At 43.0% G+C, this 72,089-nt stretch overlaps 4 protein-coding genes across 4 annotated transcripts in view; 3 read left to right on the top strand and 1 right to left on the bottom strand.

Moving 5' to 3' along the window:
- Nucleotides 1–18,998: 18,998 nt before the first annotated feature.
- LOC311244088 (uncharacterized protein) lies at nt 18,999–35,193 on the top strand. Its single transcript, XM_084333499.1, has 4 exons — nt 18,999–19,318; nt 29,641–29,707; nt 31,195–33,733; nt 33,898–35,193. The coding sequence occupies exons 1-4, from the start codon at nt 19,049–19,051 to the stop codon at nt 34,169–34,171; spliced, it is 3,150 nt and encodes a 1,049-aa protein (XP_084189625.1). The 5' UTR covers nt 18,999–19,048; the 3' UTR covers nt 34,172–35,193.
- A 272-nt stretch (nt 35,194–35,465) lies between these two features.
- Nucleotides 35,466–51,540, top strand: LOC311227455 (uncharacterized protein). Its single transcript, XM_084313114.1, has 8 exons — nt 35,466–35,683; nt 36,696–36,794; nt 38,254–38,485; nt 38,691–38,761; nt 43,102–43,227; nt 45,522–45,810; nt 47,158–47,903; nt 50,513–51,540. The coding sequence occupies exons 1-8, from the start codon at nt 35,525–35,527 to the stop codon at nt 50,630–50,632; spliced, it is 1,842 nt and encodes a 613-aa protein (XP_084169240.1). The 5' UTR covers nt 35,466–35,524; the 3' UTR covers nt 50,633–51,540.
- Nucleotides 51,541–52,955: 1,415 nt separating this feature from the next.
- LOC311244249 (uncharacterized protein) lies at nt 52,956–59,513 on the bottom strand. The gene is made up of 3 exons (XM_084333655.1): nt 59,481–59,513; nt 58,382–58,603; nt 52,956–55,533 (listed from the first exon to the last, which is right to left on the bottom strand). The coding sequence occupies exons 1-3, from the start codon at nt 59,481–59,483 to the stop codon at nt 53,644–53,646; spliced, it is 2,115 nt and encodes a 704-aa protein (XP_084189781.1). The 5' UTR covers nt 59,484–59,513; the 3' UTR covers nt 52,956–53,643.
- A 12,096-nt stretch (nt 59,514–71,609) lies between these two features.
- Nucleotides 71,610–72,089, top strand: part of mark4b (MAP/microtubule affinity-regulating kinase 4b) — a 99,584-nt gene continuing 99,104 nt past the window's right edge. Inside the window, 1 exon segment of the mRNA XM_084309226.1 lies at nt 71,610–72,089. This exon segment is cut by the window's right edge and continues 503 nt beyond it. The gene's annotated coding sequence lies outside the window, so the exon portion shown is untranslated.

Raw genomic sequence — 72,089 nt, 5'->3', positions numbered from 1 at the left:
TGAATTCGTAATCATTGTCATCAACTTGTGTGGGCATGCACTGCTCCCTATTAGCACACACCCATTTCTCCATTTTGTCAATGATTTGATTAACATTGTGCAGGTGACCTTGAAACCATTCTGTTTGTTTAAACATTTCGTCGTCGGGTAATAGAGGTTTTAGTGATTCATGTACCCGGGTAGTTTCACCAACCAACTTCCACAGTGTGTCGTGCTTAATTTGCATGACGGAGATATTTTCATTTGAGCACATCATTTGATCCAACTCTTTAGCTATTTTACACAATTGTTTCAGTCCAAAGTTCCTTTCTTTATGTAACAACATGATCTTTGTTTCCAAAGCTTTAAATGTGGGCTTAGAAAGCCTTTTGCCAAGTTCATTGTCTGTTTCATCTTGATTGACAGCTGCCTCCATTTCAACGTTAATTTCCTGATTCCCCACGCTACTCATGTCTACAATGTCAAGCAATAGGCGGAGGTTTTATATAGAATTCTTGGTAGGATTTGCCTTTATCCATCTGCGCGAGGCGACTCCTTCCACAACTTTATTCCATTCATTCATGAATCCGTCTCACCGTAACTTCTTTGATGTGCTGTTCCGCGTTGTTGATATCGTGGTTGAATCGGCAGAAAACGTCAATGAAAAGGGCCGCTGTTCCTTGACTCCTTCCGTATCTGTCCGTCTTCGAAAACAATCTTGTTTAGAAGACTATCTTTTTACTTGTGTAAGGGCAACCTAACAAGAAATGTTGCCAGTGAGGGAATACTGGGTGATGCTTGTTGATAATAAAATGATGTCTTCTCCTTGGTCACTGTTGAGAGTGTTTTATTACTACTTGCGGTGTGGACAAATATAAGCATACAAAATAAACTCAAAAATTGACTCAATAACTGAAAACAAACAAACGAGCACGGTAAAAAGATAGTGTGGCTTCCCTGTGAATATTACCCAAATTCCCTGCCGCTGCACACCTGTGAATCCATACATATAGATTGCACCTAAGCACACATGAGCCCCGCCTCCTGAGCCCACTGCCTGCTAATTGGTCAACACTTTCATGATGACACGGTGCCTTCATACAGTAACATAAAGACAGAAAATCATTAAATTGTCTACAACAATACCTGTAACGCTGTACATATTGGTATTACAACTCTGTTCAAATATCTATTTAGCACTACACCCAGTAGTACTTAATTATATATTTTATAACTAGTTTAACCACCTGTACATTGTATATTAACATTGCACTTGTTGGGTGCCAAACTTTTTTGTTGTACTGTATAACAATACATTTGAATCCAATTATAAGATGGACAGCCTCTGTATTTAATATACCAATTATATTAAAATTATACCAATTGCACCATCCTTAAAATGGCACCTAATTTGATTACTTTCTTTATAATTTTTTGACCCAGTGAAGCACTATATTTGTTCTTCACAAAACATGCTTGTGTTGGAGTGTATTGGAATGGATACACCCACACATTCAAAACATGTGCACACAACACTCTACATATTGTCACTTGCAATCCAAGTAGTTGTCCGACACAATCAAATAGGTTGTCTGGCACGGTCACATGCTTATGTTGACCAAATCACGTCTTTCCTGGATTGCACCGAGAGCTGCTGCTGATTATCACAAAGACACCTAGGTAAGGTTAACACAAAAACACAGGCCCATTCCATTTCGAAGCCACTCTTTATTTGCATTTATTTTCAATAGCATAGACAGTCAATTCATAACAAATATAATACATAAGGAAGCGACTTAAGCCTTTGAGTTGTACAACCACTTGTGACATTAGAATTTTTATAAATTAACATTCTAATACACTAATACAAGACTATTACGAGACATTGAATCTAGAGTTCCAAGAAAAACTGAACTCTAGATGTAAACATCTAACACTCAACTCAAAGGGGCCAAAGGGTGCTACTAATGCTAATGACAAGGCACATTTTGAACCCAGACTGTTCTCTGCCCTTCAATCAGAATTCACAAAAGTGCAAATATCTTTCAACCACAGTGTTAAGTGCTTTTAAAAAAAGCTAAAATATCTTTCAACCAGCGTCATGTACTTTGTCAGCAGTTGTATGGATGGTTTGTAGTGTTTTTAGTGTTGTTAGTATGGGTTTTAAATAGAAAATTATTACTTTTAATTGATAAGATCCTGCACAGAGGGTAGACTACTCGGATTATGAATATTTTCACAAATTTAAGATGGAATGAAAAGCAGCACACTGGTGGTGGCTAATAAACAACTTAAGGTTTTGTCTCTGCTATCTGACCCCTGTAATTAAGTGTTCCCGACCCGTAAATCCTGTATGTGTTAGTTGTGTTATGTACACATCTACTGTGGAAAATAATTCCCTCTGCAATCTGTTGATAAGGATTGCTTGCCAGATTGATCAGAGCACCCCCACAGAAATGCAAATGTGATAATTAAGCCAATGACATTCAAATATTTTCTGCTAATCACACTGTCCAGTCTACAGAAGGCAGCCTTTACCCAGGGTAGGTTTACAGAGCATGGATGGTCTTTTTCCAGCAAGGCCATGCTTCACACACACAATATTCATGTTTCACTTCTCCGCAAAGTTGCAGACTGCATCTACACATGAAAAAGCTTGCAGTTCATTCAATCTTTATTTATACTCGATAATACACTGAGTAATTAAACTCATTTACAGTGGCGTCGAGATGAGTCTAGTTAGTCCTAGTCTTCACCCAATATTATAATCAATATTTGTATGGAAGAGACAACTTTGTCTCAGAGAGACCAACTTAAGGTGGAGCCCATATTGTATGACAGAATATTAATACATGAGCACTTGGGGAGATAATGTTGGTATGGAACTGAACATGCATACAAATGGCCATCACTATGTAAATTAACCCTATTAGTTAATCGAAACCTTTTACCTATGGATATCATAGGTAACATGAAGTGGAAAGAAAATAAGAGATGATTGCAATCGGGTGGCTACTTTGGCAAGCTGAGCTAACTTGAACCTTAGAGGTCTGTTGAAAGCTACAGGTCGCCTCTATACATCTCAATCACCTACTCGAGATATAAACCTGCGGCCGCTCGATATCCCCCGGCGAGGTGCTAAAACTCGCCAAGTTCTCGAGTCAATTTACTATTTCTGTCTAGATTACTTCAAGTCACTGGTCTTGTGATATCCAGTTGATATGAAATGTAATCATGAAGAGTTGTTAATCTCTTCTTGTTTGAAATAAACCGAATATTTTGTTTAGGAGAACTATTATATCATGTAATAAAAATAATATTATTATTATCATTATCATCATTATCATCATTTTACGAAAGGGCTTGTAATACTGCTCATTTGAAAGCTTGGTTGTATTACTACTTTTTTAATAAGTATTACCACTGTACTAACACGTAATCATTGTTTGCACTCCCTGGCCCCTCCTGTCCTCCTCCTCCTCCGTCAACGGAACCGACCGTCTTGAACCCTGCAGTGATTCAGACGGTCGAGGTCCCACATTCGACAGAGTCAGTCTGGACACAGAGACACCGGAACCCGCAAACAACACTCATCTACATGCTTAGTATTTCTTATCAGTACATAGCATATACATATATAAATATATATATTTTAGCTGAAAAGCATTAACCAGTCAATTGATTCAATCTGTATTTCAGGACATAGTCACCTCAGAGGAAATCAAGGCGCGGCTGGCATTTGCCGGCATTTGCTGGCAGGGATCAGTCCAAGAACTCAATGGATTATAAAAAGTCATCTTTATTTCAATGAAGTTACAGAAAAAGACTAAATAAAAAATATCCATTACAGTTTAAAAGATTATATAAAAACAAAACATGTCATCTGCATCTTGTCTTCCAAGTCACACACTGGTAAAAACTTCAAAATCTCTCAAAGAAGTCTGTAGGCACCATTCTTCTTCTCTCTCCTTCTCCGTGTAAAAATCCCGCTGTGCTCTCGCCAGTTGGCCCTTTTTATAAGGTCCGTCACGTCACGCCATCATCAGTACATAGCTCCAATCACTGTACAGTACGTGTCATATCCCTCCTTCAGTTATTTGTTACTTTGCAGTTACATATCAAATCAAGTAATTCATAAGAATACAATGCCCCTCTGACTAGAGCTCCCTCTTCTTGGCCTTGCATTCCAGCCGGTCACTTCCCTACTGCATGGGGCCTCTTTCGTTCTGAGACGAGGACGAGGCAGACTGCCGTAATATATCTTACATAGCCCACCACATACATATACAGATATATACAGGTACAATAGGTTACAGGTACAATACAGTACTCGGTGTACTATATTACATTAGTTTACATTACATTATAGTCATTATAGTCTGCTCTCCTCTCCTTCCTCTTCTGATTCAAGACTTCAACCAGCAACCCTTCCCGTCTGAAAGGGTTAACATTACACAGCTCTTTCTCCTCTGTCTCTGTCTCTCTCCTCTCCAGAGGCCCACATTCCGCTGGTTCACTCCCTTTTCACAGCTTTTCACAGACATTTTCTATGGAGACATTTAAAGGCTCAGTTCCATTTTTTTATAAGTAGAGCCATCATAGAGCTGTCTTTCCAGAGTTCAGTTTAAAGATTTATAATGGTCATATAGGAACGACCCAGGATGTCATTGTCAAAAAGTGTCACTTGTTCTGTGGCACTTCTCACCCACTCTGTCATTCTGGGCGGTCATTGTCCATCATCAACTGAATAATGAAGCATATAATTACATGTGAAAAATAGGTATATACGGCTATATTGGAACGACTCAGGATGTCATTGTCAAAAAGTGTCACTTGTTCTGTGGCACTTCTCACCCACTCTGTCATTCTGGGCGGTCATTTTCCATTGTCTTAATAGCGTCTGTACTGGGGGACGAGATGGCGATTGTGGGGTCACGTGGCTGCGACTCTCCACACCCCCTCTGCCATCTCGGTACCTTGTTACCCTGGTAGCCGGCGGGAAGACTTGCATCTGTTGTTCCCTGGCTGGACGGCTCGACAGGATAGGGGTCACGTTGTTGCTTGGTATCCGGCGGGAAGACTTGCATCTGTTGTTCCCGGCCGATGCACCCAGGCTGTTGTCGTCTTGGTCATCTTGGTCACCTTGGTCATCTTGGTCACCTTGGTCATCTTGGTCATCTTGGGGTCGCCCCCTCTGACCTCTTGGATCTCTCCCATAGTCTGAGGTAGGTTGATTTGTCACTTCTCGGGCGACCCCCACGGGTCCCCGAGAATTGTAGCAGCAGTCCTCTATTGAAGTGTGGTTGGCCTGGTCTTGTGACCCTGTCCGTAGGCCTTGCAGGACATCACAGATACAGTCCACAGAGGACTCATTTCTTTTCTCTCTTTCAGGTCCATTCAGGGCTCTCGTCGCCCTGTAACCTGGGTCCAGGCCGATGTCTCTCTGTCCGGTCTGGGAGGTCTAGGAGGTCTGGGAGGTCTGGGAGGTCTGGGAGGTCTGGGAGGTCTGGGAGGTCTAGATGAGGACCCTGAGGATGCTCTGGAGCTTGACCTATCCCGGTCTTCCTCCAGTTCCGATTTCTGACCTGAGTCAGTATATTCCTTCTTGCCATCCGCTGCGTCGTCCGCTGACTCCCACCCAGAGAGTGTGGCACTAAGAGTGTGGCACTGATTCAGGTTTTTTCCCTTTACCAGCGCACATTGTTCCCAGGCCTCTCGGACTGTTGCTTCCGTCCACTTCCTTCTTGCACAGGGGATCGACCCTGTGTTGTGCTTGTCTCGGTCCAGACTGGGTAGTTAGTTACTGTTATGTCTGGTGTTAGCTCTGGCTAGTTAGCCAGCTTGTAGATCCAGGCTATGTAGCCTCTTATAGACCCAGCTCCTGCTGATAACACCAGCCTGTATTATTACACTGGTTCCACTTCCGTCACAGTAGCAGGACTTATGCAGGACTTATTCTGATTTTAAGTAAACATTAGGTTACTTTTGGTTCAGGTGACCTGGTACCTACTTTTTCTACTTAGGTTTCGACTGTAAGAAAACATTACGTAACTTTTTAGTCGTGAGTAAACTTTTACCGCAATCACAGAAATATACTTTAAGTGTGATTCATTCTTTGAGTAGAATCTTCTACGTTTTTTTTGACTGTAAGAAAACATTACGTAACTTTTTAGTCGTGAGTAAACTTTTACCGCAATCACAGAAATATACTTTAAGTGTGATTCTTTCTTTGAGTAGAATCTTCTACGTTTTTTGACTGTAAGAAAACATTACGTAACTTTTTAGTCGTGAGTAAACTTTTACCGCAATCACAGAAATATACTTTAAGTGTGATTCATTCTTTGAGTAGAATCTTCTACGTTTTTTGACTGTAAGAAAACATTACGTAACTTTTTAGTCGTGAGTAAACTTTTACCGCAATCACAGAAATATACTTTAAGTGTGATTCATTCTTTGAGTAGAATCTTCTACGTTTTTTGACTGTAAGAAAACATTACGTAACTTTTTAGTCGTGAGTAAACTTTTACCGCAATCACAGAAATATACTTTAAGTGTGATTCATTCTTTGAGTAGAATCTTCTACGTTTTTTGACTGTAAGAAAACATTACGTAACTTTTTAGTCGTGAGTAAACTTTTACCGCAATCACAGAAATATACTTTAAGTGTGATTCTTTCTTTGAGTAGAATCTTCTACGTTTTTTGACTGTAAGAAAACATTACGTAACTTTTTAGTCGTGAGTAAACTTTTACCGCAATCACAGAAATATACTTTAAGTGTGATTCATTCTTTGAGTAGAATCTTCTACGTTTTTTGACTGTAAGAAAACATTACGTAACTTTTTAGTCGTGAGTAAACTTTTACCGCAATCACAGAAATATACTTTAAGTGTGATTCTTTCTTTGAGTAGAATCTTCTACGTTTTTTGACTGTAAGAAAACATTACGTAACTTTTTAGTCGTGAGTAAACTTTTACCGCAATCACAGAAATATACTTTAAGTGTGATTCTTTCTTTGAGTAGAACCTTCTACGTTTGGTTTTTTTCAAATCTGTAATTAATTCTACTCCAGAGGCACCCGACAGCAGTCATTTCGGTTCATATTCTTTCGGTTTTTGATACCTATTTAAATAGTATAAAGCCCAACTCACTTGAACTTATGTTCTTAGCCCCGGAACCTCCAATCCGTTTTGACAGACGTATAAACCAGTGACTTGGCCGCCCAAGCACCACAGCGTCCTGTATGCTGAGGCTTCCAAGTCCCCACAAATCTGATAGGCCCGTCGGATACAGAGACCCTGATGCTCGCTCTGTCCCCCCGCGTCAAGGTGCTAAGCTTGATGAGAGTTTGCAGAGTCTCAATTTTTTACCCATAGGTGCTGGTGAGTGTACATCTCATGCAGCTGATATGGCTGGTAGGGTGCTAACCCACCAAATGGTTGCTGTCAGGAAATCCCTTCCGAATGAAATAGATTACAAATTCACTTTACTTTACTCTGGGTTTAGAGCAAGGACGGACATCTTTATATATTATACTTAGAATATATACAAAACTTTTGTAGTATTCTATGTCATGTTTCTTCCTAAATGACAATAACACTTTATATTATTCCTCTTGACAGATGAGCTGTATGTCAAGTGCAGTTTGCACTTGCTTGAGTCACTTGTGTCAGGGCCCCAGAGGGTAAGGATACTATTGATTCTCCTTCCGGGCTTTGAATTCCTCCCTTGTTGTCCTCACCTCTGCTTGCTGTTCTGGGGTTAGTGCGGCCCACTCGTCTGCAGGTAGGTATTGGTACTTCTTTTTCCCTGTTCTGTCCTTGGTTGTTTTCGGGGGGAACTCCTGGGAGGCCCCCCTTTTGTCAGATAGCATTTTAACTTGGTCATACAGCATACATTCGATACGTAGCTGGTCTTGTGACCATGCTGCGCATCGGGCTGCCAGTGGGTTACCCCCTGGGACTCCTCTGAGTAGCTTTTCAAGCAGTGAGCATGATCCTTGCATAGGTGTTCCATTCATGACTGATTCTGCTGCATCATTGAGAGACATGCTCCCGCCTCGCACCTGTGCGATTAGTTTCTCCACCATCTTATACCCTGGATCTTGACCGGGGGTCCTTACTTCTCTTTCCATCAGTTGGTCCATTGAGGCCCTTTCGGGGATCTCTAGTCCTTTGAGATGTCTCAACATGCGAGCTAGCGTCTCGTGTGCTTGTATCTCCTGAGCGAGCATCTGCTGCGCCAGCTTCTCATGAGCTAGCATCTGCTGCGCCAGTTTCTTCTGAGCTACCCGTGCCAACTTCTCCTGAGCTAGCATCTGCCGCGCCAGCCTCTCCTGAGCTACCCGTGCCAGCTTCTCCTGGGCTAGCATCTCCTGGGCTAGCTTCTCTCGTGCTAGCTCCTCTTGAGCTAGCTTCTCTCGTGCTAGCTCCTCTTGAGCTAGCTTCTCTCGTGCTAGCTCCTCCTGAGCTAGCTTCTCTCGTGCTAGCTCCTCTTGAGCTAGCATCTCTCGTGCTAGCTCCTCCTGAGCTAGCTTCTCTCGTGCTAGCTCCTCTTGAGCTAGCTTCTCTCGTGCTAGCTCCTCCTGAGCTAGCTTCTCTCGTGCTAGCTCCTCCTGAGCTAGCTTCTCTCGTGCTGGCTCCTCTTGAGCTAGCTTCTCTCGTGCTAGCTCCTCCTGAGCTAGCTTCTCTCGTGCTAGCTCCTCTTGAGCTAGCTTCTCTCGTGCTAGCTCCTCTTGAGCTTGCTTCTCTCGTGCTAGCTCCTCTTGAGCTAGCTTCTCTCGTGCTAGCTCCTCCTGAGCTAGCTTCTCTCGTGCTAGCTCCTCTTGAGCTAGCTTCTCTCGTGCTAGCTCCTCCTGAGCTAGCTTCTCTCGTGCTAGCTCCTCTTGAGCTAGCTTCTCTCGTGCTAGCTCCTCCTGAGCTAGCTTCTGGGTGTTAGCACTGGCTTGTTAGCCGATGTAGTGCTAGTTAGCTTGCAGTTCTGTGAATTCGTTTTGGCTTCGCTTCACATCCACACTCCGCTCATACAAAGTGTCTCTGGGCTAGGGAGCCCTCGCCTTTCTGTGAACGGCCGTTTTGGCTCGCTTCACATCCACACTCCGCTCATACAAAGTGTCTCTGGGCTAGGGAGCCCTCGCCTTTCTGTGAACGGCCGTTTTGGCTCGCTTCACATCCACACTCCGCTCATACAAAGTGTCTCTGGGCTAGGGAGCCCTCGCCTTTCTGTGAACGGCCGTTTTGGCTCGCTTCACATCCACACTCCGCTCATACAAAGTGTCTCTGGGCTAGGGAGCCCTTGCCTTTCTGTGAACGGCCGTTTTGGCTCGCTTCACATCCACACTCCGCTCATACAAAGTGTCTCTGGGCTAGGGAGCCCTCGCCTTTCTGTGAACGGCCGTTTTGGCTCGCTTCACATCCACACTCCGCTCATACAAAGTGTCTCTGGGCTAGGGAGCCCTCGCCTTTCTGTGAACGGCCGTTTTGGCTCGCTTCACATCCACACTCCGCTCATACAAAGTGTCTCTGGGCTAGGGAGCCCTCGCCTTTCTGTGAACGGCCGTTTTGGCTCGCTTCACATCCACACTCCGCTCATACAAAGTGTCTCTGGGCTAGGGAGCCCTCGCCTTTCTGTGAACGGCCGTTTTGGCTCGCTTCACATCCACACTCCGCTCATACAAAGTGTCTCTGGGCTAGGGAGCCCTCGCCTTTCTGTGAACGGCCGTTTTGGCTCGCTTCACATCCACACTCCGCTCATACAAAGTGTCTCTGGGCTAGGGAGCCCTCGCCTTTCTGTGAACGGCCGTTTTGGCTCGCTTCACATCCACACTCCGCTCATACAAGGTGTCTCTGGGCTAGGGAGCCCTCGCCTTTCTGTGAACGGCCGTTTTGGCTCGCTTCACATCCACACTCCGCTCATACAAAGTGTCTCTGGGCTAGGGAGCCCTCGCCTTTCTGTGAACGGCCGTTTTGGCTCGCTTCACATCCACACTCCGCTCATACAAAGTGTCTCTGGGCTAGGGAGCCCTCGCCTTTCTGTGAACGGCCGTTTTGGCTCGCTTCACATCCACACTCCGCTCATACAAAGTGTCTCTGGGCTAGGGAGCCCTCGCCTTTCTGTGAACGGCCGTTTTGGCTCGCTTCACATCCACACTCCGCTCATACAAAGTGTCTCTGGGCTAGGGAGCCCTCACCTTTCTGTGAACGGCCGTTTTGGCTCGCTTCACATCCACACTCCGCTCATACAAAGTGTCTCTGGGCTAGGGAGCCCTCGCCTTTCTGTGAACGGTCATTTGACTGCGCTTCTGTCTCTCTAAACTGCCAGACATTTTAGAGAGAGGGTTTTCTTTACCCCCTTTTTTTTTTTTTTTTTAATCCAATTTTGCGGGCTCAACCGCTCCACCAGCAATGCCCCCACTATGCAGATGCCTTTAATTTGCCACTGCTCTCCATCGAGGGCCCTACAGATCAATATCCTTTGACTGGTGTATTCTAAAACTCGGTTCTCCGTTTTTTTTTTTTTTTTTCAATATTTCTAGTTTATTTTATTTTGGCTGTTATCTTACCGATCTCAGCCCTAACCAGGGACGCCATGTTGAAAGCTACAGGTCGCCTCTATACATCTCAATCACCTACTCGAGATATAAACCTGCGGCCGCTCGATATCCCCCGGCGAGGTGCTAAAACTCGCCAAGTTCTCGAGTCAATTTACTATTTCTGTCTAGATTACTTCAAGTCACTGGTCTTGTGATATCCAGTTGATATGAAATGTAATCATGAAGAGTTGTTAATCTCTTCTTGTTTGAAATAAACCGAATATTTTGTTTAGGAGAACTATTATATCATGTAATAAAAATAATATTATTATTATCATTATCATCATTATCATCATTTTACGAAAGGGCTTGTAATACTGCTCATTTGAAAGCTTGGTTGTATTACTACTTTTTTAATAAGTATTACCACTGTACTAACACGTAATCATTGTTTGCACTCCCTGGCGCCTCCTGTCCTCCTCCTCCTCCGTCAACGGAACCGACCGTCTTGAACCCTGCAGTGATTCAGACGGTCGAGGTCCCACATTCGACAGAGTCAGTCTGGACACAGAGACACCGGAACCCGCAAACAACACTCATCTACATGCTTAGTATTTCTTATCAGTACATAGCATATACATATATAAATATATATATTTTAGCTGAAAAGCATTAACCAGTCAATTGATTCAATCTGTATTTCAGGACATAGTCACCTCAGAGGAAATCAAGGCGCGGCTGGCATTTGCCGGCATTTGCTGGCAGGGATCAGTCCAAGAACTCAATGGATTATAAAAAGTCATCTTTATTTCAATGAAGTTACAGAAAAAGACTAAATAAAAAATATCCATTACAGTTTAAAAGATTATATAAAAACAAAACATGTCATCTGCATCTTGTCTTCCAAGTCACACACTGGTAAAAACTTCAAAATCTCTCAAAGAAGTCTGTAGGCACCATTCTTCTTCTCTCTCCTTCTCCGTGTAAAAATCCCGCTGTGCTCTCGCCAGTTGGCCCTTTTTATAAGGTCCGTCACGTCACGCCATCATCAGTACATAGCTCCAATCACTGTACAGTACGTGTCATATCCCTCCTTCAGTTATTTGTTACTTTGCAGTTACATATCAAATCAAGTAATTCATAAGAATACAATGCCCCTCTGACTAGAGCTCCCTCTTCTTGGCCTTGCATTCCAGCCGGTCACTTCCCTACTGCATGGGGCCTCTTTCGTTCTGAGACGAGGACGAGGCAGACTGCCGTAATATATCTTACATAGCCCACCACATACATATACAGATATATACAGGTACAATAGGTTACAGGTACAATACAGTACTCGGTGTACTATATTACATTAGTTTACATTACATTATAGTCATTATAGTCTGCTCTCCTCTCCTTCCTCTTCTGATTCAAGACTTCAACCAGCAACCCTTCCCGTCTGAAAGGGTTAACATTACACAGCTCTTTCTCCTCTGTCTCTGTCTCTCTCCTCTCCAGAGGCCCACATTCCGCTGGTTCACTCCCTTTTCACAGCTTTTCACAGACATTTTCTATGGAGACATTTAAAGGCTCAGTTCCATTTTTTTATAAGTAGAGCCATCATAGAGCTGTCTTTCCAGAGTTCAGTTTAAAGATTTATAATGGTCATATAGGAACGACCCAGGATGTCATTGTCAAAAAGTGTCACTTGTTCTGTGGCACTTCTCAAGGTCCCAAGTAGTTTTTCTATTAAGTAGTTGCTCCTGTTCTGGTCCAGGCCGGACACAGTAAAGTCCTCATCCATACTTGGATAGGACCAGGAGAAGGGGGCGAAGCTCACCCCACGGCAGTCCTCAATGATGGCTCGGCTGGTGACATGCAGTCAGGTGAGTTAACAGGACATCCTGTTTCTCGATCTCCTCGGCTGTCATGGTCAGAACTACAGAGTCCATATTGGAGAAACCACATTGAGCCAAGTTGACGGTTCCATCTACTTCTTTGGCATTACCTGCATCTGCAAGTGTGTTAGCATCAGGAAGTATGACAGCAGGTGTAGGCGTGGCTGCTTTTTCTTGAGCTTTACTAAAAAAAGCTTTACTGAAAACAAATTTCTTCTTGGGCAAGACCTGTTCTCCTTTCTCAGTCAGGGTGTTTTGAAGCTTTTGCAGTGATGCTTGAGCCTGACTTATGTAGTATCCCTCATCCATGTTGCCCTCAGGTTTTACTCAACTAAACGCAGAAAGAACCCGTCACTTCTTCTTCTTCTTCTTGTGAATTTCCGGCAGTCTAGACACCTTGAGCAGAATACGGAAGTGATATAGTGTTAACATAGCAGCAAACTATGTTTTCATTGGCGCACTCCCCTCGCGCCAATATGTATCCTCCTGCGCTATTGGTGGAAGAGGGGGGTAGGTATTTCCAAACAAAATCCTTCTATTTTCAAGTTGTATTGAAGGCTGTGTTCACTTCCTAAATATAAAGCTATGATGCTATAGATTCTAGTTCATTGGTGTGTGTGTACTGTGTTTATCCACACAGACATATAGAATGAGAGGAAAATACTCAAATACTGTTAACCTGTGTATTGTACATATTTCACATCTCATTGGCAATAGGGGATATCTGCAGAGCCGCAAGCCCAATGTCTGGAATGAATGGCAGTACATTCTAGACCATTTGTGATGTCACAGTATGATGTCATAATAGACCATTCTAGACCATTTGTGATGTCACAGTATGATGTCATAATAGAACATTCAAGAACATTTGTGATGTCACAGTATGATGTCATAATAGACCATTCTAGACCATTTGTGATGTCACAGTATGATTTCATAATAGCACATTCTAGAACATTTGTGATGTCACCGTATGATGTCATAATAGACCATTCTAGAACATTTGTGATGTCACAGTATGATGTCATAATAGAGGCATCACCCACACTTTCACAATTTCCCCGTGCGGAATTGTCTAGTTATTATTTTTTATTCCAGTCGATCATAATGATCATGATCATATTTACGGAGTGCTCACTGCGTTCGAGAGAGGGAGAGAAAGAGAGGGAGAGAGAGATAGAGAGGGAGAGAGAGACTCACATTTTCGTGACATTACACACTTATGCAGTCCCTCCCGCCGTCCCTCTCTCTCTCTCTCCCTCTCTCCCCCTCCCTCTCCTCGCTAGCTCTCTGCCTGTCAAACCCCGTTTGAGGAAGTGTCGGGTTACACTATACCTACGTCCCAGACACACACGCAGTCAAGTTTGTGTATGTGTGTGTCCCCGACGAGGGAGAGAGATGGCGCACACACACTTCTGCAGTCCCTCCCGCCGTCCCTCTCTCTCTCTCTCTCTCTCTCTCTCTCTCTCTCTCTCTCTCTCTCTCTCTCTCTCTCTCTCTCTCTCTCTCTCTCTCTCTCGCTCGTTCTCTGCCTGTGAAAACCTGTTTGAGGAAGTGTCGGGTTACACTGCACTACAACCATAGAGGGGGCGTTACTGCAGATCAATGCTATGTCGACGTCACAGAAACCGTCAAATCAGATCTCGTGAACTCGAGACTAGACTGATGAGTCAATATGGTAATTAGAGACACAGACCCATTGATACATTTACATTTACATTTGATACTAACCTGTATTACTATAAAACCATGCTAAACACAGAAAAAAGGCATTTATAATGCATGTCCCCTTTAAATCAACTTTCCAGCCCCCTGTCAACTGTCAAATGATGTCAACTGTCAACCTGCATTAACATTCAGTATTCAATATGGTCTGATATTAACATTCAGTATTCAATATTGTCTGATTCAATATTAACATTCAGTATTCAAGTAGAACAGCTAGCTAGCCGTTGTGGACACTCACCTTTCCACAGCAAAACGGTAGGCAAGGCACCTTGGTTGAGAAATGCCGGTTTCAGTCTATGTGTTGTAGGATAGACAGTCCATCTATCCTGTATCAAGATGCACAATGAGATCTTCTTCTTCTTCTTCTTATTTGAATTTCCGGCAGAGTAGACGCATCGTGGCGTATTACTGCCCTCCGCAATTCTTTTTATGGGCTCTTCTTCTTCTCCTTCTTCTCCTTCTTCACCTTCTTTTTCTTCTTCTACTGGACCCCGTCAGCAACTACATTGTCCATTGGAGTGCAGCTACTGCTGCTACTTCCTGCCTGAGCCCCCCTCCGCGGGACCTTCCTTGCCCCCTGCTATCTTATCCTGGGCTGCTTTGTCCCTCGCAGCCTTGTCCCTCGCAGCCCCCTCAGCCAATTCTTTACACACCTCCTTCCAGTCCAGACCTTCCAATCCCAGATGTTGAACCGCTATCCTAACAATCATCTTCACCATCTCTGTTCTACCCGTAACCTCTGCCATACCAGTAACTACCCCTGCCACGAAGGCCACAATACCTAATTTCTCCTGCCTTCCCCTCTCTCTTTCCACCTGCTCTACCCTCACTGCCAAATGCCCTCCTTCAACCCCCTGCACCCTTTCTTGGCTACCCTGTCCTGCCCTGCTAACCGCCCCAGCATACGTCAACTTACCCTCCCTTCTCTCTCTCCGATCCGCGACCTCCTTCATCATCACCTCGCACCCCCGAAACGCTACACTATGCTCCCCACCACAACTACAGCACTTCGGCTTCACTCCCTCTCCACATTTCCCATATTCATGTTCCCCGCCACACCTAGCGCACCTCATCCCCTTCATACACGTGGTAGCTATATGGCCAAACCCCTGGCACCTATAGCACCTAAGAGGATTATGAACAAATTCCCTAACCCTATACATCCTACGCCCTACTAACACCTCCCTAGGAACAACCCCACCCTCAAACGTAATCACTACCGTCCCCGTCACTGCCCTCTCCGCTCCCCTCTTCATCCTTGCTGCACTCTTAACTATGCCATTACGCCCGTCCTCCTTTAGCTCTTCCACCAGCTGCTCTACTGTAACCTCGACCGGTACCCCAACTATCACCCCCTTACATCCCCCCCCCCTCTTCTCCCCTACTCTCGCCACCTTACTTATACCCACCCCCCCAATGCTCTGCATCTTCCTAGCCACCTCCACCTGCCCCTCACTACCACACCCTACGGCCAGATTCCCATCCCACAAAACGTTCACGTACTTTACCTCTCCTAATCGCTCGGCAATGAGTTTGGGCCACTCGAGCCTACCTACTTTCCTCTCATCCCTCTCCCCCTCAAGCCTGACCACTATATGGATCACTTCCGCTTTTGCCACATCTTTTCCTGCACCCCCGTCTCCCGGCCCACTTGAGCTATCGTCCCCCCCTTTCTTCCTCTTCCCCCCTTCTCCCCCCCTCTCCTCCCCCCTACTCTCACTATCCCCATCGCTGTCGTTCCTCTCCGTCCGCTTCTTCCTCTTCTTCCTCACCGTATCCCACCCCTCCTCCTCCCTCTCTTCTTTCTCCCTCTCCTCCCCACTGTACTCCGACTGATCGCGAATATCGGTCGTTAGCTCCATTTGCCGTTCTTCCTCTTCCTTCTTCTTCTTCTTTACACCATCCGACTCCTTCCCTTTGTCTTCCACCATCTCCGAGACCTCCTTCTCACTTCCCTCTCCGTAGTCTTCCACCATCTCCGAGACCTCCTTCTCACTTCCCTCTCCACACGTCACACCCCGAGGGGACACTGGGCTCGCACCCGGTGACTCGCGTCTCTCCTGACGCAAGCCCTCATTCCACTCGCTCCCATCTCGATTCACCCAAAACCCTGGACATTCTTGCACCGGCCGGGGCCATTCACGAGGAATCCACTCTCCCCGCTCTCCATAAGCTGCATGGCTCGCCTTCCACCACCGCTCACTCCCCCTCAGCTTCTTAGGCATCTTATCTTGAGAATTGTTGAATATATATAGAACACAAAATGTGTGTTCTATATATATTCAACAATTCTAGAACATTTAATGTTCTAGAATGTTCTATTATGACATCATACTATGACATCACAAATGTTTTAGAATGTTCTATTATGACATCATACTGTGTTTGAGTTCCATTTGAATAATATAAATAATGTTTGGTAAGGCTGTCCCCGAAGTCTGTTTTTGGGATTCAAACTTCGTCAGGGTTCTTCGAACAGACGTTCGAACCTTCGTTTTTAATTAAAAAAGTCAAATGTAAAAAAATACATTTATAATTTTTTTTTAAATATATATATCCTCAAACTAAATCCTCAATTTGAATAAAGTGATTAAAACTTCGTCAGGGTTTTTCGAACGGACGTTCGAACCTTTGTTTTTAATAAAGAAATTAAAATTAAAAAAATAATTCTCTTTTTTTATAAATAATTTTTATTTTTTTGTATCCTCAAACTAAATCCTCAGTTTGAATAAAGTGATTAATCTGATTAAATAAGTCTTTTTTCTTTTATTATTTTGTTAGTGATGTAATCAAAAATAACACTTGGAACAAAAAAAGAGACCGCAGCCTCTTGCATTGGTGACGAGCGCAATCTCCGCTATGCCACCCGACAAGCAAAGCCATTACTTTAAGTTGCAGGCAAGAAAGACAAGTCTGTCCACTGTCTCTGGGTTTAACAAAAAAATAAGTAAAAGTAAGTTTTTTTTATATCGATTATTAAAATATCGTGATATTTATCGTTATATCGCCCAGCCCTACCCACTTGAATGTGTAAACACCATGTCTCATGACTCACCATAGTGTGAACAATATGTATATATATATACCATCTTATATATCTTCTTTACATATTGTTTTCAAAGGAGTTTCTTTTGGTCTCATGGGTGTTTTACGAGAGAGAGAGAGAGAGAGAGAGAGAGAGAGAGAGAGAGAGAGAGAGAGAGAGAGAGAGAGAGAGAGAGAGAGAGAGAGAGAGAGAGAGAGAGAGAGAGAGAGAGAAATTCTGGAAGAAATTACTGTGAGTGTCAACCTTTAGTAAAGTCCTGTCTTTAGTTATCCTAAATCAATCTTATACAATTGATATCTTAATTATAACTTATTAACCTTAGTTGTATAGTGCATAATGAAACGTTTGTCAATCTGTATTGTTCTAGAGAAAGAATGGGCATTCATTCAAGTCAAAGTTAATTTATCATGGATGATTTGGTCTCCCTGATGTTATATCAAAAAGCAGGGTAGCCGGACCAGCACTCAGGTTCAATGTTTTTAATGGCAGCCTGAATAGATAGCAGACATGTTTCGGACAATGTCCTTCTTCAGTGATATGGCTAGCAATGGAAATACATTCAAGATGGTAGTTAAATACACCTGGCAGGTAATTACATGACATGACACGGCAGGAAATGACATCACAACGCAGGTGTGCCGGTGCAATGTGACCAAAGGAATGACCTATCAAATCTCCCTGATGTTGACTCCTTAGCCACATCCTTGGGTTGTTTAATACTGGACGAGTGTTTCATAACGGCCGTTGTGCGGGCCGGTTTCGGGGCCGGTGCGTGGGCCGGTGCGTGGGCCGGTGTGTGGGCTGGTGCGTCTGAATGTCCCGGGCTGAATTTGTGTCCCAGTCCGCCCCTGGGGGAAAGTAACATAGAACGCCAGCCTAACGCTGCTCTACCAGTCGACTATTACAATAATATGATAAGTCAATAATGATAAGATTGGGCCTGATCATCTTGTATCATATATCATAACTTTGCAATATGATATACAGTAGACCTATATCATAACAGAACTGTGTTCACAACTAGAAGGCAGAAAGACAATGTGGACCATATTAGAGAAACAAGTCAAAAAAACTATTCTGATCTGAAACCAATTTGTGGTCTGGAACAAAAGAGTGATTTAATAATTACTCATCATTACTGATAACGAATTATTAAGGTAATCAGTTCAGTCTGAGCCAATTAACACACACACACATGGATTGGGTGTAGTAGTCTGAACTGGAAGACATTTCTTCCAATCTGGCTTTTCACCCTGTGTGGCTACCTTAACCCAGGTTTAGTTGGCCCACTGGTCACTAGGTACTAGCAGGTACTGTATATGTAATGGTGGTCACTAGGTACTAGCAGGTACTGTATATGTAACAGTGGTCACTAGGTATTTCCCATAATGTTGGTGTGTTCCTAATCCTATGTGTTGGAGAAGGTCTTGCATATAATATTGGGGAGTTGTCTCCTCCAACATGGCTACATGTAACCACTTTAAAAAGATAATGCTTAATTTCTGTCCAATAATAAGAGTAGGTCAAACATTGGAAAAGCATATTATTACTTTTGATTTTTTTTTTTTTTTAAATCCAGGATTAATACATAAATACATTTTTGGTTGATGGGCCTATATTTCTCGTATATCAACACAGCAACTGTTTTGTACAGAAACCCATATATATTATTAATTAATTATTGGTAAACATGAGCACATTGTAATGTTTGTCATTCTTTTATCGCTAATCCCAGTATATTATTTGATGACCTTTATTTTGAAAATAAAAGCAGAGCCACTGAAGAACACCGGAAGTGTGCGCAATGTTATTCGACACATCTGCGCAGCGGCCACTAACTCGGCGCGCACATTCACGTTAGCTTTTTGTCCCGATTATTTTTAAACATGTCGGTTGTAAAGGAAAATTTCCAATCCCAGGCAACGTCCATTTTATCTTCATTCGTTGAAGAAATCTACAGGATAGTTGATGAGGATTTGACGGAACAATGCGAAGAAGAGAAGCTCGAGCCACTGATACAGGCGTTGATTAAAGAAACGGTGCGCAAACTCGGTAGCGTGTTTGCGGAGTGTACTTCGATTTTACAACACGGTGACACCGTTAAGAAGAGGAAGCTGGCAGCGATCGAGAGGTTTCCAGGGATAACCGATCAGACCGTGAGTAGTTGGATCACGTTTCGCTAGAGTATCTTTGCCCATCATAGCCCCATTTCGTGACTGTGATGCCCGCCAACAAGGATGCACTCGGCCAAACCTTGTTGGCGGGCATCACAGTCACGAAATGGGGCTACTTTGCCCAACGACGTAGGTGGAATAGACCACTGCACTTCCGAAAGAGCGCGGACAAAGAGTCGTAGCTACAACCATAGACATATAAAATAAAGGCTACAACCACTTACGCCAAGGCTCTACTCAACTTTAGGCTGGTTTGAGATCAGCTAGGCCTTGCCATGCGCGTTGCATGACGGTTAGAATGGTGACCGACTCGCTCTGGAAATCTCGCGGGAGCAAGGCAGTTTTCAGGGCTAGGCGACGCAGTTGCTCTCCACCGACTAATTACTCATCGCGGGAATAGGTGAGTAGACCTCATGCGCATGCACGATGGGAAACGACTTGCTCTGGTTTGCGAGCAACGCTCTCAAGGCCGCGCTGTGAGGACGCCGCTCAGCAGCGCCACCCACCCAGTGGCTGAATTGGAGTATTGCAGCTTGGTCGAGCCAGTGAAAACAATCGAGAACAGTTTAGAATAGATAATAAGAAACATGTAGTAGGAGTATTCATCATAGACCTAAAAATAAAGGCATTCGATACCATTAATCATGACATATTACTGAAACAAATGGAAAGGTATGGTGGCGTTAAACTGGTTGAATAGTTATTATATACGGAATATAGGCAACAGTTTGTGCAGGTGGGTGACCATAAATCACATGCCAATAAAGTCGGGGTCAGTGTTGGGACCTTTATTGTTTATTTTATACATCAATGACATATGTAGTGTATCAAATATTTTGAAATGTGTTTTATTTGCAGATGATACCAACCAATTTTTGTTCTGGAGGTCACCACCACATAAATGAGTACATTAAAATTGTGGTTTGATTTAAATAAATTTACATTAAATTTTTTGAGTAAAACCAAACTTGTGTTATTTGGATGCTAATCGTAAAATAGTACAAATGATTTTAACATGGAAAGAGTGAAAATACATTTCTAGGTGTGATACTGAACCACAAACCTGCTGGAAACCTCACATAAACTACATAAAATTAATAATAAAATACTAATAAATAATTGCTAATATACTAATAAAATAATCAACTCATTAATTATTATAAGCGTCACGCGTGTACTAATATGGATTCCGGCAGCGTCCGCAGCACAGCACTGCTGTTGAAATTGTTTTCAGGGAAAACACTGTAAATGCTGTCTTAATAAACATATCTGCAATGGAGTTTATATCGAAATAACAGTATCAACCCCCCTGAACAAAATATAATGAGTTATTTGAAGAAGCTCTTGGTACACAAGCTCCTGTATCCAATAATAAATGAAGACTTGATTCACATCAATTTGTAGTGAGTGTTATAGTATTTCTACCCAGGGCTCGAAATAAAAAAAAAATTACTTGGTAGCACTGGTGCTCCCAACTTCAAAAAGTTGGGAGCACCAGCAAAAATGTAGGAGCACCCACCAAAATGTAAGGAGCACTAACAATATATAATGTAATATATATATTTTTTTATAAAAAAAAAACGACTATAACAGTTAGGGATTGGTATCGTTAGGATTTTATCGATACTACTATTATCAATACTGCTTAACGGTTCGGTACATTATCGATATTCTTTTTTTAGTTTTTTTTTATCATTTTCCCCCTCCATTTTCCTCCGATTTTCTCCCATCCCAATGTTAGTCGTTATGCCAATTCCCAATCCCCTTCCTGGTCGCTGCGCACTTACCCCCCACAGTCAGTCTGGGAGAGTGGAGGCTACCACGTGCTTCCTCCGACACACGTCCAGCCAATCAACCGCTTCTTTTCACCTGGCAGCGCGGATTCTCATTGAGAGGGCGTAGCGTGTGGAAGGATCACACTATCCCACTCGGGTCCTATCCGCGCTTAGCAGGCGCCCCGACCGAACTGTAGGAGTCGCTGTTTACAACGACCCGGACCCACCCCGCCAGCTTCTCCCACCCTCTAATACTGCCAATTGTATTAGTGTGAACGGCCAGCCAAGCTGGTGACAACCCCGGAGCTGTGAGCTGGATTCGAACAGGCGAATCTAGCCGCTCCGGGGTTTGGTGACGAACGCAATCTCCGTTACGCCACCTGACCGCCCTCATTATCGATACTCTTAACGGTTCTTTTAGATTATTATTATTATTAAAAAAAAATTATACATTTATTATTTGAATGGCTTATGGTAGGCCTGCCGCGATAAGTACTGATTTAGCACCGATTTAGGTGCGACCCAATATATTTTATGAGTTTTTAAAAAAAATTATATATTCAAAAAAAAAAAAAAAAAAAAATCAGATTTTTTTTTTTTTTTTTTTTTTTTTTTTTTTTTTTTTAAGAATAAAGTTTCATAGAAATCTTAGTCAAACATTTAGTATTATGGATATTAAACATGCTGGCAGAGTACATGCATCCATGTTGTTGTGAACATTTTAATTAAATAAAGAAATTCCCTATCCATAGTCGCTGTGGGAAAGAATAAAATAAAAAAATAAAATAAAATAAATTCCCTACCTACCCATGGCCAAACTGACAACCAACCTGAAACCAACTATTATTTTTGTTAGGCCCAAGTAGTTACTCGCTACTGCCCGGAGAAACTGGACTGCTAAATAAAGATTAAAGATCTAGCGTTGATGCTATCCAATGCTAACAACATTAGCTAAATAGCTAACAAACGAAATACAGCGTATAGCATAGCTACAACACAGAATAACGTTATACAATTACATGCATCATTGTTTACAATGAACGGGTTGGTCAAAGGACTGGACACGGGGACAAGTTAAACATGAATTACTTTATTATAACTAGAGTTGTTCCGATACCGATACTGGTATCGGAAATGCCGCCGATACTGCCTAAAATGCTGGTATCGGTATCGGCGAGTACACGTAAATTCTAGCCTCCGATCCCATGATGTAATTTATCTCCTGCCGAGTCCTGCGGAGAGTGAGGATTATAAAATGAACATGTTTTAAAGTGTGATGCTGTGTCATTTTAACAGCAGATACACTTTCTTAAATTCCATTGTCCCCGACAGTGCGGTGTGACGGGGAGCTCGGACGGGAATCGGGCTGTGTTTGGCTGGTGTTATGATAGCATTAGCTGGAAAGATAGCTAGTTGGAACAACATCCGCTTTTAACGTTACATCAAATCAGATGATCGCCTGTCCTTTCTCCAGGACCTAACACTGTCCGTGACCGTCTATCAACAATAATGCACCCACGGTGAATTGTATTTAAGTTAAGTAGCTACGGACTAGCGTTAGCTGACTATTACTAACGTTATCAATGCGGGAAGACGCGCTAGGTCAGTTAGCTTAGCTTGATAACGTTACCGTGTCTAAAGTTGGTGCTATTCACATAATCCAGCAATAATGGCTGCAGACCTGCAAGCAAAGTACAGCAAGTGCCAAAGGATAAGAGTCTGAGGCGGAGTTTCAAAAGAGAATGTTGAATATTTATTTTGCATCAAAAACCACAACATGAACGTTCTATCTGCCACTAGCTTACAGACTGAATATGGTATATCTGCAGAGCCACTGAGTAGCGAGTGCAACACCGTTTAATGTCCGTGTGGATCATTGGAGTAGGGTATATCTGCAGTGCTGCAGCCCATACTCATTGATTAATGATACTAATACAAATCTATACAATCACCTGTTGTTGAATAAATACTATACATTCTAGTTATTACTAAAAAACAGTATAACAGTATCTGAAAGAAAAAAAAAAGTATAATTTATATAATTTTTTTTTTATGCACTGGTATCGGATAAATATCGGTATCGGCCGATACCCAAAGCTTAGGTATCGGAATCGGATTGGAAAGGGAAAAATGGTATCGGAACATCTCTAATTATAACTAGGGATGCACGATATTGATTTTGACACCGATATCGATACCGATAACTTTATGCTCCTCAAGCCGATTACCGATAACCGATATTTATTGTATTATAATATTTTTTTTAAATGTATATATATATATATATATTTATCAACATTTTTTTTTTTTTTTTTAGTATTTATAAGCTCCGACGTCATCGGTACTGCTATCGGTACTCGAGAAATTATGGAGTTTTTTTTAGGAATTTAAACGTCGCAAACTAATCTTGTTGGCCGTTTGTCTCTGCCTGCGAGAGGAGCAGGCTGTGCTGTGCTCTCTCCTCTCTTCCCCTCCCACACACACACACGCACTCACACACACACACGTCACACACACTGGTGCTGCCGAGTACAGACGGCTCTGCTCTCATCATGGGCCTGGGTCTATTTTACTAAAGTTGATGCTGACAACGCTCGTTGCCACAAGTGCAACAAGACATTTGCCAGTAATGTATAAGCGCTGGTACTTGTCAATGTGGCTGGCGGGGAACTAACGTTACCGAGTAGAGTAATGGCTGACAATCCGGAGGTAAATAAACGAACGAGAGCTTCTGATTGGTGGTAAGAAGAAGAGGTGGGTCCAAGCGGTGGGACGTAATTGGCAGATCGACTGTCTGCCTCCGAATGTAACGTGACTACGTCACAGCCAAGAAAGGGAGCGCTGGATTTGTGAAAAACTCCCTGTTCCTAAACCACACGCTATCAGTTTTACCACAGTACTGGCAAAACGGGAGGAGGCTATAATAAAAACAAGCGCCCTTCATCCAAATCCACCCACACCGGATTTCTTTTAACCAAAACATTTATTATATATTATCGGAGCCATCAATAACGTTATCGGGATGACGTCATAATTGCTGATATCGGCCCGATAATTATCGTGCATCCCTAATTATAACAGGTAGTTTCGAGTCGTGCTGCAGTGCCTACGCACCACAGCTATTCTATTATATACGGCTTTGACGCTTTCTCCTCATCGTTGATTGCCTGTAGTAGCTGCATCTAACGTTAGTAGCTAACGTTAAAACTAACCTAAAGTTAGTTGTTCACCAACAATCTCAACATTTGTTTTATCATTAGCTCTAAAACACAGAACCGGACGAGACAAGTTGTCTGCTCAATATGTTCTGCTAGGCAGCTAGAATAATAACAACAATACTTCCGGTCGGACCGGTGGGTGGGTTTCGGACCGGTGGGTGGATTATTTTTGCCCATCCCTAGTTTATCCTGTGCTGAAGTCTCCATTCCAATAGAGATAGTATATATTTTGGTGTTTATTTGATTATTGTTTCACTGCCTTTATTATTGCGTTTCCAGTTTTTTCCTCACACTTTATTAACATTTTGTACATGGTACATTAATAATACATGTACATGTTAAAAGGATGACACAAAAAGCCAGACAGAGGGCTTGTTTCCATTTTCAGTTTGTTTTATAATAAACAATCAAACTGAGCATTTTTTTTATTTAGGATATTTAACATGTCTTCCAATGTTAAATAAAGGTTTATTGCACTTTGAAATGGTTTCCTTGCATTATTATGCTAGTATTATATTAGTAAAAAAAAATAAAAAGGTTAATTGAAAACTTTTGGGAAATACATTTCTCCAAAAAAAAATCTCTAACCGGTCGCAATAATATCGCTTATCGCGATATTTTCGGGGGCAATTAATCGCCCAGCAAAATGTGTTATCGTGGCAGGCCTAGCTTAAGGCTATATCTGTACTTGATGTTTGTTTGTTGTGTTGCCACTTGCCAGGCATTAAAGCGTTCCGTCTTGAGACGGATATCCGTCCATTTAATTTGGAGTTCAGTCATTTGATTCGGAGTCGTGACGGATTTTAACCTGAGCCAATCGGAGGCGTCAAATATCATGAAAAATTGCTTCTTTTTTTCTACTGCGGCCGCGCCAAGCAGTCATTGGCGAGCATAATGTCGCGGTGCTATGAAAAAATCTGTCTGCAATGAATGAATTTACTGCGTAGATGCGTGTGTGGAAAAAAGATTTGCGTGTTAAGTGAATCTGGGCCACGCTATATACTTGGAAGTTGTAGTCTATCGTGCGATTAAATACCATGTCCCCGTCTGCGTAGAGTCCACATCCAACACCAAATCCCAGAATTCCTTGCGAACAATCGAATCGAAACTGAATGTGGCCAGTTCTGTGCAGCAGCATCGCCAAAGAACTTCCTTTCAATAAATTTAAGCCGCAAATTTTTCTCTGCAAGAAGAACGGAGCGGATATCAGTCCATCTTATGACAACCACGTCCGATGTGGAGAGATGATAATAAGAGACCATAGCCGATTAAATTAAGTCTGATCTGGCAGTGATGATTGACGGGGACACGGACACTTCTAACGTTCAGCCATGCATTAGGTGAGTCGCCCACTATTAGGACGTGAAATACTGTCTACTTAAATTTCCCTCCGGGGATCAATAAAGTATCTACCTACCTATCTATCTATCTATCTATCTAATAATGAGACAATATGCAAATAAGCTAATACTAATAATTGTCACGGTTCCCCGTATGAAAGTGGCTCGTTTTGCATAGTATTACATTCCTCTTCTATAAACAATCAAAGTCCTACCGTAAGAGCCTCATACGGGTCAATTAAACCTTTTTGATTAGTCTTTCCTTCCAGGTTGAACTGAACATTTCACTGTCAAAAGCGCAAACTTAAACAAGGTTGCGTCGCAACACGGTTTTCAAAATAAAGGTCACATATACAAATACCTCTCAATTCTTATTAAAAAAAAAGTCCCGGATATACATAAAACATTAATTGGCATAGATCTCTATAAACTGCTATACATTTCTCATTTAGGGGCAAGTGTGCCCCTAATGAAAAAGCTTAGCGTACAACCCTGCTAATGTACAGTCTCCTCCCCATATGTATATAATCTCTGTTAGGATCTATGGGTAACTACTGTATATTTGCATATCATATGTCACAAATGTAACATTACTATATATACCTGTAGTATGTCACTATGAATAAAAAATGGGGGACCCTGATGTAAACAAGACGAACGTCTTTCTCTGGTCTGCATCCCCTTAACAATTGTGTGTATTGAGCTGTACTGTATTGTACCCATTCTGCAATCTGTAAAATATTGATTGTTATTAACAGATTGCAGAATGGGTACAATACAGTACAACTCAATACACACAATTGTTAATGGGATGCAGACCAGAGAAAGACTTTCATCTTGTTTACATCAGGGTCCCCCATTTTCAATTCATCATAACATATATGACATACATGACATACAGATAGACAATACTGCTACATCTATACATTTATGACATACCAGATTTACAAATACAGTATTGTTTCTGATACAATAAGAGTCTAAAAAAGAGTATATACATTTGACAAAGAAACTGTACATTGAAGGAGGTTGGGTGGAGGGGGGGGGGCTGTGCATTGGGGGTGGGAGGGGGTAACTGTACATTGGATTATCGACGAAACCGAAACAAGTAGGCTCCCTTAAAACGCTAACGCTATAAAAAAAAAATACAGTGGAGGTTAAAATAAGAATATGACTTGGCCTGAAAGATTTTTTTTTGCTTTAATCCCTGTGTTGCATATTTGAAATAAACTTCAATCAAATCAAACCCCCCCTCTTAAAAAGAAAAACCTGTGTTTAACCTAGCCATCTATAAAACATCATGCTAAAACTGTGAAACAAATGTCCTACTCCCCTAAAGAAAGAAATACATAGCAAACATGACTCAGTTATGCAATAGTGCTGCTGCTTTTTATTTGGTTAAAATCTTTTAGTTAATAAGACTAAAAGACTACAATATGACCACAACGATTTCATGACGGCTTCCTGTCCTCTCATGACGGCTTCCTGTCAATGCAATACACGAAGCATTAACATTAAATTTGCAGCAACAGATTGCTGCTAATTAAACACTTCATGGAAACGGAGTAACGTTAACGTTATGGTGAGTTCATACGTGTAGTGTAGTATGAACTCGACATAATGTTACCGTTACTCCGTTTCCATGAAGTGTTTAATTAAGTCCGTCACAGATGGATGGTACACTGGTAGCTAGCTAACTTTAGCCACAGCTGCAAAATCGAATTTCAATGATGTTATGAGCTATCAGTAGCTAGTAGGGATGTCCGATATTATCGGCCGACCGATATTATCGGCCGATATCGGCAGTAAAATGTGATATCGGAAAATATCGGTATCGGTTTAAATTTTTTTTTTTTTTTTTTTTTTTTAACACATTTATTTAACCTTTATTTACCCAGGCAAGCAAGTAAGAACCAATTCTTATTTTATTTATTGTCAAAAGTATGCATGTTGGTTTAATTCAACAACAAGAGATATGTAATGTTAATTTTTACTTTTTTAATTATCATATTTTGCACAGATAATGCTTACATTTAGAAAGCCTTTTGAATGCATCCAGTGAAATTATTAATTACCTGAAATTATTCCGTTTTTTTGGGGGGAAACCCTGCATATATCGGTATCGGTTGATATCGGTATCGGTATCGAAATTAAGAGTTGGACAATATCGGAATATCGGTATCGGTAAAAAAGCCAATATCGAGCATCCCTAGTAGCTAGCCAGCTAGATGACGTTAGACAACGCCTTGTGTATTAAACTAAAGTGAATAGTTTACTGGGCCATTGTTTAATGCTTCAGTGCTGTTAAAAGAGGAGCTGCATGCTTGCTATCTTCGGTGCAAATGAGACTGGTCTGTGAGGGGGAGGCGCAACGAGGGCACTGCATGCAGCGTGTGTGTGCGTCCACAAGAGGGGGGGGGGGGTGGGGACGCACCAGAACAATTATTTGCGGTTGCACGAATGCTCCCAATTATATTTTGAGGTCGCACAGATACAATTTCCTGCTACCGTTTTCCAATCCTACCCCTCCCCTGTCTCGAACGTTGTTAGGCCATGCCTCCCACAGGTCGGCATGTGGACGAAGCCTTGCATCACGTGTCCCCTCCGGTACACGAGGAGGCAGCTGTCGCATCTTTTCACCTGCACAGCGCCATCTCTCAGCGGCGAGGGTCTGCGTGGGAGGGACACGCCCGCCGCCCCCGTTGCTTCCTGATTCTGCTGCGCAGGTGCACCAACCGACCTGTAGGAGTCGCTGTCCACAACGTCTGATCCCCACCCACCAGCTTCCCACCCCTAATACTGCCAATTGTATTAGTATGAACGACCAGCCAAGCTGGTAGCAACGGCGAGAGCTGGGCTCGAACCCAGCATCTCCTGCGTTAGTGGCCAGCGCCTTGCCCACTGCGCCACTTAGCCGCCCTTACCCTGCTACCGTTTCTCAATATACCCCCCACATATATCCAAAGGATAATTAGCTGGCCAAACATTATCAGTGCTCTCGAAATTATAATTAGCCGAAACTATAATATATAGGCATTGGGCCTAACAAAATTAATAGTTGGTTTCAGGTTGGTTGTCAGTTTGGCCATGGGTAGGTAGGGAATTTATTTTATTTTATTTTTTTATTTTATTCTTTCCCATGGCGACTATGGATAGGGAATTTCTTTATTTAATTAAAATGTTCACAACAACATGGATGCATGTACTCTGCCAGCATGTTTAATATCCATAATACTAAATGTTTGACTAAGATTTCTATGAAACTGTATTCTTAAAAAAAAAAAAGAAAAAAATCTGATTTTTTTTTTTTTTTTTTTTTTTTTTTTTATATAATTTTTTTTTTAAACTCATAAAATATATTGGGTCGCACCTAAATCGGCAGGGTCGGTCGGCAACCTGAAACCAACTATTATTTTTGTTAGGCCTTAGGCCTATATCTCGTTGCACACATCTTGCATGATAAAGCGGCTGCTGAATAATTCGTATATATATATGTGAGAACGTGAACGCGATATCTGCCATTGCGAGACGAGCCGAGCAGGCTATAGTCAACTCTGAGGTGTTCAACTTTTTTACTTCTCCCCCGGCTGTAATCGGCTACTCACGCTTGTTTTCTAGGCGAGCTGAAAGTAATCTCAAACAAGCCTATTAATAGGGAGGTGTAGTGGTTACGTCATTGCTGTTTCTCCGCGGTCCACCCTCTTGAAAACGCAATGTACTTTGCATCGCCCCCTGTCGGTAGCACGTAAAAATGCTGCTGTAAATGTATCCCAGCCAAGCATCTTTGATTGAGCGGTGGCAAAGGCTCTTATTAAAAGTAGCAAACTTATCTTTACTCAAAAGGACGTAACAAGCTATATGTCGGTGCATCAACTAGTTAACTAAACTAAAGTAGCTGAAATGTGTATTTTTTTGAGTTTTTGTTTGAGTTCTACCTACTCACTCTAGTCTCCTATTCACTCAAATCTCAGGTTGTCTCCACAAACTTAACCAAGGTCAACAGCTGTGATGAAGAAGCAGCGACAAGCAGCTATGAAGGTACGTTTTGAGTTGACCGTTCTCTTGTTTTCATACACCCAGCGATGTACCAAGTCTTTATTTTTTAAATAGTTAACTAGGAAAAAATTAACAAACTGTCTTACTAAGGTGTTGGGACACCACAAGCCGTGAGAACAGCTGCAGTGCCCCTTGGAAGTTGGAACAGTCTGGAACTCTATTGTGGCGAAAGATATTACCTCATTTGTTGTTTTGATGATGGTGGTGGACAAGTGGACCCAAATCATGCCAACACAATTACTTAATTGTATCATGCATTACTCCAGTGAAACATGTTTAATTGTTTTGGCTCTGTACTCCAAGCACATTGGATTGTGAATAATTGAATAATGAACATGAGGTTAAAGTCCAGATTTTCACCTTTAATTTGAGGGTGTTTGTTTACATCCATATCGCGGGGAACCATGTAGGAATTGTAGCCCTTTCTTTTATATATACATAGTCTCTCCATTTTAGGGGACCAATAGTAATTGTATAAATGAACATGCATGTAAATTATGTGACCCACAAATGGTACCAAGATCTGTTTGTTTTCATGATTAATAAAAAACGAACACAAAATATTTACTCAGTTGACAAATCTGAACCAAGATAACATGTTTTATTAACAACTCTCTTTTAGCTAATGTTAGCAGAAAGTCAAAATGTCTCAATATTTGGAGGAATGTCACCCATTGTAAGTATTCACTATGTCATTCCTGTTCCCCAAGACCGTTCAGTCAGTACTCAGTACATGTGAACACAGGCCACTCTCCTAATGCTTGAAATCAGAGAGAGAGAACCCTCCAATCTGGGAATGTAGAATCTGGTCCATAGATTCTGCTTTTGTGGGACCATAAAATATTTGTATGAGCTCTTACACATGAATGGGGTTCATACTCTAGCATAGCTAGAAGGTCTGAACCAGAATTAAAACCTCAAGTTAGACAAAAGAAAAGTGCAGCACAGTTTATTAGCATGACTCAATAAGTGCAGTTGTCAGGTCTGGGCCAAGTAAAGTTTACCCATTGTTGATCATGCGTAGACTCTGGCATAGTCAGACCTCTAACATTTAGCACCATGCCAGCGCAGGAGAGACATCTGGCAGAACCCGTTATCGTTGTGCATTAGGGTGGGGGGAAAAACACTTCTGGATTGTTTGTATTTCGCACAAGAGCGGCGCTAAGCCCAAAATGCACGTAGCTAAATAGTGTCTGGACTGGAGAGAATGTTTCTTAATCAACATTTTCCACCATGAGAGAATAGCTTGCTAGCTTGAAGGCTTCTTGTTGTTATTTATCCTAAAAATAGAAAGTCTAAAAACAAACCGCAAGCTGAGGGAGAGGAGAATGCTGACTGAAATAGTCAACATCCTATGACACAGACTATTGATGATGTCATAGCAATCATCTCCACTGTATGAAATTCTATGGTTATATAATATACCCATGTCTTGTTTTTCTTGTTGTATCCTTCTTTATGTCCTACAGATGAAGATGGTCAACCCGAGAAGAGTCTGGCCAAAGAATGGGAAGGCCCTTCAGGGAGGAGAAAGGAGGAGAGAACCCTACCGGAAGACTCTGGAGAGAGGGTAGAGCAAGAGGGGGAAACCCTGCTGGCAGACTCTGGAGAGCGGGTAGAGCAAGAGGAAGAACCCATGCTGGCAGACACAGGAGAAGCAGTAGAGGCAAAGACGGAGCTCACGTCATCAAGCGCTAGCATAAAAAATGAAAACCTTTCTGAGATCTTGGTGAAAGGCAAATACAAGAATGCTAGCAGAGGAACTGGAGTGAAAGGTGAAGGAACTGGAGTGAAAGGTGGAGGAACTGGAGTGAAAGGTGGAGGAACTGGAGTGAAAGGTGGAGAAGCTGGAGTGAAAGATGGAGGAACTGGAGTGAAAGATGGAGGAACTGGAGTGAAAGGTGGAGGAACTGGAGTGAAAGGTGGAGAAGCTGGAGTGAAAGATGGAGGAACTGGAGTGAAAGATGGAGGAACTGGAGTGAAAGATGGAGGAACTGGAGTGAAAGGTGGAGGAACTGGAGTGAAAGATGGAGGAACTGGAGTGAAAGGTGGAGGAACTGGAGTGAAAGGTGGAGGAACTGGAGATAAAGGTGAAGGAACTGGAGTGAAAGGTGGAGGAACTGGAGTGAAAGGTGGAAAAACTGGAGTGAAAGGTGGAGAGAAAGGTGGAGGAACTGGGGTGAAAGGTGGAGAGAAAGGTGGAGGAACTGGGGTGAAAGGTGGAAAAACTGGAGTGAAAGGTGGAGGAACTGGAGTGAAAGGTGGAGGAACTGGAGATAAAGGTGAAGGAACTGGAGTGAAAGGTGGAGGAACTGGAGATAAAGGTGAAGGAACTGGAGTGAAAGATGGAGGAACTGGAGTGAAAGGTGGAGGAACTGGAGTGAAAGGTGGAGGAACTGGAGATAAAGGTGAAGGAACTGGAGTGAAAGATGGAGGAACTGGAGTGAAAGGTGGAGGAACTGGAGTGAAAGGTGGAGGAACTGGAGATAAAGGTGAAGGAACTGGAGTGAAAGGTGGAGGAACTGGAGTGAAAGGTGGAAAAACTGGAGTGAAGGGTGGAGAGAAAGGTGGAGGAACTGGGGTGAAAGGTGGAGGAACTGGGGTGAAAGGTGGAGAGAAAGGTGGAAAAACTGGAGTGAAAGGTGGAGGAACTGAAGTGAAAGGTGGAAAAACTGGAGTGAAAGCTGGAGAAGGTGGAGGAACTGGAGTGAAAGATGGAGGGACTGGAGATAAAGGTGGAAGAACTGGAGTGAAAGGTGGAGGGACTGGAAAGGAAGGTGGAGTGAAAGGTGGAGGAACTGGAGTGAAAGATGGAGGGACTGGAGAGGAAGATGGAGGGACTGGAGAGGAAGATGGAGGGACTGGAGAGGAAGATGGAGGGACTGGAGAGGAAGATGGAGGGACTGGAGAGGAAGGTGGAGGAACTGGAGTGAAAGGTGGAAGAACTGGTGTGACAGGTGAAGGAACTGGAGTGAACGGTGGAGCTGTGACGGAAACTGTTGGAAAAGACATTGAAGCTGATGCAGGATTAGAAGTTTGCCACAAACGGAGTAGTCGCAGAGGCGGGCGTTTCAAATGTGGAGAGTGCAGCAGGAGCTTCCACCTGATAGATTTGCTGAAACGACACCAACGCACCCATGAAAAGGGCAAACCATACCCCTGCGGTCAGTGCTTGAAATCCTTCGTACTCAAATCTGCCCTCAACAAACACCTCCTCGTCCACGTGAAAAGCACAACAAAGTCCCACAGATTTGCTTGCCGGTTCTGCATCCGGGGGTTCACGACGATAAGAGGTCTGCAGCTTCACGAGAGGATTCACGCGGATGAGAAGCCCTTCAAATGCTCAGCCTGTGATAAAACCTTCTCCCAAGCCAGCGACCTCAAAATACACAAGAAGATGCACTCTTCAGACAAGCCGTTTCCGTGCACTCAGTGCAACAAGGGCTTCCTCACAGAACGGGCTTTAACCCTCCACCAAGTGGTTCACATAGATGAGAAGGCGTACAAATGTGACGTGTGCGGGACCAAGTTCGGCCATCTTGTCAATCTGAAGAAACACCGTCTGATCCACACGGAAAACAAACCCTTCCTGTGTACCGTGTGCGGGAAGAGCTTCAAAGAAGCCTGCATCCTTAAAGCACACATGCAGGTCCACGCCGGAACCAAACCTTTCGTGTGTGACACCTGTGGTAAAGCCTTTGTTCACAACTTCACTCTGACGAGACACAAGCAGCAGCAGCACCCGGAGGTCTGGGTGAAGGTCCACAAGAAAGGATCTCTGGACTGTGAAACCTGCGGTAAGGTGTTTTCCCGCTCGAGTTCTCTGAAGATACACCAGATCCTCCATACAGGACAGAAACCTTTTGAATGTGACATCTGTGGGAGGACCTTTGTGCAGAAAGCCACCTGTATTTCTCATCAGAGGGTGCATACGAAGGAGAAGTCTCACATCTGTAAGGTGTGTGGGAGGGGCTTCAGCGTGCCCCACACTCTCATGGTCCATGTGAGGTATGCATTATGTGTATTTTATATTAATACTTGTGTTGTTGTGTGAAGTTGTAGACTTGGATCTGCGTACTTGCCTGTTTGTAATCGTTGTAAATGCTCTCTGCACAAACGGATTTGGTCAACCTCCTGGCACATGTAATTCAATTCTGGTTGTGATTTTTCAGGACCCACACGGGAGAGAGACCCTACCCCTGCAAGAGCTGTGAAAAGACGTTCATCAGCCCTGGGAATCTCAAGAGGCACATGCTTACTCATACGGGAGAAAAGCCTTTCTCCTGCGGCGTCTGCGGGAAGAAGTTTACTCAACTCAACAACGTGAAAATACACATGAAAGTGCACTCAGGAGGGAAGTCGTTCCCTTGTAAAAAGTGCTCCAAGACCTTTGCCAATGCAAGGAAATTAAAGGGACACAAGTGTGTCATTACTGATAAGCCATGATGTCACAGACTTTTGAGTTAAAAGAAATTCTGAATTATAGCTGCTGCCTAGTTTAGACTTTGCCCCCTTTTTATTTTATTTTTTTTCCCCCACTTTTTCTCCTTATTTTTCTATTTTTCTCCCATCCCAATTTCGGCCTCGCCAATTCTCCCCTCCCCTGTCTCGAACATTGCTAGACTATGCCTCCCACTGGTCGGCTGCAGTGAGGACCAATCCTTGCATCACGTGTCCCCTCCGGTACACGAGGAGGCAGCCTGTCGTATCTTTTCACCTGTACAGCGCGATCTCTCAGTGGCGAGGAGTAACGCGTAGGAGGCTCACGCTGCCCCTGATACTTCCTGATTCTGCTGTACAGGCGCACCAACCGACCTGTAGGAGTCGCTGTCCACAACGTCCGATCCCCACCCACCAGCTTTCCCACCCCTAACACTGCCAATTGTATTAGTATGAACGACCAGCCAAGCTGGTAGCAACGCCGACAGCTGGGCTCGAACCCAGCGTCTCCTGCGTTAGTGGCGAGCGTCTTGCCCACTGCGCCACTTAGCCGCCTGACTTTGCCCATTTTCTTATGTAAATTGTATGTAAGAATGAATAAATTGTTTCTAAATCAGTTTAAACAACTTTACTTCTGCAATGTACTTATTGAGAACTTTTAAAATAGTTTATTAATTGTAACCGTCTATTGTTGAGGGTGTGATGAGCATAATAATGAAAGCTTGGGTTATGTTATTTGAGAATGCATAAATGCAAGTCAGTTTCTGAACTGTTCACAATCCTTATCTATCATCTATCCCCTCAACCTATGAAATCTTTAGCATGTTGACCTATTAGTCTCATCTACCGGTATGTTTGAGTATTTGTGTTCTAGTAGTGCAGTGGTTCTCAAACGACAGTTTTTATTTTATTTTTATCTTTTATATATAATGCTCTGGCAACATTTTGGCAAAATATGCCTCGTTTAAAAAATGTGTATTGATAACATAGTGCTGTAATTACATTTTCTAATAAATATGCATGATCAAGTTCAACAATGTGTGCTTTTATTTTGATATTCCTGCATTCCACATTGAAAATATGAGATTATGTGTGGGGTCCCCAAAAGAAATTCTAAATAAAATTGGGCCGCGGTATGAAAAAGTTTGACAACCCCTTTAAGTAGTGCATTCATGTGTATTGCACTGCCTTTTATTTTGAAGATTTTTTTTTTTTTTTTTTTACTGAACCGGAAGAAGACAAGCTGTACCAGTGACGCAATTATTAGCGTTGTTTCTCTCTTTCGATCGCCAATGTTCTAGTAACCGTTGTATATTTATTTGTGGATATTCAGCGGAGTATCTTTAGGACGTCGACAAAATGTCAGCGTTGGAGGAACAGATAGGCTCCATTTTGGAGATGATGATCAACGGGACGGTTACAGAAATGACCAAAGTGATCGGGGATTGTGAGTCAACACGTTCTGAAGTGTCATCTACGATGGAAAACATAACGCTGGACGAATCTTCAAATGAGAAGGTAATGGTAACATTTCACCACGAAGAAGGGATTGTACTTTGTATTCATTCAGGTCTCTCCAATTGGCTGCTCAACCGTAGCTATTTCTCCAGTGTTTTGTCTGGCGTCTAGACAACCAGCTGATCATAGAAATAGAACAGCTAGCTAACGCTAGCCAGCTTGCAACACCTAGCAGGCTAATAAATCGACCAAGTTAAGACGTTGAAAGTCATCACTATGGAGATGGAAAGGGCTTGGTGTGGACGTCCACATAGCTGCTCTGGCAGGTCAAGATCACAGAAGAATCCATCTTAGGACGCCATTTTGAAATAGTCAGAAGAAGGCCTGTCTATCCACTGTATGTCTACAAAGGCTTCAGTTACAAGCTTCACTAACCCACCCTGGGTTGCATGGGTTGGTTATCAATGAGCATACTGGTTTATATTTCATATTTACCACCATAATGTCAATATAATGGTCACACTTTTTTTTAATGTGCTAAAGCATTTAACGTATAACACGCTGTGATCATTTTATGTTGAATCACAGTCTTAAGATTTAAGATGTGTATCCCTGACACTGATTTATAATGACTTATGAGACAATGAAATATGAAGATGATTACTTTTATTGTCAATGTATAGGCCTACAAGGCATTGCAATTGAAATTAGTTTTTTCGCCTGTCCCTCCTAGTTATAGTATGTACACACAGTCCGCCACACATGCATTTCTTCAGAGCGCAGGGTCGCCCACAGTGCAATGCCCCTGGAGCAGTGTTGGGGTTCAGTGCCTTGCTCAAGGACACTTAGGCAGAGATGGCGGGGGCACCGTAGATGTAATACCAGTCACCAGCTCACAGCTGGAAGGAATACACCCTCCTGTCAGTGGATGGGATTGTACCGGTGACCATTCGGTTACTGACTGGGCGGCCTCTCTACCTCCCCAAATTAATCATATTAATATGAAGTACTATTTGATCATCTGCCATTTACCTATTGGCGAACTTCTAACTAACGGTTTGTGTCTCACCAGGTAATCCAACTGAGCGTGTTCATGACCTCCCTGGCAAGAGATGCTGTTGAGAAGCTATGCCAGCTGTTCAACGAGTGCTCCTCCCTGCTGAGACTGGAAGTAAGTCCATCTGCTAGAGTTGTCCCATGGGCTGTCCCAGCTCCTGTGTCCACGCGATATTGGCTTTTTTACCGATATACCGATATTGTCCAACTCTTAATTTCCGATACCGATATCACCCGATACCGATATATGCAGCCCCCCCCCCCCCCCCCCCCAAAAAAACGGGATAATTTCAGGTAATTAACATTACATATATCTTGTCATGAAATTAACACAACATTATGCATACTTTTAACAATAAATAAAATAAGAATTTGTTCTTACTTGCTTGCCTGGGTAAATAAAGGTTAAATAAATGTAAAAAATTAGGGATGCTCGATATTGGCTTTTTTACCTATACCGATATTGTCCAACTCTTAATTTCCGATACCGATATCAACCGATACCGATATATGCAGGGTTCCCCCCCCCCCCCCCCCCCCCCAAAAAATTGAATAATTTCAGGTAATTAACATTACATATATCTTGTTGTGGAATTAACACAACATTATGCATACTTTTGACAATAAATAAAATCAGAATTTGTTCTTACTTGCTTGCCTGGTATAGATAGTTAGTATTCTATCCCCCTACACTTTAATACTTTTCTTTCCTCTTTTAAGATAAGATAATATATTCCTTTATTGATCCCCTTGGGGTAATTCAGGCGTCATAGCAGCATGTCGGAGGGGGATAGGGGAGGCACAGGTATAAGATAAGATAAGATGATCCTTTATTGATCCCCTTGGGGAAATTTGGGTGTCAAAGCAGCATGGGGGAGGGAGGGGGGGGTACAGGGTGGGGGATGCATAGCTCTGGCTGCAATTGTAGCTTACCACCACCGGTATGACTGTGTATGAACGAATAATGGACTCTGTGAAGCGCTCTGGGTCAGTGAAGAGCGCTATATAAATCCAAGTCATTATTATTATTATTATTATTATTATTATACAGTCCAGTATCTATATACACTATAGATACACTTAAAGTATATAGATACAAATACAATATAATGTAAAAAAAAGTACAAACTCAAGATAGTCCAGTGATGAGAGTCCAGTGATATGAGTCTCTAGTGCAAAATACAAGATAGTCAGTACGGTGATGTGAGTCTCTAGTTCTCAAGTCCCGAGTTCTGACAGTGATAGTTCTGGCAGCAGATCCGGCCGCCCAAGCCCTTTGTTGTAGAGCCTGATGGCTGCCGGTATAAAGGACCGGCCCAGGCGGTTTGTGGTGTGTCGGGGGGGATGAGTCTTAGGCTGAATGGGTATGGGCAGGGTAATAGTAGAAAGACATAAATATAGGCAATAAAATTTGATCTGAATATAAAAATATGAGAAAAATAAACAGTGTAAACAAAGGTGCAAATGTGTGCCCTATTGGTTATATTATACATTACAATAAATACTGAATATTTGACAGGAAACCGTGGGTGTATTCAGTCAACTTGAACTGTTGTCTTGTGTAAATTCTGCAGGTGTCCCAGGGAGCTGCGGAGAGCGAGAGTCTGAAGAGCAGGCTGGAGGCGGCGGAGCAGGAGCTGAGGGTGGTGCTGGAAGGCAGCGGAGGGCAGGAGGAGAGGGGAGGCGAGACAGAAGGAGGCGCGGAGCCAGACAGCAGCAGAGTCCCGGCTAACGGTAGCAGCTGTGGCGATGCCGAGGCGGAGCCCATACAGACCGCTCACCGCTCTGGGAGGAAGAGCCGAAGAAGTGGGTTTTGATTCTTTAATACGAGCAGAACCGACTTCATTAGTGAGATGGTACTACTGGACAACAGACAGACATGCAGTACTGAGAGAGCAATGTTTATGTTGGAGCAGTTCTTCAAACTGTTTAGTCTATTAAACTAGCTAAATGGATTAATTGCAATGCATTTTAACATTGTTTTAATTAGCGACCCTTTTGTTTTTCCCAGTCCTGGCTAACAATCGTGCCGGAGTGAAGAGGTCCCCTATAATACACCTGTGGAAAGGCAGAGCTTATGAGGTAAATCCTTGGCTGTTTTTAACATACTAGTGAAAATGTTCTGTCTTCCTTCATTATGGCATAACTTCATCAACATAAGTTGAGGATATGTGAGAGGGATCTATGAAAGTTAAACTTCACCATGATGAGCAACTACTGATATGAGGGGTTATGCTCAGGTAAAGCAGACCCAGATAGTCAGCATTGCCAGATGGGAAATGTTAACCATTTCAAGTTTCAAGTTTCAAGTTTCAAGTTTCTTTAATAGTTGTCATACAGAAGTACAGAATACTTTTGTACAAAATGCTTCTTACTGTTGCGCTCCAGAGACTGTGCAAGACAAGATAAGTATGAAATAAAATAACATAGTAAAATTAGAAGTAAAAAAATGAGGTCACAGTGTTCAGTTTAGACATATGTACAATGTTCGATGCAGAATAGACGTAGTTACCATACAATATACAATACTGTGCAGTGTACTAATATACAATACTATATAGTGCAAGGCAGAAATGGAGAAATGGGACGAGGTGCAATTTAGGTACAATTCACAGTAGGTGTACGAGTTGTAGTGCAAATCCTTTATCAATAAATATAAAGTGTAAGTGTGTTTGTGTGATCTAAAGTGTGGAGAGTGGGTGCTGCAGTGTGTTGTTTGTTTGAGTGAGTGTGTGCGTGTGGGTGTGTGTGCTGTGTGCATTTGATGGTTGTTGCATAGTGATTATTGTTCGTTTAGCGATTATTGTTCGTTTAGCAGCCTGATGGCCTGGGGATAGAAGCTTCTTCTGAGTCTTTCTGTGCTCGCCTTAAGACTCCGGTATCGCTTGCCTGACCGCAGCAGTTCAAAGAGGCAGTTGTTCGGGTGGCTCGAGTCCTTAATAATTCTCTTAGCCTTCCCCTTGCACCGCTTGTTGTAAATGTTCTGGAGGGTGGGAAGCCCCCCTCCAATTGTGCGTTCGGCTGAACGTGTCACTCTTTGTAGTCTGCTACGGTCTTGTGCAGTGCTATTCCCAAACCAGGAGGTGATGTTGCCGGTCAGGATGCTCTCTATTGTACATGAGTAGAAGTTCCTAAGGATCTTCTGACTGACTTGGAACTTCCTTAGGCGCCTGAGGAAGTAGAGGCGTTGTCGTGCCTTCTTCACAACACTGTCAATGTGTGTGGTCCATGTCAAGTCCTCGGATATGTGGGCTCCGAGGTACTTGAAACTGTTCACTCTCTCAACCGGTGCCCCGTCGATGCTGAGGGGGCTGTAGTCCTTGACCCCCGACCTCCTGAAGTCCACAATCATCTCTTTTGTTTTGCTGACGTTCAGGGAGAGGCAGTTCTCCTGACACCACTGTGACAGGTTCTCTACCTCTTCCAGGTAGGCCCTTTCGTCGTTGGCAGAGATCAGGCCCACCACTACTGTGTCATCAGCAAATTTGATGATGGTGTTGTTGTTCCGCTGTGCTACGCAGTCATGTGTGTACAGGGAGTAGAGGAGGGGGCTCAGAACACAGCCCTGGGGGGCCCCTATGTTGAGCGTGATGGATGAGGAGGTGCAGTTGCCGGCTCTTACCACCTGGGGTCTGCCCGTCAGGAAGTCCAAGACCCACTGGCAGAGGTCATAGTTCAAGCCCAGGTCCCTGAGCTTGGCTATGAGTTTGGAGGGGACTATGGTATTGAATGCTGAGCTGTAGTCGATGAACAGCATTCTCACATAGTTCCCCTGCCTCTTGTCCAGGTGTGATGCTGCTGTGTGCAGCACATGGGCTATGGCGTCCTCCGTGGACCTGTTGGGGCGATATGCAAATTGCAGAGGGTCCAGGTTGATGGGGAGGGAGGAACAGATGTAGCCCTTCACTAGCTTCTCAAAGCACTTCATGGCTATGGAGGTGAGGGCTACAGGGCGGTAGTCGTTGAGGCAAGCGGGCGTAGATTTTTTGGGTACAGGGATGATGGTGGACTTCTTCAGACAGGTGGGGATGACAGCCTGTTCCAAGGACAGGTTGAAGATGTCAGTGAATACCGGGGCCAGTTGGTCGGCACAGACTTTTAGGACGCGGCCGGGGATGCCGTCCGGTCCTGCTGCCTTCCTGATATTCACTTTTTTAAAGATCCGTCTCACCTCATGCTCTGTTACCCTGAACACTGAGTCTCCATCAGCAGACCCCCCCCCCCCATTGCCGTGGTTTGTGGGCTGGTGTTGTTATTCACAGCCTCAAACCTCGCATAGAAGGAATTGAGATAATTTGCTAAGGAGATGTCACTGTTCAGTTTGAGGGGGGTGCCTTTGTAGTCTGTCATTGTTCTGAGGCCCTGCCACATGCCTCTAGAGTCAGCCTGTTCAAACTGAAGTTCAACTTTATCCCTGTAACGCCGTTTTGCCTCTATTACTGCTCTCCTGACGTTGTATCTTGCCATCTTGTGTTCTTCCATGTTGCCTGTCACCAGCCCGGTGTTGTATGCTGATGTGCGCACTTTCAGAGCCTCACGGACGGATTTGTCTACCCATGGCTTTTGATTTGGGTAGATTTTAATTTTGGTGGAGGGGATTGTTTCTTCTACCTGAGTACAGACATAGTCAATCACCGTTTCGGTGTATTCGTTAATATTGGCTGTGTTATATACCAAATGGTTAACCCTTTCACTGCGACAATGCAGAAGGTTAACTCTTTCACTGCCACACTACAAGGGTTAACCATTTCACTACCACACTATAGAAGGTTAACCCTTTCACTACCACACTACAGACGGTTAACCATCTGTCGTGGTGGTGAAAGGTTAACCTTCTGTAGTGTGGTAGTGAAAGGGTTAAGGTAATGTACCTTAGGCTTAGAATGATTGTATTCTAGGGCGGCTGGGTGGCGTAGCGGAGATTGCGCTCATCACCAACGCAAGAGACTCCGGTCTCGAGTCCGCGTGTCGGCGTTGCCTCCGGCTTTGGCCAGTCGTCATACTAACTCAATTGGCAGAGTTAGCAGGAGGCAAGTCGGGGGTGGTAATCTGGCGTTGTGGACAGCGACTCCTACAGGTCGGTCAGGGCGCCTGCACAGCAAAAGACAGGAAGTGGTGAAGGTAGTGTGACCTCCCATGCGTTACACTTCACCAATGAGAGTCCGCGCTGTCAGGTGAAAAGAGAGCCGCTGGCTGTCTCCGCATGTGTCGGAGGAAGCATGTGGTAGACCTCAGGGCTCCCTAGACCGACCAGTAGGGGGCACATGCGCGCAATATTTATAATATATATATATATATATTTTTGTATCTTTCTTTCCAAAAGAAAAGAGGCATAGAAGCGTGGCTAACGCTAATGGCACGCATACCAGAGGCTAACTGCCTACGAAAACAGGCACAGAGGCACTGAAAGAGGATTTCACCCATCTAATGAACACACTAGACTAGACAAATATCAAGATGTATTCATCAGTGGACCAATTGCATGCTTTTGCAGAGGACAAGAAGCCTTCAGTCGACTCCTTCAGACATTAAGCACCCCCCACAGCCCAAATGGAATGATAATTATTTTGTTTTTTTAAAGATTTCTTTTTTAATATTATACTTTATTTTATTTTATTATTATTATTTTTTTAGTCGACCAATAGTCGACTAACGGCAAATTTTGGCCAATCATAGTCGACCATCCAAATCCTTAGTCGGGCACAGCCCTAATTTGAACCAAACACACACGCTTCACAAAAAAAAATCCCACAGCAGTCCGAACACTAAACACCCTGGCCCACCCCCCCTTGCACAGACGGGCAAGCATCCAACACTGTCATATGTGACTGTCCTGTATGTATTTATTGTGGGGATTGGGAGGTGGGTGGGGGGCGTTTTTCTGATCCTTCAATCACAGCTGTTAGAGGATCAAGAAAAGAGGGCTGAGTTTGCGATATGGCAGTACTTTTTTTACTCCTTTTTTTTTTTTTTTTACTTTGGCCATTTCCCTGGCTCTTTTATACGTTTATCGCATTTATACTTGGTCAAGTTCGACCGACAGAAGCAGGCTGAAAGGGTTCAGATGGGGGGGAAGACACTCTGGGAAAGGCACGGCTGCAGTCCGGGATTCGAACTCGCTCAGCCCCAGATCCGTGACGAGCACGGTTGTCCACGGTGCCGAAATAGCACTCGCGGTACGTGGTGAGCTACTGGAGCTCCCCCTTTTTTTACTCCTTATGTGGAACTTAGCCGAACTAATCCTCGCTCCAACACATTTATGTACATTTACTAGTCACATTCCCTGATTTGATCTGGCTCCAATCCACTTATTTACACCAGCCATGTCCGCCAGACTCAGCCAGCAAACTGAGCAGAAATGTAAAGCTTGATTTCCTCTCCTTTTTAACCCTTCTTTCCCGCTTATCTCCTCTCCTCCCCAGGACAGCTTCCAGCCTGTGATCATAAAGGAGGAGGGTCTGGAGGCGTACCCTGACCAGGCTTCTCCAGAGTCGGGTCAGTACCCTGATGACCTGGAACAGGATGATGACAACGACCCAGACTATCAGGTTGCTTTCTATTTTATTTTAGCTCTATATTTTCACTTTGATGTCCTTTTATTCATTTGTTTATTATTATTGTTATTATTAACTCATTGGACGCCACGGACTTGAGCATCGTTTGTTCCTACCACGCCAACGCTCTAGAGATGGGAATAAGTGGCAGTGTTTGCAGGGCTATATCTATATTCTATATTATAGCTATGGATACAATACTATGGCCCATTTGACATCAACTATCTCAATCTTCAATATGTGAAAAAGAATAAAAATTTTCATCCATACGTTCGTGTGTTATACCATGGTGAATATAAGTATAGTTTTAGAGTGATCCTGTCTAATCCCAGAAAACGATGATATGCAGCAATACGTGAATTTCACTAAAAGCGTTGGCGTTTCTCACCTGGACACGCTACTATTTCCAAATCAAATGTATATAATAGGTATTATGTTTCATCATGAATGTTTTTTGATGCTTTGATCGTCACCAATGGCATACGTTGTGGAGTAACGTTACACACACACGTTGCGATCGATGTGAAATCATGGTTGGATCAAAGCATCATTGATATAATTTAGTTCTTACCTTCACTAGGTCTAGGAGGTACCCCAAAAAGAATATTCCAATTGTCTGATCGCGAGTCCCAGTATTGGTGTCCATCGTGTCGCCAACATAATCCACCACAACAGATGCATCAGGGGCATTTGACGCTTCTCAATGCGATCGGGATAACTGCTCCACTCGCCTGACAAAGAAAACTGTGCCCCGAAGACATTTGAACATTACACAGGCCAAGATATAAGGTTTCAAAGGGTGCTCGATACTGCCACCTGGGATGATGCAGCCGGTATTGCACTTTGGCGATCTCAGGATGATTCCCCATGTTAACCCTGAGTCCGTGTGCCTGTAATGAATAGAACTATAGAATACAAGAAATAACGATGAAAACCCAACTATCCTCGGGTCTGGCGCTGATTGAGTTAATCTGCTATTTCATATGGAAAAACCATCAAGATTGATCTCTTGAGAGATATTTCGCTAATGTTTTTCTGTATGTATTGTGATTGAACAAGAGGCTTCAGTGTTTATAACCACAATATAACGTAGGAAGTTACATTCTGAACGGTATCACATTTTCAACATCTACAAGCCACGAATGAACTGTCACTCAAAATGTTGTATGCATCATACATATAAAACATCTCTATGGTATATATATATAACTGGACTTTGAAGAAGTCTTTATTTGGCATGCAGTGACACACACATGCGATGGGCGGCACACGCACAGGAACACACACGCATGCAATTTCTGTTGAGTTGCCGATGCGATTGAGTCTCTGCACTTGACCCATCCCGTCGCCCTTCCCCCCAAGGGCAGACAGGGGCTGCGGCGTGGGGCCGCGCCCCTGGGACCGATCCAAGTGCTCCTGTCCGTCTTTGTCATGGACATGACAGCGTTAGCAATCTGTTGTGCATGTTTTTCCATTGGGTTTTATCTTATCGGGGGGGGGGGGGGGGGGGGGGTTGCGAGCACGGGGAGAACATGCAAACTCCTGGGTATTGGAAGGAAGCATGTATGATATTTATTGCTTAGCAATCTTCTTTGTTGGTGAAATAGTTTTAGTTAAAGCCCAAAGCTTCTATCTGTGTTTAATGCATTATCATTCTTAAAACAGCAGCACATTATGACCACTAACCACAATATACCACTCTCTCTCATATTTATTTTTAATGCTTAACCCTTTCGCTACCACACTACAGACGGTTAATCCTTTCACTACCACACTACAGAAGGTTAACGCTTTCACTACCACACTACACACGGTTAATCCTTTCATTACAGAAGGTTAACCCTTTCACTACCACACTACAGACGGTTAATCATTTCACTACCACACTACAGAAGGTTAACCCTTTCACTGCCACACTACATACGGTTAATCCTTTCACTACCACACTACAGAAGGTTAATCCTTTCACTACCACACTACACACGGTTAATCCTTTCATTACAGAAGGTTAACCCTTTCACTACCACACTACAGAAGGTTAAATAACCTATAACCAGACATTCTTGATTTTCTTGATAATTCATCATTTCATGTGGCCGTAACACATCCCTGTTTTTGCTAATATCGTTTAAAGACAACATTTGCTCAACAAAGTATTCACCTCCATCAGGGACGGACTTCAGGAACTACTATGGCATTGGCTAATGGGGACTCTAATATTAACTTCAGGAACTACTATGGCATTGGCTAATGGGGACTCTAATATGAAATCATGTATATAACAACAGGTGGACCCGGAGGATCCGGACGATGCCGAGGCCAGATACAGCACTAGACCCAAACGGGTCGTCAAGCCCAAGCCTCGGGGGCGAGGCCGACCCAAGAAGGAAGGTCAGAAGCAGAGCAAGCCATCTCTGAGCTGTAAGCACTGCAGGAAGACCTTCACCAAGCTGCTCCAGCTCAAAGCGCACCAGGCGGTCCACGGGGCCAACGCCGAGAAGCCCTTCCTCTGCTCCCAGTGCGGGAGGGGCTTCTCCTTCCAGCGCAGCCTGAACGCACACATGCTGCTCCACACAGGTGAGGCTGAAGCCGGGCTGGTGTTGGGACAGCGCACCACTACCTTTCAGAGTGCACTCTGATCAGTAGTCACTTTAACCCTTTCACTACCACTCTACAGAAGGGTTAACCTTTCACTACCACTCTACAGAAGGTTAACCTTTCACTACCACACTACACACGGTTAAAGTGTGGTAGTGAAAGGGTTTTTAACATTTTAGCATAATGTTTTTATCTTTTTCTTCCAGGTATTTAGATTCTTGGGATAGGATTTTATGTGGTGACCAGGTACTCCCTTGTCACTCGAGACGGATTTAGCCTTAACATTAATCAGTACACTTCTAATATACAGGGGAAGCACTGACAAATGTGTTTTTTATTTAGTTCTCCTGTAGTATCGGCAAAAAGCAGTGTTTGTTTTTGTTGTTGATTATTAGATAACTTGATAACAGCACATTGTCGTCAAAGTCAACTTTATTGTCAGTTTTCCATTTGTGCAAGACATACAGAAACATTTCTATTTCATTCCCCCCATTCCCAGGGTGTATATAAAAAAAGATATAAGACAATATAAAACACAAAAGTAACATATAGGACACAATATACAATGTACAGGACTGAGAGAGATATGTACAATATAAACAGTAGCTAAAATGATATGAATGAATGAATTAAATAAAAAGATAAAAAAAAATTGCTTAGTGCAAATATTTCCTAGCAGTAGTACATAGTAAAATAAAGTGGCATTGAGTTAAGTAAAGTGTGTGGGTTGGTGGGTGTGTGTGTGTGGGGGGGGGGGGGGGGGCAGAGTAAGAGAGAGGGGGGGTGTTCCTAGTCCCGGGTCTGGGGGGGCAGAGTAAGAGAGGGGGGGGGGGGGGGGGTGTTCCTAGTCCCAGGTCTGGGGGGGCAGAGTAAGAGAGAGGGGGGGTGTTCCTAGTCCCGGGTCTGGGGGGGCAGAGTAAGAGAGGGGGGGTGTTCCTAGTCCCGGGTCTGGGGGGGGCAGAGTAGGGGGGGGGGGGGGGTTCCTAGTCCCAGGTCTATGGGGGCAGAGTAAGAGAGAGGGGGGGGGGGTTCCTAGTCCCGAGTCTGTGGGGGCAGAGTAAGAGGGGGGGGGGTTCCTAGTCCCGAGTCTGTGGGGGCAGAATAAGAGGGGGGGGGGGGGGTTCCTAGTCCCGAGTCTGTTAGGGTAAGAGGGGGGGGGGGGGTTCCTAGTCCCGAGTGTGGGGGTAGAGTAAGAGTTTCCCGACAGCCTGATGGAGGAAGCCGTCCTTCAGTCCGCTAGCTGAACACGTCTGTCTCTCAGTCCGCTAGCTGAACACCCGTCTGTCTCTCAGTCCGCTAGCTGAACACCCGTCTGTCTCCACACAGGAGAGAGGCCCCACATCTGTGACGTCTGCGGGAAAGGCTTCACCCTGAAGCAGCTGCTGAGGAACCACCAGCGTCTCCACGCCGAGGTGCGGCCGTTCCGCTGCGAGCAATGCGGCAAGAGCTTCTACCGAGCCCACGGGCTGAAGATGCACCAGATGGTGCACACCGGGGAGCGGGCGTACAACTGCCAGTACTGCGGCAAGAGCTTCACCATCCCGGGCAACCTGCAGCGCCACCTGCGGATCCACACCGGGGAGAAGCCCTTCGGCTGCCAGACCTGCGGCAAGACCTTCAACCAGGCGGACACGCTGAAGGGCCACCAGAGGATCCACACCGGGGAGCGGCCCTTCAGCTGCCAGACGTGCGGCAAGTGCTTCATCCAGAAGAGCGCCCTGAAGATGCACCAGAAGACCTCGCACTCCGGGGAGAACGCGCTGGCTTGCGTGGCGTGCGGCGCGACGGTGGCCTGCGTGGACTCGCTGCGCACCCACATCCAGACGCACGCGGCCACCATCCCCTGCACCTGCGTCCTCTGCGGCCTGCGGCTGAACTCCATCACCGACCTGCGCTCGCACCAGCAGCACCACACGGTGGAGAGGCCCCACACCTGCGGCCTGTGTGGCAAGAGCTTCAAGTCGTCCAGTTACCTGAAGATCCACCTGAAGTCGCACAGCGGGGAGCGGCCGTTCTCCTGCGACACCTGCGGCCGCATGTTCACCCAGCACAGCAGCCTTAAGTCACACCAGGTGGGTTTGCGTTGGTTACGTCGTTTTTTATTTAATTGTATGGCTTCGATATGAGCTGCAGATTTCTCTATGTGGCTTTTGTAGTGTATATAATATACAGTAGGCACTGTCGTAGGTCTCGTGGGTTCCTGCCGCGTTTTCATCCAAAGTACCCAGAACATTTAGTCCCAGGAACTACTTTTCAAGGAACTAAAAGCTTATTGTTGTGTCTGCGTTTCCACCGCGGTCTAAAGATCTACAAAGATTAGGCAAATTAGTCGGCTGACGTAAAGGTCTCTGGGTATTCCAGTGTCTCAATAATAGTTTTATTTATGATAACGTTGTACTAGAACACGAAAGACAAATGTCTCTGATCAGATCTTCATGATTACGGTTAAATGAACAGATACCATGTTCCCATGACTCTTTTACCATATATTGATCCTCGCATTGAACAGAAACGTGCAACAGACAACTCCATGCACTGGCGACTCACACAAGTCCAGATGGCTCATAAGAATTTACAAACGGGCCTTTGTAGCTTGTTTGGAGTGCAAATCACTCTCTCTACACCCGAGTTGGGTTCCAAACTCTGTCATTATTGCCATGCGGTTGATATTGAATAATTGGCTCTTTTCATCTTAAAGGAAAACTCCAACATTTTGGGAAATTAGCTTATTTAACATCTTCCCTGGAGTTAGACAAGAAGATACATACCTTTTTTGTCTCTGTGCATGCATTAGGCTTAGGGAACAGCCGCTCCGTTAGCATAGCTTAGCTTCATCACTGGAAGTTGGTCAGACTTGTACCCTGACGTTCCCTACAGTGCCCTACAGTCACGAAATACACTCCAAATACAACTCCAAAACGTTCCTGTAAACATGTTGTGACCTGTGTATTTACCACGTGGAGAAATAAAAAATTATTGAATTCGACAATGACGTTTTCTAAGCAAATATACTCTGAACTATTTTTTGCCTAACCACTCCTCTCTGGGCGCAGTGATTTCAGTGCTACTTTCTAACATGACGCCGTGTTTGTTTACACTCTCATTTCATTCAAATGATCCAAACCGATTGAAGTTTATGGATACCATGACTTAAAATCCTCTTACCTTGACGATTAAAAGCCTCCCCAATTTAGAAAACAGTATTTCCATGGCTGGTCTTGATATGCTGCACGCTAACGGAGCTAACCAGCAACCGGACACTCAAGCAGATAACGAGGGTAATGACTTCCGGTTGGGGAGTTCCAAAATAAAAGAGCGACGTCTATAGCAGCGGAAATACGTTTATTTTGTACATTATCTAACGTTAACACAAACCTAAACTAACTTTAGGTTAGTTGTAACGTTAGTTTAGGTTCGTGTTAACGTTAGATAATGTACAAAATAAACGTGCAAAAAATAGTTCAGAGTATATTTGCTTAGAAAACGTAATTGTCTAATTCAATTATTTTTTATTTCTCCACGTGGTAAATACACAGGTCATGTTTACAGGAACGTTTTGGAGTTGTATTTGGAGTGTATTTCGTGACTGTAGGGCACTGTAGGGAACATCAGGGTACAAGTCTGACCAACTTTCAGTGATGAAGCTAAGCTAACGGAGCGGCTGTTCCCTAAGCCTAATGCATGCACAGAGACAAAAAAGGTATGTATCTTCTTGTCTAACTCCAGGGAAGATGTTAAATAAGCTAATTTCCCAAAATGTTGGAGTGTTCCTTTAAGGAATAGGCTTGCATTTGATTTTCAATCCGCAATGAACGTGACTTCATGTCTGTCAAGTAACAGCACAATGACCCAAGTGTTAGACTTATCCTATTTTATCCCTATCCTAAGTTCAAAGGGTAGATGCATTTTTTCTGCTCTACTGGGCAAGTGTCCATATCAATTATATAACAATATCCTATACAGAATTGTAGAATTATTGTCTCTTTTCATCTCGAGGAATAGGCTTTCATTTGATTTTCAAACCGCTATGAAATTAAAGTGACACCAGGTGTCAGTCTTATCCTATTTTTCTATATTTAAATACTTAACCTGCCAACATAAGACTGTTCTGACAGCACAACATTGATGTAAATAAGAGATTCACTGAGGGGGGGGGGGGGGGGGGGGTATTAATGCATAAGTATCAATGAACAAAAAAGTAACTGGTTAGCGCTGAAGATGTTTTAAAAATTCCTGTACCTGCCTTTTTGGGGGTAAAATAATATCCATGCAGTGGAACCGGTTTCTAGTTCCTGGAGAAGGTTCCTGCAGTGGAAATACATCCAAGACAATGAACTTTAGATCTGATCTAAAGTATAGTTAGTGTATCTGATCTTATTCATAGTCTTGTTGTGTTCAACTTGACTATAAAGTTGCATTCTAGAACTGACTACAGCCAAGGTATAAGTTGCGTCTTGACTATTTTCAATGGAAAAACATTCAAACCGATATTATTTGCAACTTCCAGATTGAGAAAAGTATTATATACATAGCTTAACTGTTTTATAACTGTTAATCCTGACCATGTGTTGATATGAGCAAACACGGCTACAAACTCGACAGGAAGTCAAGTGTAGTCATGGCTGCTGCTGAGCAACGCACCAACATTCCGTTTCAATGGTCTTTGTTTTCAACCTCCTAGGCGGTGCACACGGGAGAGAAACCCTTCAGCTGCGACACGTGCGGGAAGTGTTTCAGCAACACTGGAAACCTGAACAGACACCAGCGCATCCACACGGGAGAGGAAACCCTTCAGCTGTGACCAGTGTGGGCGCAGCTTCAACCAGGGCAACAGCCTGAAAGCCCACCAGCAGATCCACACCGGGGAGAAACAGTTCATGTGTGACAAGTGTGGCAAGAGCTTCTCCTACCTGAGGAACCTGAAGGATCACAAGTGTTTTTATGTCTGAATCTGAACTGCGAAGAATAATCTGTCTTAACAAGTAGCCTACTTTAATATTATATTGAGTCTTAAAAAAAAATCATAAAAAATAAGAATCAGTCAATGGGGTGAGATGGTGTCACATATTTCAATACAACTGAAATAGTTTAGAGAATCTTCTATAAGCAATTGACAGTGTTTTGCAATAAGGAAGATCATTGGACTTATTAAAGATTCAGTACAATGTAAATCTTGTTTTTCAATCTTGTTAATTTTTTTTACAGAAATTATGTTGACATAAAATCACCCAAAATGTTAAAGCTGCTGTTTGTTTGTGACTAAAGCCCTTCAATATCTTTCCCCATTGACATAAACAAAATCACGCCATTTCAGATATCCAATCTACTTCTATTTTTAAATATTGCATAATATACACAGATTACCCTGATTAGCTGTCTCAGTTGTCAGTAGTTGTAATGGATATCTGCTAGATAGCCCACAAACAAGTAATGAAACTAGTTTGTTACAATTTAGTACATTTTTTATTTAGTTCAGTAATTTATGACTGAATTAAAACATCATTGTACTCTATCTTTAATGCTTGTTTTGAGAATGGGTGAAAACTGAATTTACATAACGCCCTGGCCTCTTTTCTTTGATCCTCCAATCACAACTGTTTCTTCCCTCAGACAGCAACAGCTGTGATTGGAGGATCAAGAAAAGAGGGCAGGGTTTGAGTTGGGTGAATTGTACTAAACCTCATCTGCTTTATTCCCCCCCCCCCCCCCCCCCCCCCCAAGAAAATTCCAATAAGAAGATTAAATTAGCATACTTGTTTAGACAAAAATAATTGTCTTGAATTAGTTCAATATATTCTGAAAAAGATTAAGAAATGCATTCACCTGTTTCTCCTCAAACTAGTGCCAATTGTTACTGGGTGTCTTTTCTAGGTTCGTTGAGATGACGACGCCCAGCCGGCCTAAAAAATTGGTGGTAATTATTGCTGTGTGGATTCAATCTGTAAGTCGCTTTGGATAAAAGCGTCAGCTAAAAAAATGACTAAATTGTAATTTATAATTGTTTAAATAAGGATTTAAATCAACAAAATGTTGTCTCTGAAGAAAGAGATGATGAAATGGTCATTGGGCCAAGTGGACTAATGGACTGAGGAGTGAAAACCCAAGATGAGAATGTGCAGTATTTTACTGTTGTACTATTGACATACTCCAATACTGTACCTATTGTTTCTTCAGTTTGTGGAGAGTGGCGTTGTGAGCAGCTGAAAATAACACAGAACTGCTGCCTTCATACTATGTAACATGAAGTGCTTTGCTTGTTTTGTTTGATTTGACGTAACTACTGTAAATACATAAAGTATAAGTGTGAGTTTTAAAACACGTTGAACATGTTGCCTTGTAGGATTGTGGTGGTGATAGAATTAAAAAGTACTTCTTTTGAACTGTTTTGTAAGAATCGTTTTTGTAATCGAGTTGAGTACTTTATATCTCATCTGTGATTGTTAAACCATGTTTAATACATGAAATGGAATTAATGACTTCAAAGATCCTTTTACAGATGTTTCTTTTATTTCTTTACTTGCGTATATCTGGATTAACATAGTATTAAAAGGAAAACTTAACCCTGCTTGACGATGTTTATTGACATCAAAATAATAACAATCATTTAAACATGTTATTTCTGTTATCTTAGCCAATTTAGTCAGTATTTTGTGAACATTTTAAACTTGCTCCTAAAGAAACCAGAGTACCAAAGCTGTGATGGCATCAAGCGAAGAAACCTAAAGCAGCTTATTTATATTTATTTTCTCTGTTTTCTCCCCGTCCCAATTTAGTCGTCGTGCCAATTCCCCCCCTCCCCTACCTGGTTGTTGTGCGCATGTTCTTCTACTGGTCGGTGCAAGGGAACCCTGAAGTCATCCGCACGCTTCCTCCGACACGCGCGGCGACAGCCAGTGACTATTTTTTCACCTGGCAGCGAGGACTCTCATTGGTGAAGTGTAACGCGTGGGAGGTCACGCTGCCTTCATCAAGTCCTGCCTCCGCTGAGCAAGCGCCCAGACCTGACCTGTAGGCGTCGCTGTCCACAACGCCAGATTCCCACCCATGACTTGCCCTTCCCCTAACCCAGCCAAACGGGTTAGTATAGCGATCAGCCCAAGCCTCAAGCAATGCTGACTCCGGGAGTCGAGACTGCAGCCTCTTGCATTGGTGACGAGCGCAATCTCCGCTACGCCACCTGACCGCCCTTGAAGCAGCTTATTTGACAATGAATTGGATATTGATACATAGTACTGTACAGTATGCTTGAACTTGTACATTGAGATAAGCTTACAAGAGTAAAAAAGTGGCCACTGTCCGTATCCAATATAAAAAAAACGTAAAAAAAAAAAACTGCTAATACAGTTCAGAAAGTCCATCTCTCAATCACCGTCAAAGGAGCAGCTCCAGAATTTGTAATGACATCATCAAGAAAGCCTGGACTCTCATAGCTTTTAGCGAGACTTGTTAATTCTCACAAATCTTGACTAAACTCATTATAGCTTTTCGTGAGACTTGTTCATTCTCACAAATCTTCACTAAACTCATTATAGCTTTTCGTGAGACTTGTTAATGTTCACAAATGTTGACTAAACTCCAGAACATCACAGGGACATGATAGGCCCTACATGGATTGTCTTTTAACATTTCGTCATATGGAAACTGTTTGAATCACTCTTTACAAATAACACCCAAGCTGTAGCCTATACCTCTGCTGACATTTCATCAGAGTATTGGTACAATATTCTATTACATATATGGTACAGATGCACACACAGTCACAAGGAAAGACAGAGAGCCACAAAAAAAGATGAAAACCACCACAAAAGGATGTCACAGTAAGTCTGTAATCATAAACAAAGTGATGAGCAGACTCAGCATTTTCAGCTGAAGTGCTCCTGAGGGGCCCCGGGCGATGCTACTGGTACAGTGTTCTGATAATGACAAGGGAGAGAGCGATGGCTGGGAGAGAGCTACAGCCTTTGTGAGGGACGGGGAAGGTGAGGAAGAAGAAGAAGAGATGAGGCAGGTGGGCTGGTCTCCCAATGTGTTATTATGCACATTGACCCAAGAGCTGATGTAGAGAATAGGCGTACAGCTACAATCCCACACGTTCCCTGACAGATAGATGGCGCTAATGTGTCCCAAAGGGTCTAAAGTCCCATTCTCCAATGCCCTGAGCCGGTTGGATTTCATGTGTAACTTCTGGAGCAGTTTAAGGCCTTGGAAGACCTTGGGGTGTAGGTGAGTCAACCGGTTGTTGTCCAGGTCGAGTTCCGTTAGCTGGGTTAGCGGGGAGAAGATTTGAGGGTGTAACGCACCCAGTCGGTTGTTCTGCAGCAGGAGGCGACGGAGGCTTGCGAGAGAGTGGAAGGCGTCGTCAGGGAGGTCGCTGAGCTGGTTGAAGCTTAGATGGAGTTCTCTCAGGTGGAGCAGTCCAGCGAGGTCTTCAGCCGACAGTGCCGAGAGACGATTGTTGTCCATGTCTAGTATTTTAAGACTTTGGAGATTAGCGAACAGTCGTTCAGAGAATCTGTCTATGTGGTTTTCATTCAATTGAAGTTCTTTAAGATTGACAAGCTTGCTGAAGTGGTCTGAGTGGAGAGAGGAGAGACGGTTGTGAGATAGCTTCAGGGAATGCAGATTCACCAAAAGGTGGAAGACATGCCTATGCATTGACCTGATGTGGTTATTATTCAGCTGGATCTCCCTGAGTTTCCTTGTCTTGTGGAAAAGGCCTTTGGGAAGCATGGTCAAAATGTTGTGCTCCAGATACAGTTTGCGTAGTGACTTGAGCTTGGAGAAGAGGGTAGGACGGAGCTCTGAGATGTAGTTGTGAGACAGCTGAAGCTCCCTGAGTTTGGTCAGTGGATCAAACACCCCCAGTGGAATGACAGAGATGTTATTACCATCCAGCTGCAGCTCTCTCAAGTTGGTCAGGTTCTGGAACACGCCTACGGGAAGAGACGTCAGAGAACTGCGGTACAGATCCAGGAGTGTTAAACTGATCAGGTCACTGAAAGCGTCAGAGGGAAGGGACTGTATGAGGTTGAAACTGAGGTCCAGCGTTCCAAGCTGAGGCAATCCTCTTAGTGATCCCTCTGAGATCGTCTTCAACTCATTTTTGCTCAAGTCTAAATGAACCAACGAGACCAGAGAGGAGAAGGAATCTTCTGGAAGGCTGGTGAGGCTGTTCTTCTGTAGGTAGAGACGGGTGAGATTGGTGATGTCCCCAAACGCCTCCACTGGGACAGAGACTAACAGGTTACCACTCAGGTCCAGGTGTTGGAGACTCATCGCTCCTCTGAAACTGCCCCTCCCAACACTCACCAGCCTGTTCTTTGACAGAATTAGTTTCTCTAACATGGTAGAATTCTCAAACACACCCTCCTCTATCTCTGTGACACTGTTGCTGCTGAGGTGGAGTTCAGTGAGAGCTGGGGCTCCATTCAGTACTGCAACCCGTAGCGATCGAATCTGGTTCCCAGTCAGAATCAGCCTCTGCAGACGGCCCAGTCCATGGAGGAAGCCGTTTGGTAGATCTTCCATGTAGTTCTCACTCAGATCCAAAAAGGTGAGGGCAGGGAGGTTCTGGAACTGACCAGGTTCTAATGACCTGAGACCATTCCCACGTAGGTAGAGCTTGGCTAGCTGGGTCATGGTGGGCCAGACCGGGCTGGGGGAGAGGGAGAAGTTGAGGCGATTCTTGGTCAGGTCCAGGACCTACAGAAGGTAGAAAATATTATATTACAAATGTAAGGGTTGGCCTGTCCTGTCCATGGACTGTCCTCCCCTGCTCTGCCTCTCCCTGTGTCAGTATGTGCTCTCCTGGTCTCTGTCCCTCTCTGTTCTTTCTCTTCTCTCTCTCTATCTCTCTCCCCTTCTCTCTCACTCTCTTTCGTGTTCCCCTGTTAGTCTAGAGTTTTTACTGTCTTGTATTAGGTTCACTGTGTTTAGTGTTAGTGTTTGTAGTCTTCTTGTTTTGTCCCAGTGTCTGCATGGTGTTTGGTTGTCTTGTCGTCCATAATATAATAGTTGTAGTTCCTTGTTTTGTTTATGGTAGTTCTTTGTCTTTGTTTATTTCTTGTCTGTCTCCCCTCCCAGGGCCCTATTCCCCGTACCTGGTTCAACTAAGTCGATCAAGAGTCCCATTATCCAGATTCAATTAACCCGATGTTTGAATCCGGGATTTTCCTGTTCCTCGAACGCTGATTCAGTCTCGTTCATTTGAACCAGACTTGAGACTCAGGATAATTGCGTGCAGCCGCTTCAGCTGAAAAGACAGCAGATGTCGATCGCAGAAATCCTGATTTTCTAACGGCATTGATTGATTGATTGATTTAAAACTTTATTAACAGATTGCAGAATGGGTACAATGCAGTACGGCTCAATAGCCTCGCCGACAAGTTAAATGCCTAATCTATAGGCTAATGTTAAGTCCCTCATTACCCCAATCAATCAGATTATATTTCTTTAAACGTGCCTGCTGGCAGTAGGCTTATGGATTGAATAATCAAATGAGATCTTGCTAGCGAAAATAATTAGTTAAACTTTTTCAGAATAAGGATACGGCTCTCTTATCCATTGATGGATGTATGGTGGATGTTTTATTTATCTGGCACCGTGGTCTGATGGTTGGTCCTTATGCCTTTCACGCGGACGACCCGCGTTCGAATCCCACCTTTTTCTATTTTTTGTTTTTCTTTTTGCAATGTAAATGCTTCAATTTGGTGCACTTTGAGAGCTATATAAAGAATGACATCCTCAATGCATGTAGATTTATAATATTGTAACTTAAAACTAGGCTACTTTTGCATATTCATTAATATTATATTCCAAAAAAATTATATTGGAAATGCGGGGTTTCGAACTAGGGTCGTCCACTTGAGAGGAATGAGCACTAGCCGTTGCACCACTGTGCCAGACGGGATATATCAATTGTGTATCCGTCAATGGACAAGAGACCCGTGTTTCGAATATTTTTCTTTTGAATGAAGTTTTATCTCTCTATTCTCAAATGCATTAATGTGACGTCAACGGCTCATTCAATTGCTCAAATCCGTCAAACAGCGCATCTCATCAGACATTTTAATCCCAGTTACAATATCACAATAACGTGTGAGTGATGATACAATTCAACAATCCTCAGATTCCTCGTAATTCATAATCCACAAAAACCACAATCCACGCATAGACACTTCAATTTTATGCTTGAATGAAACACAATCCAGGCGCTCCGTTAAGCAAATCTACAGCGGAGAATATATGAAACTAATCAGAGCCAAACGGCCGATAGGTTTCATTAATTAAAAATATCCCAGCGGGATTCACATTTGCAATGCGCCGTTATTAAAATAACCACATGCAGCGTGTATCGCGACTCCGAGCGCCGTATATGACATGCATTATTTTATTTAGGACAAAGTAAATCTATAGGCTGAATATGATTTATTATCAGCATTTAGTTCTATTATTATACATTTAAAAAGCCCCCTCTAGGAAAACGAAGCACAAAAACATAATTTAGAATGGTGTAATGGGATCTAGACTGTGAGAAATATTTCAGGAAGCGAGCTGGCATTTCTTTGCGAGGGCGTGGCCATGGTTCATCCAGCTAACTGAACTTAACCCTGCTCCGGACCAGGTTCAAACTTTCTGATCTGTTACCATGGTGATTTAGAAAATCCGACTTCGGGGAACGGAAAGGTCCGGCTTAAGTCAAGCTATGCTGAAAATTATCCGGCTAACTCAGTTAGCCAGGTACGGGGAACGGGGGTGTCCCCAGTTGTAATCATCATTGTTTGTCATTTGTTCCTGTGTATTTGAGTTCCTTGTTTCCTGTTCTCTGTGTTGGTCCATGTTACATAATAATAATAATAATAATAATAATAATAATAATAATAATAATAATAATAATAATAATAATAATAATAATAATAATAATAATAATAATAATAATAATAATAATAATAATAATAATAATAATAATAATAATAATAATAATAATAATAATAATAATAATAATAATAATAATAATAATAATAATAATAATAATAATAATAATAATAATAATAATAATAATAATAATAATAATAATAATAATAATAATAATAATAATTTGTATAGCACCTTTCATACAAGAATTGCAGCTCAAAGTGCTTCACAACAGAAAAAAGACAGGCATAAAATGAGCACATAAAGTGTAGACATATAAAATCACAGTTTTTCACATTAGGATCTAACATCCCAACAGGCTACCTTGTTTCCCAGTGTTTCATGTTTCTCGTTAGTATTTCTATTAAGAGTCTTTTTGTTTCCCCTTTTTCCACTTTCCAGTGTTAACTGTGATATGGTGTTTTTTTATGAGCACCCTTGGACCCTCCTCAACCTGTCTGCTCTTGGGTCCTGTTGCACCACCCCCAACCTGTGACAACAAATGTGTTATATAAAACATATGACTTATCCGTGTATTGCATCTCATATCAAACAGATATTGCACATCCACCAGTCCCTGAAATGTGTTGCATTTTACACACAATGCAGTATTTCCAAAAAGGTTTATGTACAGTACTTGCAAGTGTTCCATCCCGGTGCCTGTTAGTTCCTGTATCTGGTTGTATGAGGCATACAGCTCCTCTGTTCCCTGAGGCAGGTCAGGAATCCTGTCCAGGCCTCTATCTAGACAGGCAACGGTCAGGTTGTCCAGACACTGACAGGGGCCAGGGCAGACGGCGGACCCTGACACGATGAGGCCCATGGAGGCCAGGCTCAACGCCCTCAGCATGGCCCACAGCTGAGGAGGATGGAACAGCACAGTTAAAACAAGTTGTTCTATCTGTACACTGTAAGAAAAAAAAGCTGCAAGAAAACGGTAAATGTCTGGCATCAATGGTTGCCAAATACTTACTGTCAAATGACAGTAAAATCAAATACATTTACAGATTACAACCTTTATGTAATGGTTAATATTTTTATAAAAGGTAATTTACTGTATTTGTATGGCATTTACACTTAAAGTAGAAAAACAAAAGTAATCTGTAAAATAATAGTGAATTTCCCATGAAAAAACATTTATTTTTTACAGTGTAGATCTAACTAAGTTGCTTCGATTGCAGATGTGAGAGCTCATCTTGTGAAAAATGATATTGATGAACATGAATTGGATTATCTGTCATGAGACCTTCCATAACTACGGAGATATACAGTATAATTCAGAACTGCACTATTGCATTATTTTACTCTTGTCTATTCTATTTTATTGCACTGCACTATTGCACTATTTTGCTGTTATTTTATTACTGTCTATTTAAAAAATTTCTATGGGTAACGATCAAACCTTATAAACAAAGAGGCCTATTGGGATGTTAGATCCTAATATGAAGAACTGTGATTTGGTGTTCTATGTCTTACCTTGACCATGTCTATTTTTTTTTTTACTGCTGTGAAGCACTTGATTGTATGAAAGGGTGCTATACAAATAGCGTTTATTATTATTATTATTATTATTATTATTATTATTATTATTATTATTATTATTATCATAGCACGGTATATATATATATATATATATATATATATATATATATATATATATATATATATATATATATATAACCAATTTAAAAAAAGAATAAATAACTTTTCCCATATAACCCAGTTATTGTGCTTACCATTGATGAGAGAGGTGTGTACTGTGAGCAGTGTTTGTTGACGAGTGAAAGGACACAAACTGAAAACTCTCCTTTATACTCAAGTGTATAGGATGTGGTGCGCAGGTACGTGTTTGTCTGTGTGTGCAGACTATCAACTGTGCTTTCTGAGAACCGGAGATGGTTCTTTGGGTTAGATGGTGATGTGGTTATAGATCCTCATCTGTGACATCAGTGTTCTCTGCTCTCCCATAAACCTGCCGGCGACATACAGACATGTACTGAGAAATACCCAGAACTAACATAACAAACCACTTCAAAGCTCCATCGCTGTCTGTTGCTCTGTCAGCGTGTTTCTTCAGAAAGCCTGACTTTGGAATTGGGTCAAGTGTTAAACAAAGTGAAATGCAGAAATCCCCTTTTTAAAGAAACGTTTCAGCGGAAATAATTTTCGTTCTCGTTCGTTTTAGTTCTCTTTCTTCCAACATGGCTGCGTGTAACCAACCATTGGTAACCACTTTAGAAAGACAATGCCTTATTTCTGTGCAGTGGTAGAGTGGATAAAACACTGGAAAAGCATGATATTGTGAGTTCACCAGCAAAGACTATTTTTCACCTTGTGTGCACAATACAGTTGTATTGTATTTTATATTACCCATCATCAGATGCATAGCATATTCAAAAGCTTTTAATGCATATAGCATGGGTAAAGAAATGTCTGTGTTAATAAATTAGGCTTAATTAATCTATTCATCATCACACATCTATACAGTTGGGTTCATTGGATCAACAAGAGTCTCAGCGTCCCAGGCATACCCAATTTATGCAATTCCAAGACTGTCCAGGGACCCCAGTATGTGGAAATATTCAAATACACCATTTTTAGAATATAGGCGTAGTATAATGCATGCAGAAAACTGCATGGGATTAGCATAAAGTGGGCATGTCTGTAAAGGGGAGACTCATGGACATCCATAGAACACATTTTCATTCAGCTATTCAGAGAGGTCATGGGGCCCCTTTGAAAATGGCCATGCCAGTTTTTCCCTCGCCAAGAGTTAGCCTAACTTTGGAGCATCATTTAGCCCCACTACACAGACAAGCTAGCATGACGTGGTTGGTACCAATGGATTCCTTAGGTCCTCCTCGCTCTAGCTTTAGAACTCAGCCTCTGGCGAGATTTAACTTTGAGGAAAAGATTGGGGCTAGAATAGAGCTAAAGACACCAAATGGATAAGAACACGACAATGGCAGATTAAAATAAGTCTGTGTGACCTGGTTTTAATTTTCAATTAAAAGCAGAATGTTTATCACAGTTCTAGAATGAGTTTGTGATTATTATTATCATTATTATTATTATTATTATTATTATTATTATTATTAATTATTATTATTATTATTATTATTATTATTATTATTATTATTATTATTATTATTATATAAAATGTTTATATGCATCCTTAATTGTCCCATGCTTAGCATAGATTGCAGTGAGAATTGGAAGATGCACATATAAAGTCCAGTTTCCAATCTTTTAATTTCCCTGTTCGTTTTTTTCGTTTGATGGTCTGGGGCTGCTGTAACTGGCGATGTAAAAGACTCAGGAACAGCAGAATTTGCACAGTAAAGTTCTGGGTTTGTACTTTCTTCCCGCCTTCCAAAAAATACAAGGGAAGCAACCATTGTGATTGGTGGATCAAGAAAAGAGGGCAGGGTTTTCAGGAAGCGACATCCACTCTTTTCGACAGGAATTCAACTGTGCAAACTGAGGTAACTGTCACAGTTGTTGTACCTTTTTTCGTTTTTCAAACGTTATCCTGCTTGTCACACTCTTAAAAGTTACACCATGCAATTACTTATGGATAATGTTTGTCTGGTCAAAAACATATCTGACATAGTTATAAAAGTTATGTTTATTTGTAGAAGGTTAGCTAGCTCTTGGTCTACCCATAATAATTATTGCTTGACTAATACTACGTATTCCTATAGTTAAACATGTCACTATTCTGAGAGAATGCTAAAAACATGTTATTTCCCCCCCCAAAAGAATATGAAGCCAAAATGTTAGGCTACTGGATAACAGGTATGACAATAAGCCACAAGAGGCCTTGGTTTACATTGATTTTAGAACAAATTGGTGTTGTTAACTGTTCTAAAATTATTGTAAATCACAGCCTAGCATGGCATATTGCTTTTATAAAACAGTTACTATATATACCTAGCAATGTTTCATAAAATAAACACAAATAAACAAAAATTGCAATAATTTATTGATATATTGATAAGAAAGAAATAGTCTTCCACCAAGCAATGTAGTTCTTCAGTGACATTTAGCAGAATGGTTGCCAAGCAACACAGGTGTGAGTATTTTACAACAACTTCGAACGCAGCTCAGCAAATCATAATCAAGAGCCGGAAATATCAGTTTTATAATTCTCATATATGAACACAGCAACCGTTGTTTCTTTCAACATGGTGGACAAATGGGCTTTCTAAACATTCCATAAAGGCCTCTAACCCTCTATTAGTTGACTAATCCGTCATTAGGGTCTTAGTCAAATTACACTTGTTTGAATCAATTAGTCTTTTCTTTTCCGCTGAGTGCTGAATGAGTTATTAGTTACTAGACATTATTGGAAAATGATCAAAACATTTCTGGCTTTACAAAAAATATTTCCAATATGCTTTGGCATAATCAGTACCAGATTCAAAGGGGGGTGAATGAATAACGAGACACTGATGTGACAGAACTCAACCCATAGATGGCGCTAAAACATTATAGAGCCGAGAATCAAGACAGAAAGGGATGACATTGCAGGTTTTCCTGTCCAGCTGCCAACCAACAAGGGGGACAAACCAACGCACATCATTTACAGAATAATTTTGACTGTTTCTTACATTATCTTTCGAGATAACATCTTTAACATTCATGACTCAAGGCTGTTATCAATTGACCCATTTCCTGGCTGGAAGTGTTTGCAATACAAATGGTCTCATCTGTAACGCCATGTTGTCTAATATTAGACAATGTTTTTTTTTGGTCTGTTCCGGTCTGAGTCTAATTAAACTATCAAGAAGATGGTTGGGGATATATCATGTAGTGTTTTTATGGTAGCCATTTGGGATACATTATATAATCTCACCCTAAATGACTTTGCTTTCTCATTAGAGGGCCGTGGCGGTCGATTGAGGCCAAAACAGAGTGCCAGGTTTAGTGACCACTGACCAGTGGCAGATGACTGGCTGGGTAGCGAGGACATATAAGGTATGCTGGCCATAATCCTGCACATATAACAGTTTTAAGGCAGCATGAGAAAAAGTGTGGGGGGGGGGTTCTTTGTTGGCAGTTACAGAGGTGGATAAGAGAGAGGATGAGGACAGGAGTGATTAGAAGCTCTGTGTGAGTGGGTGTATGCATGTGCGTGTGTTTTCATGTCCTCAGGGTCAGCAGCAGCCGCATCAGCAAGATCAATTCATCCTGACAGGTTCAGAGAGCCCAAATCACTACCCACTGTGTCCGGGCGCACAGTGGCACTCACTCACTCGCTCACTCACATACACAGTATGACACCAAATGTGGAAAACTGTAGCCCCTACTACATCCACCCCCTTCTTTTCCATATAGGCTATTAGATGTATTGACAATTCCACATCAAGTGCATTTTTTTGTTGCTCTAAATGGTTTACCCAAAGCCGACTGGACTAATGTTGCTGATGTGACCGGTCTGGTGGTTAGTGCAGGCCTGGGATGTCTAGTACTCTGGACTGATGTTGAGGTCGTTGTTTTTTTCCCTGTATTGATTTGCTCACTTTCATTTGCTTTGTTATCGGCATATCACTGCCTGTCAGGCCGAGGACCAACGAACAGTGTTAGTGTGTCGCTCACTCGCTTGTTCGTTCATATACGACCTCTGGTTTTCTATTGTTCAGGTCGGTGAGATAAAGGTAGCAGACCGCTTCATGACCAAGTAGCGGGTAGGATGAGACCCTGGTTCCGGTCAGTTAGAGCCAGATCTGTCCAGGTAAGTGTGCTCTTAATTTGTTTCCTGGGGAAAGATAATGCACATAATAAATACATTGTGTGTTTATAATCTTTGGTACAGATGCTTTTTCTTGTGAAATACAGAGTATTTGAAGTTTAAAGGTGCTGTAAGTGGTATTTTATTTGTTAAAATAAGTGGTCTACAGTACATGTTAAAATAATAGCTCTTCAATCCCACAGCCATCACTGCTATAGATTGTCTGGTCAGTAACATGGGTCTCCCAGTCCCTCCACTCTGCAGTAAACAGAAAATAAATGATCTGGTATCATGTTCCCACTTTATCCAATCAGGGGAGAGAACTCCACAGTGCAAAAATGGTCTGACAAAAATAAGAGATACAAACTAGTTTTAAGCAAATGTGTCCAAGTAAAATAATCTACCAGTGCAGTAAGCTAATTTGACTCGACAATATTTCTTGAAATGAGTAAAAATATCGAGGGTTCTCTCTCCTGATTGGATAAAGTGGGAACAGGATACCAGAAAATGCATTTTGTGTTTACTGTCAGTGTTGAGCGGAGGAACTGAGAGACCCATGTTACTGACCAAACACTCTATATCAGTGATGGCTGTTGGAATGTATAGCTATTTAACACTTATTTTAACCAAAGAATACCACTTACAGCACATTTAAAGCCATCCTCCCAGTTATTAATGAAGTGAAATAGCCTGAAAAGGGAAACTTTGGTGTCAGAATTCACTGTTCTGTTTATACTTACTTGACCATATTTATTGGGGGCTGGGAGAGCTGTATGTGTACCAGCTTACAGTACAGGTGTGATCAGCCATAATACCGACTGGGGCAACTTAAATCTGTTGAAATCCACAAATAACCAAGCTGTGTTGCAACTTGCACCAGGCAGAAATAAAGGTCTGTGTGGAGGAGGTGATTCTGAATCATCATCCAAATGACAGCTCAATACAATTATATGGTAGCAGTCCCTATAAGACATGGTGTTGCTATTTTTTCATCTACATTATTTCAATGAGCTGGGGGCGACAGTGGCTCAGGAGGTAGAGCGGTTGCCTGGTTAATCGGAAGGTTCCCGGTTTTATTCCAGCTCCACGCGGCAGCGCATCGAAGTGTCCTTGAGCAAGACACTTGACTTAACCCCTAACTGTGTGTGAGATTATGTGGGAAATAAATCAGCATTGTTTTTTGGTGAAGTGCCCCTTTCAATGACAAATATTATGATTTATCTGTCAGACAAACACTCTTGTGTTAACAGAATTCGGCTATAGGGCGACAATAATGTGGTCAAGAGGCATGGTTTCTATCTTGAGCCTGAACTGGCGTGGTTTCTTTTATTCACATGGAAAGAGCAGCAGTAACATACAGGTCTTCTCTCACTGAGATACATAGGGGGAGAGAACGAAGTGGGAGGATACATTTGCTTTTATACTCGCCACAAGGTGGTGTACCTGGGTGGCTCCGCCTAGAGCGCCCTCTAGTGGGAACAGATATATATGCAACTAAACAGTCACTGGTGGAGACAGTTATATATGCAGGTAAACAGTTACTAGTGTAAACAGCCATATGTACAGTTAGACAGTTACTAACAATCCTACACAGAACCTCTGATCTCAACACTCCCACTTAGGTTTGTATTAGCACACTGGCTGACATCTTGGAAAAACATTTTACAAAGGAAATAATATAATTCCAAAAACATCAATAGGGTATGACAGTCAATATCTTCACATTAAACATGACCCTTGCAAATCACTTCAATTTTAATTTGAAACAGGTTCCCTCATAGTATCTACTACTCTGTCGTCCATTGGACAGTAAACTGGTGTCATTCGTTCTTATCTGATGACATACCTGATGAGGTGATATTATTTATAATGACATGTTTACATCTATATTGACACATTGGGTTCCTAGCAATCACAATGGTCCCCTGGTTGTCCTCATAAACAACCGTCTCCATATATACACAATGTCCATCATTTTAAACGGTTTTGACAGAACGCCCATTCTTCAAAAACACCATATTCGGTATAGAGGATACATTTCAATGACCTACTGCATTTTGAGCAGTTGCTCTAGATAAACACATTGTCATAGCTAGAAACATATACTCAGCTTCACCGGCTGATAATATCGCTGTAGGCTTTAAGCCTTAAACCTTTGTTGTCTTTCCTGAAACACTGCTGTCTGTCTGCTGTACCTCTGGGATAATGAAAAACATATTTTTGACGTAGTTCAATGATTCTCTGTGGGGTCAACAAAAATACTATGACACTCTTACTCACTACAGAACATAGGTCAGGGCGAGTACAGGTTGTCCAACAGAATGAAGCTACCCACAGTTTATCTATACATTTCTTACTTCAGTCAAAAACATCTCAGGACCTTTTCCCACATATCTCTTCTGGGATATTTTTACACAGTTGGCAGACTGTTCGAAGTCCATATCTATAAAATGGTTTAACCTGTCTAGGTCTTTCTTTTGTGGTCTGGAGCGATGATCAAATCCTCCACTTCTGTATTTTAAACATAGATCCTCTTTTGTATTTAAACATTGAATCACCTCTGTACTTAAACATTGTAAACCACCCACCTCTGTACTTAAACATGGGGTTAAACATAAGATCCATTTCAGTATTTTAACATGGTCTCTAGTCAGACCCTCAAACCTGGATTCTATTCCTTCAGCATTTAATAAATTTTCTACGAACCATACTTTGTATTTACCGTGGTCTTCAATACAATAGAATACAACCATTTCCCTCCCACTGCCCTCTGGTAACTTGGTTGAATACACCCATTCCCCTCCCACTGTATGTCTGCCCTCTTCGGGGGACAATGTGGCCTCCTTAAAGGTCGGGTTTACCCCTGTCCTGCAGGTACGCATAACACACTGATCCAAATCGGTGCATTCTGGCTAGATTACACTTCTTTCCTGTCAGCGCTGTATACAGGGTGGTGCCCAAGTGCTTATTAAAGCACCTGTTTCTGGTGTAAGCGGCTTCTTGCACCGCATAATGCCACAGGCTCTTTGGTAAGTTACTATCTGCTAGCTTACACCTAGCCATTTCGAAAAGGGTGTGCCATTCCCTCTCTGCCACCCCGCTCTGGTGTGGATATTATGGACATGACGTCTCGTGTCTTATCTTATACCTTCTCAACAGTGATTGGAACTCTCTGTTTGTGAACTCGGTTTCGTGGTCGGACCTCAAACATCTTACTGTACCATAACATAAGGGGCTACGTCTGCCAGGAATTTCTCTGTGGCCTGGAGTGTGTCACTCTTTGCTTTGATAAAGTAAACAAACACTGCCCCTGTACACACGTCTGTAAAATACTGTACATATCTAAAACCTCGTATGGACTCGTTGCTTACTGGGCCTGCTAGGTCCATGTCAACTAGTGCAAGTGGTACCCTTACTTTGTCTGTGGGATTTCTGTATCTCGGTTGGGTAAACTTCCCCGTTTTGCACATTGCACAATTTTTGTCAGGTCTACGCTTCTCCCCTTCAATGTGCATGCCCTCTGACACTACTTGCAGTTTCAGTAAATCCTCATAATTACAATGACCCATAATCTCGTGCCATGTCTGAATATCGTGGCGGGCCGTCCCGCTACACACATCATCATTATCATTACACTGGTCGTTGTCATTACACTCCGTTTTCAGATAAAATATTCTCTGGTACATCTTTATGTCAAACCGGGTACCGTCAGGTTCTACAAGAACATTTTTACCTTTATCGAAGTATACCTTGGCGCCGCTTGCAGTAGCAGCTATTACAGAGAATAGTCCTTGTGGGAACGATGGTACGTATAGAGCGTTCTTTAGCGTCACCATACGCCGGCGCCCCTTGCTGTCCGTGAGGCATACCTGTGCGTCTCCCCTCTTTTGTGCCAATCCGTAGATGCGTCTACCGTCCGCCAGCTCCATGCAGTGCCTCTCCGGGTGGAAAGTGTCGTCAAAGTTCTTGAACCGACTCCTGTCGTTGATGACATGGGACGACGCACCCGTGTCCACGATCAGTCCCCTTCTCTGGGCCCGCTGCAGCTGGGCCGGTCCGGCGATGCCCGCTGTCCGCGCTCCAAAAGCGCAGTCTTCTTGTCCCGTTATTCTCCGGGCGTCGTCTCGATTCATCTCACGTCGATCGTCGCCGTCATCGTGTCCGCTGTCGTCACCCCGTCCACAGTCGTTATCTTGTCCGTAGTCGCCATTTTGTCCGTGGCCTCAGTCTCGTCCGTAGCTGCCATTTTATCCGTGGCCTTCGTCTCGTCTGTAGCCGCCATTTGGTCCATGGCCTCCGTCTCGTTCATGGCCGTCGTCTCGTCCGTAGCCGCCATCTTGTCCATGCGCGTATCGCTTGCTCTGGTTGTGTTTCTTCATGCACGCTCTGTCTGTGTGCCCTGTGGATTTGCAGAAGCTACACCAGACAGTCTTTGTGCATTCGCTTCTCCGATGGCCTTTATCTCCGCATCGCCAACACGGCAGTTCCGTCGTGGTCCTGGTTCTCTCCCTTGGCGTCGCTCGGGCCTTTAGCACCCTCTCCCCCTCCTCCGCGGCGGCTGGGTGGGTGTCTTCTGAGGCCTCGAAGTTCCTTAACTTAGCCTTGAACTGTCCCAACGTCATGTCCGTTGAACCGTGTGTTACCAGGAGTGTGAACGGTTTGTACAGCTCCGGTAGTCCTCTCATTATCATCGCCATCATTAGCCCATCGCTTGGTGCTTCTCCGGCACTCCTCAATCCGCTCCGCTCTGTTGACGTATTCGGTCACGGTCTCGGTGGTCCCCTTCCTCAGGCCCGTTAGTGCTATGTAGAGGGCCACGACTCTGGGTCTTCCTCGCCCGATGTAATGCTCTCTCAATACCGCCAGGCTTTCTCGGCCTCTGTCTTTAGTGTCGCGGAATATCAGCCCCAGGCTGGTGTCGTCGAGCATCGGCGCTAACTCACAGTACGCGCTTGTGTTCCGCTGGTCGTCCAGGGCTTGCTCTTCCGCCGTCAGTTCTCCCGTGGGGGCCCCCAGGATCGTCTCCTTCAGCCCCGCCCCGTGCATGCAGCACAGCATGCGCTCTTCCCAGAGCTCATAGTTCTCTGCTTTTCCATTGAATGTCGGCCATTTGTCTCTTCTCTTGTTTTCCATCCTCTTCGTTAATGGTATGCTTAGCTTTTGCTCTTGTTGGCCTAGCGTCTAGCCACGCGGTGCTCCCGGCACTATCCTAGCCTATACTTCAGCTAAGCTTGCTACAGTACCTCCACTATTTTCGCCCCGGCGTTATCTGGGCCCATAACCTGTTAACAGAATTCGGCTATAGGGTGACAATAATGTGGTCAAGAGGCATGGTTTCTATCTTGAGCCTGAACTGGCGTGGTTTCTTTTATTTACATGGAAAGAGCAGCAGTAACATACAGGTCTTCTCTCACTGAGAGACATAGGGGAAGAGAACGAAGTGGGAGGATACATTTGCTTTTATACTCGCCACAAGGTGGTGTACCTGGGTGGCTCCGCCTAGAGCGCCCTCTAGTGGGAACAGATATAATATGCAACTTTATTGATCCCGCGTGGGGCAATTCATATTTGCAGCTTCACCAACAAGCAACAAAGACAAACAAACAACAAAACATCTCAACGACAGCACGGCAAATAAAAAGAGAAACATATATATGCAGGTAAACAGTTACTAGTGTAAACAGCCATATGTTGATTGAATTGATTGATTGATTGAAAACTTTATTAACAGATTGCAGAATGGGTACAATACAGTACAGCTCAATACACACAATTGTTAAGGGGATGCAGACCAGAGAAAGACTTTCGTCTTGTTTCCACCAGGGTCCCCCATGTACAGTTAGACAGTCCTACACAGAACCTCTGATCTCAACATCTTGGATCAGTATTTCTTATTCGTTATGACACTGAAAAGGTAGAATGTTGCATGGAAGTGCTTCAGGTAGGATCACATTGGCAGTCCAGAATAAGCTAGAGAGGACACTGTGCTCTCAGGATTAGTTCTCACGGTAGGGGGAAGACCAGTGAACACTCTGTCCTTCGCTGAACATTTAGTTTCAATGTTTTGGTGACTTTTCTCCTCTGGTTGTTTTCCTCCAGCCGTGGCTGTAGTGCAGCTGGACCAGATGTTCATCATTGGTCACAGCGTGAGGTCGGAGGCATCAAGGCTCTGTCTATCTGTGGTGATGATTGGGCCGATTATGTATAATGAAACAGGCTAATGGATTAACCATTAAGGTGACAGATAGCTTGTGTGTCACATTTTACTGGAGGTGAAAGTTATATGACAGTAGTTGTTATCGTGTAGAATGTCCATACAATATTATAATGGTAAAATAAGATTGCAATTGCAATTAACCCATTCTCTGCCACCACTTTGATCATCCTATTCTATGCCAGTACTGTAAGTCTATGGAGATGTTAATAATAATAATAATAATAATAATGACTTGGATTTATATAGGGCTATAACTTTTTAAATTGTATTTCTAAATTGACATTACTATGGCCCATTCAACATCGATTACCTATCGTTCAGGATGTAGGAACGTTTTACTTTTTCATTCACACATTCATACGAAAATACCGTCTAGAGTATAAATATGTTTTTATCGTTTTCTGCAGTATTTCCTAGAACGTGAGACATAAATGCATATATTAGATTATCAAATGCCGTTTGATACCGATCAACGTTATATTAAATATGTCAACTGTACATGGTCCTAAACGTTATGACTGATCATCCGCGGGTGAACGGAGGGGGGGGGGTCGTTTATAATTCCGTGACCGACGTTAAATGATTTATGTAGTATGGGTGATATATAGATCAGAGCAAAAACGCTGAAACTCACGTCAGTCTCCTCGTACCGTTGGGCGATAAGAGTGGAGCAAACAGATCCCAGTTATGTGATGTGGATCGATGCGATCCAGTTCCGGTTTGTATAATACTAATATACGCCCAAATCATGTGGATTATTGAGTTATGGCAACGGATCCATATCCACGGTGTGTGTATTGAGTCCCGCGACGATAAACGAGTGGCCGGATGGAATAGGCAGACGCACCGGGATCACAAGAGATCCACTTCCGGTTGCAACTCGCAGATCAGCCACCAGGTGGCAGTATTGAAGCGTTGCAGAGTTGTGATGGCTCCCGCAGCATATGACAAGGCTCCGTGAGTGAAATATGAATACCATGACGAAAATATGAAATATGAACTTGAAACGTTGTACGCCGTTATTGGCAGAATTCGCATGAACTTGAAACCCGTCGTACGACGTGATTGGCGGGAAAAGGGTTAACATTGTTTTACAATACACTGAAATATTATTGTGATTCCCAGCGGAGGTTATGTAATTAGTCCTGTCTGTAAGTCATTGAATAAGTCCCATGAATTAAAAAAAATTTGTTTCAAAGGGTTATGCCTGACCTGCCACGAAATTTTCTGTGCATATTCATGACCCCAAGAGGAAGAGACCTATTGACTTTGATGGCCGCTCCTATTGCGCCACCATCAGGCCAAAATGATAATTACATGTATCAAAAAGTAATGGCCGGACTGCCATCAAATTTGCTGTGCACGTTCATGACCCCAAGAGGAAGAAATCGATTGCATATCAAAGTAAACTTTGAGATGTTTATACCGGTAAGTATAGGCCTATGTAATAATATTTTCTTTGCACAATATAGTAACTACTTTGGGGCAAACATCACGATACAGTGTATGTTGTCATCCATCCTTCATAATCGCTGTCTTTACTCATGTAAGGTAAGGTGTGAATGATTTAGGTGACATTTTCATTAATATAATCCTGCACAGCTGAGCTGCGGCTAGACCTGGTAGTAGGAGGTCTACTTTACAACAAGTCTGCTTGCTTCCTCCACAGGCTTCTGGCAATATTAATTACACAGTATACTGTCGGGCGTCGGCCTGCTGGCGCTCTGAATGAATAGGGTGATTGTGCCTTTAAGAACATGGGGGGAAGGGTGTGTGTGTGTGTGAGGGGGGGAGAGAGAGAGAGAGAGAGAGCGCTACCGACGCAGCAGCAGCAGCCCTGCCTATTATTCCTATTGACGTCCTTCCCTCTTGCTCTTGTCATAGACGACAGTTTTGGGGGTATGCCGCTTTTGATCGCCAGTTCGCCCAACTGGTCGCAATGTAGCCTCATATCCGAGACAGATCCGAGACCAGCCAGGGGAAAACATTTGTTTATCTTTCGCCGCCGCCGCGCATCCGATGGTTACTTTGTTGCAACTATTTTTAACAACACGCCAATGAACGCGGCGGGGCGATGGGGATCGAGAGAATGAGAGAGGAGGGTAACACTAACTCCACATCCGCCGTTTCTTTATCCGCAATTTCCCCCTTTTCCCATTGATTTCTCAACAAGGCCTACATTTCTCCCACACTGACTGTCATGAATTGTTGGTTTCCACTAGTTCTGGCCCCGTTCCACTGACAGTCTGTCCGAGGGGTTGATTTTAATTATTTTCTCAACTAAGAGCTGATTGTGTGTGTGTTTTTTTTAATCGATTGTTTTAATCGGTTCTCCTACCGATCAACGACGATGTAGCTGCCCATCTTCGACCTGCTGAAGAGAGATACACCCAC

This window comes from Notolepis coatsorum (genome assembly GCF_963971535.1).
Source record: "Notolepis coatsorum genome assembly, chromosome: 1".
Taxonomy (NCBI): Eukaryota; Metazoa; Chordata; class Actinopteri; order Aulopiformes; family Paralepididae; genus Notolepis; species Notolepis coatsorum.
This window is presented reverse-complemented; position numbering and strand designations above follow the sequence as displayed.

What these genes read in the sequence shown, in the direction of transcription:
- LOC311227455 (XM_084313114.1), top strand. Translation starts at nt 35,525, where the DNA reads ATGTCAGCGTTGGAGGAACAGATAGGCTCCATTTTGGAGATGATGATC. An exon ending in TGGGAGGAAGAGCCGAAGAA is followed by an intron (nt 38,486 to 38,690) that starts GTGGGTTTTGAT and finishes TGTTTTTCCCAG; the next exon opens with TCCTGGCTAACAATCGTGCC. An exon ending in ACAACGACCCAGACTATCAG is followed by an intron (nt 43,228 to 45,521) that starts GTTGCTTTCTAT and finishes ATATAACAACAG; the next exon opens with GTGGACCCGGAGGATCCGGA.
- LOC311244088 (XM_084333499.1), top strand. Translation starts at nt 19,049, where the DNA reads ATGTCGGTTGTAAAGGAAAATTTCCAATCCCAGGCAACGTCCATTTTA. An exon ending in CAGGGATAACCGATCAGACC is followed by an intron (nt 19,319 to 29,640) that starts GTGAGTAGTTGG and finishes CTCAAATCTCAG; the next exon opens with GTTGTCTCCACAAACTTAAC. An exon ending in ACTCTCATGGTCCATGTGAG is followed by an intron (nt 33,734 to 33,897) that starts GTATGCATTATG and finishes GTGATTTTTCAG; the next exon opens with GACCCACACGGGAGAGAGAC.
- LOC311244249 (XM_084333655.1), bottom strand. An exon ending in CCGGGATGGAACACTTGCAA is followed by an intron (nt 55,534 to 58,381) that starts GTACTGTACATA and finishes TACCTTCTGTAG; the next exon opens with GTCCTGGACCTGACCAAGAA.